This window comes from Polypterus senegalus, unplaced genomic scaffold, assembly GCF_016835505.1.
Source record: "Polypterus senegalus isolate Bchr_013 unplaced genomic scaffold, ASM1683550v1 scaffold_2397, whole genome shotgun sequence".
NCBI classification, from domain to species: Eukaryota; Metazoa; Chordata; class Cladistia; order Polypteriformes; family Polypteridae; genus Polypterus; species Polypterus senegalus.
Window position 1 is genome coordinate 36,529 of NW_024385608.1, and position 72,089 is coordinate 108,617.

At 40.9% G+C, this 72,089-nt stretch overlaps 1 protein-coding gene across 1 annotated transcript; it reads right to left on the minus strand.

Moving 5' to 3' along the window:
* Window positions 1-30,913: 30,913 nt before the first annotated feature.
* On the minus strand, window positions 30,914-53,237 carry LOC120522393 (ribonuclease inhibitor-like). Its single transcript, XM_039743360.1, has 3 exons — window positions 53,070-53,237; window positions 42,559-42,735; window positions 30,914-31,009 (listed from the first exon to the last, which is right to left on the minus strand). Exons 1-3 carry the CDS (start codon window positions 53,138-53,140, stop codon window positions 30,934-30,936), a joined length of 324 nt encoding a protein of 107 aa, XP_039599294.1. The 5' UTR covers window positions 53,141-53,237; the 3' UTR covers window positions 30,914-30,933.
* Between the last annotated feature and the right edge of the window lie 18,852 nt (window positions 53,238-72,089).

Here is a 72,089-nt window from a genome sequence, read left to right on the forward strand (position 1 = left end):
AACATTGTAATTATATTGTATATTTTGTTTCATGAATGTAAACAAAAAACTATTTTCAAATAACACAAATCTTAACGATTTTAATTTTGTTGACATGTTAAATGGTTCCCACAGACCAACACAACGTAACTGTTAATAGTGTATTTCACAGAAATGATGCGCATTGTTTAGCTTGATGTATGACACGACGTGATGGCAAAACCCTCCAAACTTCACAAGGATGTGTATTATTTGGTTTGTTGTACTGTTGTTCCTTCTCAGTTTTATCTTGTGATTTCTGAACGGGTCCTTGATCCAATGTTACTTCCGGCTTTTCCGAGACCTGACGAAACCTTCCAAAAGTTATCTTCCGATTCTCCATCCTCAAACTGCAGTGACGGCAGTTCTGACTTGGAAAAGACTTACTTGCTGAGATTGGCGAAACCTTCGAAAGTAATGTTACGAAGTCAGTCCTGAAATGTCACTTCCGGTCTACAACTGCGGGTCTGAAACTGTTGTGACGTATGGTGCTGTGGCTCTGCAAGTGGATAGTATTAAGGGGAGAAGGGTCTTAGTCAGGAGGTGACCAAGAACCCGATGATCACTCTGTCGGAGCTCCAGAGGTCCTCTGTGGAGAGAGGAGAACCTTCCAGAAGGACAACCATCTCTGCAGCAATCCAACAATCAGGCCTTTATGGTAGAGTGGCCAGATGGAAGCCACTCCTTAGTAAAAGGCACATGGCAGCCTGCCTGGAGTTTTCCAAAAGGCACCTGAAGGACTCTCAGACCATCAGAAACAAAATTCTCTGGAATTATGAGACAAAGATTGAACTCTTTGGTGTGAAAGCCGTTTGGAGGAAACCGGGCACCGCTCATCACCAGGCCAATACCATCCCTACAGTAAAGCATGGTAGTGGCAGCATCATGCTGTGGAGATGTTTTTTCAGCAGTAGGAACTTGGAGACTAGTCAGGATAAAGGGAAAGATGACTGCAGCAATGTACAGAGACATCCTGGATGAAAACCTGCTCCAGAGCGCTCTTGAGCTCAGACTGGGGCGAAGGTTCATCTTTCAGCAGGAAAACAACCCTAAGCACACAGCCAAGATATCAAAGGAGTGGATTCAGGACAACTCTGTGAATGTCCTTGAGTGGCCCAGCCAGAGCCCAGACTTGAATCCGATTAAACATCTCTGGAGAGATCTTAAAATGGCTGTGCACCGATGCTTCTCATCCAGAAAGGTGCTGCAAAGAGGAATGGGCGAAACTGGCCAAGGATAAGTGTGCCAAGCTTGTGGCATCATATTCAAAAAGACTCGAGGCTGTAATTGCTGCCAAAGGTGCATCGACAAAGTATTGAGCAAAGGTTGTGAACACTTATGTGCATGTGATTTCTCAGTTTTTATTTTTAATAAATTTGCAAAAACCTCAAGTAAACTTTTTTCACGTTGTCATTATGGAGTGTTGTGTGTAGAATTCTGAGGAGAAAAATGAATTTAATCCATTTTGGAATAAGGCTGTAACATAACAACATGTGGAAAAAGTGATGCGCTGTGAATACTTTCTGGATGCAGTGTAACTGAGATTTTTATAAAATTCAAGAGGGTAACCATCAGGGCCTGCTGCTTTCACCTCTGAAATGAGTTTATAGCATCTAGTAATTCTGATAGTACCAGAGGTTTGTCCAATTCTTCTGCACTGAGAGTATCTGGTTGTAGTATCTATAATGCATCCAAAAATGCATTAGGTTGATGAAATAATTTATTGCAGCAGTACAGTCTCTTTCAAATGTACTAACCTCCAATTCCTGTCCTTCCTTTTCTTTCTCCAAGTACCCATTCACCACACAAACAGTTCTGTAATAGATATTAAGCCATTTGTAAGCTGAGAACGCAGATACTTCAAAACATTTAATGAACATTGAAATATCTTCATAGTACATGTTTAAATATTCTATCCATCTATCCTTCTAGTGTCGCACCAGCCACAGCAAGAATACAGGACAAGGCAGGAACAATCCCTGAATGGAGCGTCAGCTCCTTGCTAGCACTGCAACACCGTGTCCTCATATGTTGAATTATTCACAATATAGATTATTTAAATGAAGTTCAAGTTTTATCTGTATAACATAAAACATAGTATTCTGCATTTAAACTTAAAAATATCGTCATCATATGTAAAAATGCACTTTATAAAGTGGCTCAGGTTGTGCAATATTATAACTGTATCGTAACTTTACAGTGATGTGATTGTACTTCTACAAGAAGCACTTGATGGACTGACTGATTGTGTTTATAGTTCTTGGGATGAAACTGTTTCTGAACCACGAGGTCCATACAGGAAAGGTGTGTGCTAGATGCTGTATACTGATAATTCTTTTTCCTATCAATTGCTGTAGAGCTGTGATTCCACACTCAGATACAGTGAAACTCTGAGTAGTGCAGTGAGAGTAATATGGAAAAAATGATCCGCTGTGGCAACCTCTATCCAGGGCAATTGAAAGAAGAAGGTACAGTGAGAGTAACAACGCTAAAGCAGTTATGGTATTTGGAATAGTTTGGCTATTCCGTGGACCATTATATTGTTACAGGTTAATTACAATCAGTTGCCTTAAACTAATAAATGATATGTGATTAATTTCAGTGTTTATGATAAAGCCACATCAGGGATGTGGATCTTAAAAGAAAGGGAAACCACACAGGAACAAAAGCACTACTTTGATGCTGGATGCCGCCAGTTTGCAAAACCGAGTGGAGAACTTGCGTATGCCGTGAAAATGTGTGTGGCTTGTGCGTATGCCAAGTTTAGATTTTATACATCGCGTTTTGAGTGTGGAAACGGAGTACGCACATTTTTGTGTGTACGCACCGTTTATACATTAGGCCCCAGGTCTTCAATATCCTGAAGCAGCTTCTCGTTTATATTGTGTATGTCCTTTATTTCTATCCTTATAGCATTTATGTCCTTTTCGTTATATCATTTATATCCTTCGTTATATTACCCTTGAGCTCCTTTATGTTTTGAGTGGTGGCTATTGCTATGGTCATTGCCTTCAGTTCAGACAGATCATTTTGGTCTTCCTGAATTCTGTGGATGAAGTAGCAAGTCCAGTTGCAGCTGATGTTATTGGCTCACGAGGGTTAGATGAAAATGCGGAAAATAAGGCCATTTTCAAATTCACTGAGCCTTCTGGAATCGACGAATAATCTCTATTAATGTCTGTTTAGATTTGTATGAAGCTTTAGCTGTCTTTTCCATTTCTTTCAGAGTCTTCTTCCTGCCACTCATGCTTATTTAAGCTTCTATATACTTTAATTGAACTCCAGGTTGAGTAAATAGAGGATACCTCGGAATTATTAAAAAAACAATTAAAAAATAACACTGCTGCTAACAGAATTCCACCTCAGATGTCCATCTCCCACAGAGGATGAGGTTTGTAATATCAATCATTGGGTACAAAGCAGGTTCAAGACCAAGACAGGGCACCAGTCCATCACAGGGTAAACACACACACACACGGGTCAATTCAACAACACTAAGTTCCATAACTTTAATGTTCTTTGAACACGTGAGCTCCACACAAAGACCACTCGGGCTTGAGCCGTCTTCTCCATACTGCAAGGCACCCTGTGTCACCCAACAACAGACAGAATAAGTAAAATGAACACAAAGGAAATTATAATAACTCATAAAACACAGTGGTATCATAACAAAATCGTAAAGAGTAATAATTAAATATAACAGCAAAACGCATAAAATCGATATTAATTATTAAGGAAAATGCATATACATTTAAAGAAGTAATAACCCAAGAAGAATACAATATAAACAATCTTGAAATTTATTTAGATAATGAAGAAGAACACAGTTACATCACAACAAAACTTCCAGACAAATGCAGCAATAAACAAAAACATATGTAATTAAAAAATTATGAAGAATACATGTAAACATAACAAAGAGTTCTATGTATTGTCACACATGTGTGCCTGGAGATGACCTTCCTGTCTCTGTGAGGTAAGTGATACCACTCTGAGACGAGAGGGTGCTCACGCTGACTGTCTCTCCTTATCCACCTGCAGCTCGAGAAGAAACCAAATGAGGGGAACTGACTCAGCCGCAGTGCCCAGAGCTGCCCCTGTCCTTCTGGGTGGGACTCTTGAAAAGCTGCTGACCCCCAGAGGATGGAGTCTGCTGTTGGACCTGCAAACTCAACATAGAGCAAGTGCTATCGTGTTGACACAACTGCAAAGCAAATTTGTCCATTGGGCTGAAAGGTTGTGCTTTATTGGGGCCATCACATCGAGTTTTATTTTGTTTTGTCTTACTTCATTAAACGGGACACCCAATTAATGCACTGACATTACAAAGCAACTTGTGCAGGTCTGTCCTTGAGTCACCATATTAGCAGACCAATATTGTCTGTTTGAATTACAGTCAACCCTTGATATACGACCGCCTGACATGCGAACAACTTGATTTATGACCAAAACTTTGTTTTGATTTACGACCAACATCTTGTGTTACGACCGAATGCGGTCGCGTGTATCCGCATGCGATTGTAAACAAACAGCTGAGAGCGTTCGTAGCGTCAGTCGGAGCCCAGATACATGTGTTTGTGGACATAATTTCGGTCAGAGCAGTGATTCATCTATCTATATAATTCACTAAGACCATGGCAAGCAAGACACATAATTGCTAAGGAAGGAAGAGAAGGTAAAGAAAGCGATCACAATCAAACGAAGATGGAAATTGTGTGGAAATAAGAGAGTGCTGTTCGTGTGACCAATCTCACTAATATGTACAGCATGTTGAAATCCACCATCTCGACAATTTTACAAAGAAAAGATTTGCATAAGGAGGCTCCTTCTAAACAATAACCACCTTCCGTTTCATTATCCTCCTCCTCCCTTCCTGCAGCCCAAAGATGTCAAATTAAATGGTGAGTACAGCATGAAATTGTTGTTTCTGGAAGGCTAGGCACTATTTATAACTTTTGGTTGGTACATCAGAAAAATTATTGGTGTTTTGGTAAATTATGTACATTATACAACCTTTTTTATTATGAAAAGGTTAAGTAAGTGTTGCTGTGGGAGGTTTGGAGCGCATTATGGGCATTTCCATTATTTCTAACGGAAAAATAGTCTTCACTTACAACCAACTTGAGTTACAACCAGCCATCATGAATGAATTGAGTTCATAAGTTAAGGGTCTACTGTACATGTATTGTCCTTAATTACATCCATTATATATCTTTTATCTATCACTTTACAGAAAGTTTAATATAACTTTACTTTTTACCTATTTTAGTTTTCTTCAATCATCATGTTAAAAATGCTTTCATTCCTTTTTGTTTATTATTTCTTTATAGTTCAATGCATTTCGCTTTGTCAATTGATTTCTATTATATATACAGGTGGAACTACTACAAAAATAATGAAGTTTAAGCTTCGGGGCTCAGATGGGACTTTAGACTACATTTCTCAAAATGTTTAAATGTCTACTATATGAGAAGGGGATTTAAAACATTATACTAAGAATTAGATAGTGGTATTCAATACAAAATATTTGTTAAAATTTAAATTAACCTTGTTGATTTGAGAAGGGACCCTATAATAGGGTACCAAAATGTAGGTTTGTTACTGATTATATATGTTTTTTGATGTATGACTTTTGTTTTATATAATCAATACTCTTTACATTTTAATATGCTAGAAGTGTGTGTTAATATTTTCACATATTATTACTGTAATTCCCTTGTGTTATATTCAATCACATCTATTGTCCAAATATCCCCTGAGGCAATCAAAGTTCTAGTAGTCTTATTATACAACAAAACAAAGTGTTCAAAACCAAGATAAAGTACAGTACTTCTTCAATAAATAAATAAACCCCGATATAAACAGTGTTCTTTGGTGGAGGTTAAACTCACAGTAAACAGTCAATAAATAAACCATACATTAAAATAAGGCAGGTTTCGACCTTACCCCTTGACTGCCGTGTGCTCACTCCTCTCAGGCCCACTTCTGGACCTCCACTCCACTACATCAGCTCAGCCACTATTCTGCATTTACTTTATTTCTCATTTAACCTCCGTCTCCATCTTTTCATTTTTCTCATTTTAAACTCACTAGGGTGTAGGTGTCTAATTCCAGACCCCAGAACACTAATGAGGACACTGGCTGAACACACGTGTCTGCAGGTGTAAAGTGTGCTCCGCCAATTCACCACCAACACTCCAGGGCTGCTCTGCTCCCCACACCACCACATCCACCTACGCCCCTCTGAGTCCACCATTTTAATTTAAAAACCTGCACACAACCACTGACCCCTGACATGTGTCACCACACAGCTTTGTATTTAGTAGTAAAGAGAATCACGCAGTGACCAGAGTGACCAGTGGAGCACAGGACTAGTGTGACAGGTGTCCTTAGTGATGTCAAATTCTTCACATCTACAGTCGACCATTTGATTGTCTGCAAGCATTAAGGAAGACCCAGACTGACTGAAATGACAAAAGAAGGATTTGTGAGGCAGAGGGTCTGGACCTGTGATGACATCAGTGAAGACCATGTGTGTATAAAAATATCAAAAAGGCGCTATATACTGGATTATTGAGAAAGTCATGTGACAGCCTACACTTATCATGTGGTGAGATTCTTGTTTTAATGTCCCACAAGAGACACAAGTGTGAGTTACAAACACAAGAGGCGCCACTCCTCACACTGGAGTATCTCACTGACATGCCCAATGAGGTCACCTTCCCAGAATCCTCTCAGTGTCTCTGACGTCTACTGCACATGATGTGTGTGTCCACCTGTCAGTCACTAAGCCCACTGACAGATATATGTTGATGTCCTCTGTAGACCTGGGGTCATGTCTTGTAGAATGATGTCGGCCTGTTCAGTCCACTTGGCCATAATGGCGGTCACTTCCTGTGTCTCCCACCTTACTGTCCACACTGCCTTCAGTCCTAATCCACTCCTCCCTGTGACCTTCTCTTTCTGTGTATGGCTGGCTGGTCATTTCTACTGCTGCTGTCCACCTTTCCTCCTGTTCCTCTGTCTGTCCTCCTCTCTCTCCTTCTCCTTATCCTCTGCCTTGTCCTCCTCTTTTATTCTCCTTTTCTTCATTCTGTTCATCTCCTTCTCTTGTCTCTCCTTATCTTTGCTATTCTATTCTCCTTGTCCTTATCTGTCACTCCAGTCCAGCTCTAGCTGTCCACTCCTCTTTGTCTTCTGTCACTTTAGTCGGCTCTTCTCCTCACACTGACTGTGTTTCTCCTCCTTATTCTACTTTAGTGATTTTTAACAAACTTTAGTGAGGACATCAGAGGAGTGTAAAGGGAAAGTGTCAATGGAGGACAGGAACAAGTACGAGATTAAAATAAAGAATGGACAGCGTGGGCTTGTGGGATAAGAAATAAAACAAAAATCTTGACAGAGAGGATGAGGAGAGTGACCAGTGTGGTGCAGGGGCTCAGGGTCACAATGCTGTCTTTATAAATTGAATTAAAGGAAATCTGCAGTTGCGTCACCTCACGTCCATCTGTTTGTCCATAAGGGACACTGCAGTCTGTCCTGATTAAACACAGCGTTTGTGTTGTGGGAGTGGAAAAGTCAGAGCCATAATGTGACAAGAAATAAAATTCATGAACACACACACACACACTCACACTTGTTTTTGTGAGGACACAATTCAGGAACATGCTTTCTGGGGACACCAATTTCCTGTGGTCCTATAGATGTGAAAAAATTCTGGATGATTAAAAAATATGGGAACATAACCAGCACCTCAAATTTTAGTTTCCTTTAAGTAGCATTTTTCACCTTGTTTTATCACACTGAATGGGGACAGTCACACTCATCACTTCTAGGGACATGATTTGCATACACACAAAATATCTGGTATACATTACTAACTGGGGACATTTTCAGTGAACTCATTTGCATACGAACAAAATATTGCTTTTCATGACATCAAGGGCATATTTTAAAACCATTTAGATTTATATACATTTGCTCAAAATTTACAGATTTAACTACTATCAAGCTAAAAGCTTTGCAACAATACAGACTTTAAATAAAAATTAAACCACTCAAATTTTCCCCGTCAAGATTTATTTGGAAATAGAAACTATTTAACTGAGTTAGACAACTTTTACATTATATATTGCAAAAGAAAACCAAATGAAAAATGCAGTGTACCAATTGTAAAAAATAAATAAATAACACCTTTTTACAAGCCACAATGCTTGGCATTCTCAAAATATTCTTAGCATTAATGAACTGACCAAATGAAAATACAGTGTACCAATTGTACATATACAGTCGACTCTCGATATACAACCAGCCTGACATGCAAACAAATTGGTTTACAACCAAAATTTTTGTTTTGAATTATGCCAATGTCTTGAGTTATGACCTGAATGCGGTTAGGTGTATCCACTTATGCGATTGTAAACAAACAGCCGAGAGCATTCATAAGCATCAGTCGGAGACCAGATACATGTGTTTGTGGACGCAATTTCAGTCAGTGCAGTGATTTATATAATTTATTTCAATAATTGCTATCAAAATGGCCCCAAAAAGCTAGAAAAGAAGCTAAGGAAGAGAAGGTAACAAAGGTAGAGAAAGCGATCACAATCTAAATGAAGAAGGAAATTGTGCAGAAATATGAGTGTGGTGTTCATTTGACCAATCTCACTAATATGTACAGCATGTCAAAATCCACCATCTCAACAATTTTACAAAGAAAATATTTATATAAGGATGCTCCTTCCAAACAATAATCACCTTCCATTTCATTCTCCTTCTCCTCCCTTCCTGCAAGCCAAAGATGTCAACTTAAATGGAGAGCACAGTATGAAATTGTTGTTTCTGGTAGACTAGGCACTTTTTATAATGGTTAGTACATCAGAAAATTATTGGTGCTTTTGGTGAATTATGCACATTATACAATCCTTTTTATTATGAAAAGGTTAGGTAAGTGTTGCTGTGGGAGGTTCAGAATGCATTATGGGTATTTCCATTATTTCTTATGGGAAAAATAGTCTTGACTTACAGCCAACTTGAGTTACAACTAGCCCTCGCGAATGAATTGAGTTCGTAAATCAAGGGTCCACAATATAAAGAAATAAAAACATAAAAATGACTAAAATTGCCATAAAAATTTTTGAGATAATTGAGCAGCAAGAACAATATTCTTACATGTAATTTGACAAACAATTAGCTTGGTATGGAATTCAAGCCTACATTTTGAAATTACAACATCCTATCTGGTTAATGTATACAAGAATGAAGGTTATAGTATGGATATTAGCACAGAATGCTTAGATTATGCATTTCCATGTAATACCATAAGTTCAGGCATTTAGTAAAATAAAATAAAATAAATAAATCATGATGATATTACTACTTACTATTTAGTCGACACTTTTATCTAAAGCGACTTACATTTATTACTTAACTACAAAGACAATCCCCTGGAGCAACTTAGGGCTAAGTGCCTTGCTCAGGAGACAGGTAGTGGCAGCACCTGGATTTGAACCCACAACCTTCTGCCCTAACTAATTATAAACTTATTAAAGATTCTAATTATTCACAAAATGTGATAATCGGACATATTATATTATCACTAGCTGAAGAATATGTAGCTCTCTTGTATCCTACAGAAGGCAATATTTATAATGGTGGCAGGTTTTGTTGGCTTTTACCAGTAGTCACTTTGTCCTTGTCTGTAGACTGTGAATTTACATTTTATTAACAACTAGCAAAATACCAGCCATGCGGAGAAGTAGTGTGTTAAAGAAGTTATGAAAAAGAAAAGCAAACATTTTAAAAATAACGTAAGATGATTGTTAATGTAATTGTTTTGTCATTGATATGAGTGTTGTTGTCATATCTATCTGTTTATATATATATATTTATATATATCTGTATATATATATATATTTATATATATATCTGTATATATATATATTTATATATATCTGTGTATATATATATATATATATATATATATCTGTATATATATATATATATATCTGTGTATATATATATATATATATATATATATATATATATATATATATATATAGCAAAATACCTGCGATTGGCATGAGAAGTAAAAAGAAAAGGAAACATTTTAATAATAACGTAACATGATTGACAATGTAATTGTTTTGTCATTGTCATGCATGAGTGTTGCTATATATATATATATATATATATATATATATATATACACACATACATATATATATACATATACATATATACACATACTGTATATACACACACACATATATATATATACATACTGTATATACACATATACATATCTACATATATACTGTATATACACATATATATACAAATCTACATATATATCCACATATATATATATTAGGTGGGACTCGATTAAAAAATTAATCCAATTAATTAGAGGCTGTGTAAGAATTAATCTTGATTAATCGTATGTAATCGACACGTAAATTTGCCCCAAATTGCAAATGTTTTTTTTTAATTTAAAAGTGTTTTAGTGGGCGACAGAATCAAATAATAGACATGGACATGAATATTGTAAACTGAAGCTGTTTTAATTTCTGAAAAAAGCCTTTAAACTGCATTTGAATTCAAAACAGAAACAAAAATATCATCCCTGGTTAAAATTGGGCAGACTTAAAAATAAAGTGGTAGTTTAAGTACTTTAAGTAGATTTTCAGAATAGTATTGTCTTTAAATAATAATAACCAAAATTTCAACATAAAGTGCAGTTTTTCTTCTTAAAAAAATAAGTCAGAAACATAAAAGGTAATTTGACCAGCTTAATCTTTAAACTCTGAGTAACATTAGCCAAAATTATTTTGTACATTAGGCTAAAACAGTGTGATCATTGAACATTTTGTAATTAGATGTATTTAGAATTACTAACGGTCACGGAAGTCCAATGATCCCCAGTAAGAGCCACAAAGTCCGCTTTCTGTAATGCATCTAATTTTGCTTGCTTTTCAGTGTGCACAAAACCATGCTTTTATCAAGGCTTCGCGGGTAGTCGAAATGATCAGTTGTAGGAACGCTTTATTCCGACTCTAACATTTTTGTAGCTGTGATGTGTGCATCAGTGTAATGGATGTACCAGGAAATCATGCATTGACAAAAGTTCCCGCTTGCTTGGAATTGAAAGTGTGATTAAATGCGTATTTTTTACGCGCTATGGAGTACATGCATCGAAGCTTCTCAGCTGTGCTTGTGCTAATAAAGGGAAACATTTTAAAATAACGTAACATGATTCTCGTTAACCTAATATTTTTCATACGCCCCAAACCAAGGAGATGCGAAGGTAAAATGAATCGGTAGCGTACATAGTCAGTACATCCCTCTCGAATCGAACCTCGAATGTCGGCATAGAGGCTTAAGACTCTACAATTGCCACAGTGTGTGGTTTGTCTATGCGAGTATGTATTGTAGATCGGGTATATATATACATTTATATATATATACCCGTATCGCAGTGGAGAAGTAGAAGTTATGAAAAAGAAAAGGGAACATTTTAAAAATAACGTAACATGATTGTCAATATACAGTAATTGTTTTGTGAGTGTTATTGAATGTTGCTGTCATCAAGGATTTGATTATCATTATTTGTTTCAATCAGGGTCGTATTTATAGGATGTGTTCAAGTTACATTCCGTGTTTGTCAATCGCTGTAAAGATAAGAGGTTTCATTCATCGATTAGTTTCTTACTGCATCAATAAACAGCTCGTCTCCTCCTTTATCTGAGATGTGACAAACTGCATGCAGTTTTTTTACACTGTCTTCCTTTAGCGGGACATTCACTTTTTCCACCGTGTGCTTTGTTTCTGCAGTAGCTGCACTTATGAATATGATTCTATGTATCAGACGCTTCATATTTTTTTGCTGCCTTCTCAATTGTGTAATTCGGTTTTTGTTCAGCACTCTTTGGAACTGTTGCTTTTTGTCTGTGCACTGCGTCAGTTCACGTGAGCCGCTTGGTGTCCTTGCATCGAAGGTTCCCAGCTGTGCTGGTGCCATGTCGTGTAAGACCCGCACTTAAAAGTTTCTCTCGCAGTTTCAATGAGTTTGTGCCAAACACCACCCTGACCATCTCATCTTCCTCTGCATAAGCACAGTCCTTCACACGTGAATATTTACCGGCAGTGTTTGTATTGGATTGCCGCTGATGGACGGCCTTATATGGGCAGGCACTAAATTACAAACGCTAGTGGCAGCCTGTCTATGAACTTAATTTAATATAAACTTACGGTTCACGCCGTGCTTTGTTTCCGCAGTAGCTGTACTTATGAATATGCTTGTATGCATCATTTGCTTCATAATGTTCTTCTCAATTGTGAAATGGCGTTTTGTGCTCATCGCTGTTTGGAGTTCTTCCTTGTTCTCTACGCACTTACGTAGGAGGCGTGATGATGTCACACTAAACTCCGCCCCCACGCCATCTCCAACTCAACTCCATTACATTATATGTAGAAAAATAGGTTCCAGTTATGACCCTTACACGTAGAATTTCGAAATGAAACCTGCCCAACTTTTGTAAGTAAGCTGTAAGGAATAAGCCTGCCAAATTTCAGCCTTCTACCTACACGGGAAGTTGGAGAATTAGTGATGAGTCAGTGAGTGAGTGAGTGAGGGCTTTGCATTTTATTAGTATAGATAAAGTAACATAAATTCATAATAAAACCAAAGTAAATATCATTGCACAATATAACAAATTAAATTAATCAAATCTCTGAAAATGTAAACTGTTTTAACACATACTGTATGTTGGTCATAACACGCTTTAAGGGACCCTTAACACAGATCTTATTTATCTTCCTTGTGGGGACATTTCTAGATTAAAACATCCCACTGCCAGTTCCTTTGGCTCAAACACACACAATTTTGACTTAAAGTGCTTTGTGGGGACTTTGTCAGGGCATCAAGTCCACATGAAATAACTGACAAAATAAACAATTTTCACACTTGAAACTTCATCAAGACAAGCATTGCAACTTCACCTTTCTCAATACATTTGTTTTCAGGCATTTAACCAGTGGTATACTGTGATGACTGTTGGTTGTTACTAGTCTAACAACATTAAGATTCTAAGATTAAAATAAGATTAGTTTTGTCTGTTATGATTGTTGGTTGTCACTAGTTTAACAATATGCATGTGCCACAATTATTAACACCCCTTTGTTGGCAGGTTACCCTTCAATAATTTTTCTCTGTGTTATTATTACATTTAATTACTTTTGATAATACATGAAAACATTCCTTCTTAAAAACATAAATTTGGGTTTGCCCCAAATATATGTGCATGGACTAAACTACTTTATACCTGTCCAGAAGCCTCAGTTTATATTAACAATACTATTTCAGACTACTTTAAACTAGAATGTGGCACTAGACAAGGATGCTCCCTGTCATCATTGCTATTCACTATCACCATTGACAAATTGGCTGCTTACTTTCAAAATACTTCAGACATAAAAGGATTACCAGAGAAATACTTGAACAGAAAATCTCTCTATATGCAGACAACATGGTATTGTATATATCAGACCCCCAAAACTCAGTACGAGTAGCCCTAAATGCACTAGCAAACTTTCAAAAGATATCTGGACTCAAAATCAATTTGAATAAAAGTGTGTTTTTCCAGTGAATTCTTTAGCATATAACATTAGTCTGGACATGTATCCATTTATCATATCAGATCAGTTTAAATACTTATGGGTTAACAACACAAGTAAACTCAAATATCTCTTTCTAAAGAATTATGCTGTCTGTATGGAAAACATTAAACAAGACATGAGCAGATGGTCTAACCTTCATCTCACATTAGCAGGAAGAATCAACACTGTCAAGATGAACATTCTTCCCAAGCTGCTCTTTCTATTTCAAAACATACCCTTATATATTAACAAATCCTTTTTAAGAAATTAGATTCCATTATAACCTCATGTATTTGGAACTCGAAACATCCACACATACAAAGTGCGACTCTACAAAAACCTAAAGCAGAAGGAGGCATGGCACTGCCTAACTTTCAATTGTATTGCTGGGCAGCAAATATGCAAGTGATAAAGACTTGGACATCAACACAATCCTTGAATATACCCATGCCTGGTCTGCAATAGAAATAAAATTGTGCCACACTTCTTTACACTCCCTGCTTTGTGCCCCAGTAAATACAAATTATCGCCTTTACACTAATGATCCAATTCTCCTACAATCACTTAGAATATGGAACCAATTTAAGAAGCATTTCAAGACAGAGAAGCTATTATCTGTTGCACCTCTACATCAAGTCAAGTCAAGTTGGGTAGCATTCAATGGTACGGTGTGTTGCCGCACCCACTACACGCTGAAACAGCTCGGGATACTGGTTTGCAACCCCCAGGCAGTCCTACCTCTGAAATGACCTCTATCTGCTGCAGCCAGGTGTTACGTGGGTGACCCCTTGGCCTGGTTCAGCCACTTGGGTCCCCAACAATAAGGATCTTATGAGCAGGATCACCCTTTGGGAAACGCGCCACATGGCCATAGTGCTGTAACTGACACCCCTCACAATGCAAGGAATGTGCCTCATTTGGTACTGCATGTGCAGCCGCATCATTACACAAACTCAAACCAGCGGAACCCAAGGATTTTCTAGAGAGACACAGTACCAAAGGAGTCCAGTCTTCATCTCAGGTCACTAGATAGTGTCCATGTCTCACAATCATATAGCAAGACAGTGTGGAAGACGAATGTTCTCTTCGTTCCCTTGTACTAATTCATGTCTAAGCAGTCAGCTTGTAGAAGCCTGCTTTGTTTTAGCAAACAGAAAAATGTTTGTGCAAAGGACTCAAGGTCTGAGCATTCCACACATGAGTCTGCCTTATCACGTTTTCCCTTAGCTTACATCTGAACGCCATAACAAAAGCGGCCAAGAAATCAAGTTGCATAAGGGACGTTAAAGGGGCTCAAGGTTTGTGTATAATAAATGTGTTGACTGTTACATTTTATAATGATATTAAATTACGCATTCTAGGGTATAAAACTGGACCCCACCCAACAGACGGGTTCAGAAGAGCCCTGACGCTGTCATGTATATTTGATTGTCTGCTTTTCTGAAACTCTTCTCACCGTGACTCTGAAAATAAAGCTGCTTTATAACCGCACCTGCTGTCGGGTCTGAGTTTCGTCCACAGTTTTGGCGCCCAAACGTGGGGCAGGAGACGGCAGACGGCTCCTCGTGCAGGATCGTCCAGATGACCGTGGTGGAGCCGATTCCGGCCGGATCGGGTCCAGCTTCGTAAATGTAGGATTGGCCTGCCTTGGGCGTTTCCTGCGTGGGGAGTCCCTGACCTCCTCCTAGCCGATACAGGCACGACTTGATGGGCATTTCCATGCAGGTGGATGGAGTCACGGTGAGTAGATCGGGGGATTCCTGTTAGTTTGACTGGTGTGCTGGAAGTAATATGAATATAGAAGGAAAAGGAATAAAAAGCATATGCAAAATAAAGAATAAGAAAGCATACTGTATGGAAAATACATAGGAGGGTTCTAGACCCCACGGAAAACGACACAGGACCCTACGGAAAACGGCACAGTGTGAATGTTAGCTAGTCACCCTGTGGAAAGGATTAGAAAAGGCGAGTGGCACGCTCCTATAATAATTTGAGGAACGGGGGTGAAAGGGCGTATTTAGAGAATGTGTGTCTAAATAAACGGGAGGTCGAGTTTTTCATCCGCTGTCTGGTCATACTCTTGTTTCAACGGGTTGCTAAGGTGACGGAGACAATACCCTGGCAGATTGACGCATACAAACCGTCTGATGAAGGGATCGGGGTAAAAACCTCCATATCCTGGACTCCACGGGGCGTATTGATGTAGGATTCTGCTGATGAATAACGGACACGAAGTCACCTGAAGCTGTAATCCGGGAATAGGAGCGGATGGCGGGTGGAACGGGGTTTATCGAGGGCTGAGTCACTTTCTGCTGAGATCCTGCCACTCACTATGGGAAAAACAATCAGTAGCCAGTCAAACAGTCCCCAAGAGTCCTAAAACCTAACGTTAGAAGGATTATTTTCGGGGATCGCCAGGCTCCTAGTGCGCTGTCGGGATCGAAGGCGGGTCCCTAGAAAGCTCATTGAAAAGAAGACAGATTAGATTAAAAAAGCATGTAGGAGTGGAATAAGGACAGTGGAGGTAGATGGCCAGTGGAAGGAACTGGAGATGATGAGATGAATTAGAAAAATACTGTGCAGAAATACACAGGGTTGTTGTAATGGAGGTCCTTATCGGATGGATATTTATGACAGATGGGAATTGGTTATTAAAGACCTACGTTGGAAGCGGCACAAAACGGAATGAGCTTTTAGTTGCTGAACTTAAGAATAGAAAGGAAAAAGAAGAGCTGCGTATAGCTTTACAGAAAGTGTAGGCTGATACGGGACCCCAGTCTGAAGGAAGGAGGAAAGGAGTGATAAAAAAAAAACTTTTATATCCAGTGCTCTCTTCCCAACACTTTACCCACAACCCCTTCCACGCCACATTCAATCATTGCCCCAACGGCTCCTGTGGTTACCGATGCCCCAGTTACTGATGATTTCTTTGATGAACAATATCAATGCGACCCCTCCTCACTTACAGATCCTGATGATGAGACTGACGGCCACTTGTTAGGGGCTATGGGAGGCTCTTCTAACTCACACAAAAAGCCCTCCATTTCACAACGTACTAGAAGCAAAACCCTCAGAGATAAGTCCCTGAAAACCTTACCCCGTTTAAGTCCCCTAAACCTTTAGCACCCACATTTTCATGCCCTTTAATTGAGGTTCCTAACCCCCGACACGATCCCACACTGCCCCCAGGAAATGCTAACCCCACTACTGTAATGATACATGTAACTGGATATTCAAGAGCTGAAAGACGTAGTGTCCGAATTGCCTGATCGTAAGGTAATCGGGGGGTGAAGTTTGTGGAACAGGTGCAGCAGCTAGATAATATGTACAAACCCAGTGCAGCCGAGTGGACCCAAGTGCTACGCAGAAAGATGGGCACCATTTGGGCTACTGTCAATCATGGGCAGCATAACGGAGTACAGTGGCAGTGGAATGAGGCATTTCCTCGTGGACAAAATAATGAGGGTCCTTTCCTTGCCCAATGGGAACCCGTGAAAACTGCAATAGCTGCAAAATATAAAAAGGGCACCGACTGATACCTTATTTCAGCTGCCAAACAAAAGAAAGATGAGACGGTAGATGAATGGGCACACCGCATTCAGGACTTGATGACAAACCATTCTGGCTTAGACAGCCCAGATGACCGTAACAAGGCAGCAGTTCCTCCTTTTGTGTCAGGACTCAGAAGTGATATTCAAAATAAAGTATGCACGTCCTGTATTTGGATGGGAAAGTGCCACTTTTGATGAAGTTTAAAGACACGCGAGCATGCTGAACGACAGACTAAACAAAAGAGTCAGACACTCAGACCAAGTTAATCGGCACAAATGAATTATTATGCAGGTGGAGCTGCTCAGGCAGGGGCGAGGACGTGAAGGACGTGGATTTTCCGAGAACAGGGGCGAGCCGGGGAGAGGTGTGGATTTTACTTCCTAATGAATTCTTCGTCTGCTCAGCCGCTCTCCCCTCAGATCAAGCACCTACACATCTTGCCTGTTACGATGGGACACTTCTGCGCAATTGCCCACATCAGCTTCCTCCCCCCACCTTCCTTACCTGAACCTGAGGATATTCCTTTCACAGGGACCCCCAGCCACTCTCTTCAGTTGCCTTTGCTCACTTGCCATGCGGACACAGATCCTTTATTGACTTTGCTGAATGGCACTAAAACTGCTTTTCTAGTCTGCCTCGAACGATACACTGACTGTTCTTAGTGCTTCTGGACAACCACATTTTTTACTAGTGTCTAAACCTCTTCGGTTCAGCTTCATTTCAGTGGTTCCACTTTGATGCACCGGTTTTTGTTAAATCAGCTCTGCCCTGTTAATCTGTTAGGAAGGGATGATGACTAAGCTCTCCCTCTCTATTTCTCTAACCGAACGAGGGTTTTACTATTCTATTCCTAAATTCCTGTGCCAAACCTCCCCACACTAAGCCCTCTTTGCAGCCTGGACCCTGAACATCTCCTCACACACCATTCTCCTTAAAGCCCTACACTCTTTTCCTTTATTCTTTTCCCCACTTGCAAGTCCCCAACACCCTCCACTGCACTGCCCAGTACTTCCCTGCTGAAGTGGACACACCTTGGTTAGAATCTTTTCTCTTTCAGGTATAGCCCAGAGACCCTTCATATCCCTTGCATTTTTTCTCATGCAAACACAGCTGCTGCTGTCAGTGCACTTCACATATTCCCAAAGCGTTTTCTATTTAGGAGGTTCGGTTCCCCATGTTTTCTTTAGCCAATTATAGCACCGTTCACTGAGTTGAAATTGGGGATTGGGTGGAACAATGTTTCAATAGGACGGACTGGCTACATGTTGCTTCGGTATTTTGATACCTCAGATCATTTGATAACTAAAGTTTGTGCTTCAAAATGATTTTTAGTACATCGTGCATTGTGCCGTCCTTTCCTTTCTGCTTTTTCATTGCAAACCCTCTCTCCTCTTGGCTTTCCTCACTTCCCGATGCACTTTGGTCCCAGGGGAAAATGATTATGGAAGGATAGCACACTGTGAGCCACTGGTGATTTACCCAAAATCCTCCTTCCGCCGCATCGCCCAGTATCCTCTGTCTCCAGCAGCAGAGGCTGGCATCTCCGCCGTACATTCCGATCTCGTGAAACGTGGAGCATCATTCAAATTAAATACTCTCCAGTCAACTCCCCCGTTTTACCTGTTTAAAAGGCTGACGGTTCATGGCGTTTTTGTTCAAGATCTTCGACACGTTAATTCTGCAGTTTTTCCTAGGGCACCTATTGTTACTAATCCTTCCACTATTCTTTCTACGATACCCTCGTCCGCCTGTTATTTCTCTGTTATTGACTTGCTAATGCTTATTTTGTATTCCTTTGCACCCGACTCTCAATTCTGGTTTGCCTTTACTTTCCAAAACCGCCGTTGGACATGGACCGTTATGCCTCAGGGATATATTGTAGCCCTTGTGTATTGGATAAGCTCTTGCTCAAAATTTAAAAGGCTTTTGGCCGGAAAAAGACAGTGTATTGATACAGTATGTGGAATGTTGTGTAGTACTACGGAAGCAGATTGTGCACGGGATACTCAGCAATTGTTATTATTTAGCAGAAAATGGCCACAAAGTTTCTAAAACAAAACTGCAGTTAATTCAAACAACTGTGAAATATTCAGGTCATGACATTTCTTGTGAAACAAGAGCTCTCTCTCTCTAGTGATCGTATAAACACCATTCAACATTTTTCCTAGCAACAGGTTGTGTCTGTATTAGGCGTTATAGGATACTGCCGGCAATGGATTTTAAACTTCAATGAAAGAGCACAGCTTTTGCAAACTTTAGCGGTCACCCTGATCTCCCCCTTTCTGGTCAGGTGGCATGGAATGATCAAGCTGGGAAGGCTCTATGTGACTTAAAAAAAAAAAAAAAAAAAGTGCCCTACTGTTTGCGCATGCGTTGGGACTGTTGACTATCTCGTCCATTCACTCTGTTTGTGGACGAAAAGGGGGGATATATGAATGCATTTTTTACACAACTCCATGGAGAAAAACAAAGGCTTAGCCTAATTTTTGAAAAAATTGGATCCAGTGGCTGTGGGACTTCCAACCTGTCTCAGAGCTGTAGCAGCCACAACAGAGGCCGTGCTAGCCAGTACAGAATTAGTGCTCATGAGCCCCCTAGTGGTAAAAGTGCCTCACGCCGTACACTCCATTTTAGTACAGGTTAAAACATCACATCTCATTACTGCTAGGGCAATACACTATCAAAATGTACTCTGTACATTGTCAAAAGTTACCATAGAAAGGTGACCACCTGCTGGAAGCAAACCGAATTTCTTCAAGTTTAAGCGCGCAGGCAGCTGAGTTGATAGCTCTCACCCGAGCTTGTCAGTTGTCAGAGGGAAAAATTGTAACTATCTATACTGATTCTAGATATGCTTTTGGAGTCTGCCATGATCATGGGGCATTATGGAAACTCAGGGGATTCAAGACCAGTACTGGCAAGCCCATTCAGCATCAAAAACTAAAAGAATCCCTCTTAGAGGCCATAACGAAACCATCAAAGCTAGCGATCATTAAAATGTCAAGCTCACACAGGAAAACAGGATTCTGTCAGCAAAGGAAACGAATTAGCTGATCATTTTGCTAAACGGGCTGCATATAATAACACACCAATCTCTTTATTCCAACAGAGAAATGACCAGGACACTCATAATCAAATTATTTCTTTACAGAGTGCAGCCACGGACACAGAAAAGAAAATGGTCCAAAGAAGGGTTCCTCTCTGATGGAGTCTGGACCCATAAGCAAACTAACAAACCTTTCCTTCCTAAAGCTTCTTTCCCAGGTATGGAAAAAATCACCCATGGCCTAGACCATCTGGAAAAGACGCCATGGTTCAAGATGTTGAAAAATATTGGGAAGCTGTAGTTTCTCTACATATGCAGAGCAGTTCTGCAGGTGCTGTGCATTATGTCAAAAGTTTAATGTAGGAAAGGGCACCCAGGTAAGTCCCGCCGTTACACCTAACCTAATGGGTCCATTCAACACCTTCAAATGGACTTCATTGAATTAACACCATCAAAGGGTACCGATACTGTTAAGTAATTGTTGATGTGTTCTCCGATGGGTGGAAGCTTTCCTTCCAAACATGCAGATGCCAAAACTGTTGGCAAAAGCTTTGATAAAGGAAATCATTCCAAGATGGGGCATACCGCAGAAATTACAAACTGATAATGGCACACACTTTGTAAATTCCGTTATAAATGAATTAACCACCTGGCTCCAGATTAATGTGCATCATTATTGCAAATACCACCCCCAGAGTGGAGGTATTGTGGAATGATGCAATGGTACCTTGCAATCTAAATTGGCTAAAATCTGTGAGCAAACAAATTTAACTTGGCCTGATGCTCTGCCTCTGGCCTTGATGGGATTAAGAGGAAGAACACATTGGCAGTTAGGGCTGTCGCCATTCGAAATTCTGACCGGACGGCCCATGCCAGTCGGCATGGTCATAGGTAATGTTACACTACATACTGTGGACAATGATCTTCTTTCCACTCTTACATTTCTCCGAGCTTCTCTGAAGGAAGTCCACAAGCAGGTGAATCAGGCCTGGAGAACTAGTCCTCCATCAAAGGACTCCCGATTCCATTAGGAACCTGGATTCTGGCTAGAGATACTCGAAGGAAACATTTGCATCACCCTCGGTGGAGAGGACCGCTCCAAGTTCTGCTGTGGACAACACACGCTGTTAAAGTTGAGGGACTGCCTGCTTGGATTCACATCTCACATTGCAAATGATGTCACCCTTGATTGTGGTCCTACTATGTCTTTCCATCCCCTTGTCGACTGCTCTGGTCACCTTGACTTTTCCTTTCGGAATCACCACATCAGTTCAGGTGGATTTCTGTTCTATTATTGACTGTGGGACTGATCGACAAATCCAGTGGAACTGGTCTGACAAAATGTGTGTGTAACTGTTACAAACTCTGGATTCGGAAGTAACTGTGACAAGTGGGACTGGGTTTTTGCTAATACTGGAACTGATGACTGGGGTTATCAACCCTATAAGGCCCAGAAGTATGGTCTGAAATATCGTTTTCTATTATAAAAGGACATGCCCCTCATGAATGTGCCGAATACCATTGTAACCCTTTGATCATTACACTGAAGATCCCTTCTTTACATGATTCAGGAACCTGTATTTTAGGGGCATATGTATCTGGAATAGATCCTCTAGGGAGATTTCAAATTAAGGTTGAGAACCCTGTTACTAACACCTCCCATTTCCCCACACACACACCTCTCTCCTACCCCTGGTCCAAACCCGCCCCTGTCAAGGTCATGTATATTTCCACCTCTTCTTCCACTTTTTCTATTGAAATTGGGTATGGGGATCAGAACCGTTGGCTGCAATGGGTATTATATTCAGCTAGACAAGTGAATCAATCTGATTGCTATGCATGTGCTATAGCTAGGCCACATTTGGCCACTGTCCCTTTTCCTCTTTCTAACATATCTGATCCTACTGGCCTTCCTTGCCTACTTGCCCTTTTTATCTCTTCCTCTATTCCAATCGACTCTAATTACATTACACTTTCCCTTCTTTTTCCCCCTACTCTTCCCATGACTCCCCCGATGCTGCAGCCTGATGAAGGTATTTATACCTGTTTTTTAGAAACCTCACTTTTTCTCATGACACAAATGTTGGTAATATCCCATCCTCTTTTTGTTTCCAAACTTTTCCGATTAATTCTTCCTCTTTAGCTTCCAAATTATCAATTTTTCTGATTAGATAGATAGATAGATAGATAGATAGATAGATAGATAGATAGATAGATAGATAGATAGATAGATAGATAGATACTTTATTACTCAGAATACTGATATTTGGTGGATGTGCCATGGGTCTAAATTGCTTGACATCCTTCCACCTGACTGGACTGGCACTTCTGCTTTAATACAATTTGTTATGCCTTTCCGACTTTTCCCTTTAACTGCCTTCCATGTGTCGACCAAATTTGGCCGACATCGTCAACCCCATTCTGTGGACCCTTCCCAGTTTTCCCTACATGGCCCTGGGGTGTATTTTGATTCCATTCGAGTCCCTCGTGGAGTCCCTGATAAGTTCAAGGCACGGATCAAGTTGTTGCCGAATTTGAGTCTATTTTTCCTCAGGTTACAATAAACAAAAATGTAGATTGGATTAATTACCTCTATTACAATCAACAAAGATTCTTAAATTTTATTAAGAAGCTGTTGAAGGTATCCATGAGCAACTTGATAAAACATCCCTCATGACCTGGCAAAATCGATTGGCTTTAGATATGCTCTTGGCTGAGAAAGGAGGCGTTTGTGCTATGTTTGGTGATAATAATACAGCTCCTGATGGATCAATCACCCGTGCTTTAGCTGATTTGACATGAACTAGCTACTAATTCTGGCATTTCTAACCTTGGGACAAATGGTTTATGTCCACTTTTGGGTCCTGGGGCCAATGGCTTAAATCAGTTTTCATTTCTCTTACGGTTGCTTTAATCGTTCTCCTGCTTGTAGCTTGCTATATTGTTCCTTTGATAAGATACATTGTATCCAAGTATTTTACTGCCTCAATGGCAAAGGCTTACTTTTACACAAAGAAAAATGCTTCAGATTAGCACAGCCACCCCACACTCCTCCACCCATTCCACTCCATCCCCTCTCCTACCCTTTCCTACTCATGTCTCCCTGATCAAATATTTTTGTTTGCTAAAAAGGGGAATGTGGAAGACGAATGTTCTCTTGTTCCCTTGTACTAATTTATGTCTAAGCAGTCAGCTTGTAGAAGCCTGCTTTGTTTTAGCAAACAGAAAATGTTTGTGCAAAGGACTCAAGGTCTGAGCATTCCACACATGAGTCTGCCTTATCACGTTTTCCCTTAGCTTACATCTGAACGCCATAACAAAAGGGGCCAAGAAATCAAATTGCATAAGGGACGTTAAAGGGCTCAAGGATTGTGTATAATAAAGTGTTGACTGTTAAATTTTATAATGATATTAAATTACGCATTCTAGGGTATAAAACTGGACCCCACCCAACAGACGGGTTCAGAAGAGCCCTGACGCTGTCATGTACATTTGATTGTCTGCTTTTCTGAAACTCTTCTCACCGTGACTCTGAAAATAAAGCTTCTTTATAACCGCACCTGCTGTCGGGTCTGAGTTTCGGCCCACAACAGGAAGTGACAGGACTCTAAAGACTTGGACCTATGTCCTTTTGCATAGATATCGGGCGCCACACACCCCTTTCCAGTGACCTCATGACCCCCATGCTCTCCCAATCCGTCTACTGACTTCATAGGAACAGTCACCAGAGACATGAATGTCACTGCCAAGGTAATTAAACCTCTCAACAAGATCAACACTCTCTCCAAACAGACACACTGCTGGTGGCTGTACCCAAAAGGTCATTAAAGGCATGGATCTTGGTTTTATCAGGAAACTAGCATGCCCAGACACTCAGACTCCTCACTCAGTCTCTCACGAGCCTCCATTGACTCTCGAAGATCACAGCATCGTCAGCAAAGTCAAGATCTGTGAATTTTTCTTCACCAACAGATGGCCCACAGCCGCTGGTCCCCATGACCTTGCCCCACACCCAGTTCATACAAGCAAGAAAAGAGTAGGAGCAGAACACACCGCTGACGAACCCCAGAATCAACTGGGAAAAGCACAGAGGTCCTACCTCCACTCTGCACAGCACCCAGCGTACCAGTCTCCCAAATGGAAGCAAAGATTGCTTGCAATGCCAGGAGGACAGCATACCACCAGCCTGGAGAAGTTCACCCCAGATACCACAGAGCCCTGCAGACAGGAGGAGGATCAACTTTGAACAACTGCTCAAAGTAGCCAGCCCAGCTGGTCACAACTGCAGTGTCATCCGTATGGACCATTCCATCAGCTGCCCTCACTGCGACTCACAGAGGAACAGATTCAGATGTGTGTAATACTTTGATTCCTCTGTAAGCAGGACGTGGGTCACTAGACCACTGATGGTGGGTCACTTGCTCACAGATTCCTCTAACAAACGCCTCCTTATCTGCCCTCAGAGCCCTTGCAGCCATCCTTCTCAATTCCCGGTACAGACCAGAGTTGCCACTGAGCCGTGTGCTGCGACTCCTCTTGATGATATGCATGGTGCCCTGTGAGATGAAACAACACTGGTAACACCAACACAACCCTCAGCAACCTTCAGGGTCTTGTTATAGAAGGTCTCCCACATCACATTAGGATCGGCAGTCATACCCAAATCTGAAAGTTCCTTGCACAAACTGTGTGCAAACTCATTAGAAACAGCCTGGTCTTGGAGTATGACCAAGTCTAGGCTCATTTTTCTAGTAGGTGGTAACCTACTGGACCTAAGCTGGATCCTAAGAGAAGCAACAAGTCTGTGGTCAGAATTCACAAACTGGGCACTTCTGTAGACCCTGCAGTTTTGCAAGAGCCTCCAGTGTCTGCCCACGAGGATGTGATCGATCTCCTTCACCGCACCATCAGTGTTGGAGTACCAAGTCCAACGATGCAGAATCAGGGTGCTGGAACCAGGATCCAGTGATTCGCAGCCCCTGACCTTTTGCAAAGTCAAGGAACATGGAGCCACTTTCACCATGGTCACCAGACCCAAGGGGACCAAGACATCCACATAGCCAGCCCTGTCAGTGCCAGTGGCTGCATTGAAATCACCCATGATCAGAGGAGTGTCAAATCGTAGGCACCCATCAACCACTGAGTGAAGCTGCGAATAAAATGTCTCCCTGCCGAGCTATCACTCACCACAGTCGAAGCATACACACTACATCACAATCACCTTTTTGTACCCTCTCACACCAAATCAGTATTTAATGTCTGGACAACCTCCGGATTAAAACACTTAAGAGAACTGTATATCGATAAAATATTTTTGCATCATATGAACAATTATGCATTACATTTAATCTCCCAACATCACAACTATTCCACTACTTTCAGATTAGAAATTTGCTAAGCAGAACCTGCCCAATTTTCCTCACCTCCCACCTACTTCTATCCCAGAAGTAATATTGATATTGATCTGTGTGCCGATATTGACAAAGAAATAATTGTAAAAAGATTGAAAGATGGAATAAAGCAATTTGTGATAGAGCTGGGAAAAGCACTATAAAAACAAAAGTAGACTGACTATAATGTGTTCTGTTGTAATCCTTATTGAGATTGGCCCTTAAAAAGTACAGAATGACAGATAAAGCAACTACTAATAGAACTAGAAAAGGTGCGATAAAAATTAAAACTGACTATATAAACATTCCTCCTTACAAAATCTCTCATCAACCATCTGATGTTGAGGTTTAGTCTAGTTTTAGTCAGAAGACAGAGAATGCCATGGGAAAGCATTGTGCCAAAAGTATGGTTTGGATGATTATAATTGTGGATTACTGTAATCTTTGTTACTAAAGACAGGCACTCACATTTTGGTTTGATATCTACATAAAATGTATGAACATCAGGACCCTGGGTCTCCTAAACGATTTCCCATGGTCATGGGCACAAAAACATGTGAACAACATTAATGTTTCACTACCTTTCTTCAAGGTGTAGAACTTTTTTACATAGTTTTTGGCTTCATCAAATCCACTCCAGGTATTTGCTGCTACAAGCTAACAAACTTTCATTTAAAATTGTTGTTTTATGATAGTCCTTTTTTGGAAATATTCTGACACAAAACTCAAATCATTGCCTGCAATTCTTCATTTGTGGTCTTTAGAAATTTGGGACCACTCAAACCATCTTCGTCACTGTGTGTGGAGTAGGAATGAACAAACATAATTTTTAGAATTATAAGAGCACTGAATATTTGTATGTTTTGTTTATAAATTGGTGATTCATTATTTTTTGTGTGCATCACATCATGTGGTGTTGAGAGTGGCTGAGAATAATCAGTTTATGCCTCTGTTTATATCCATGGTGAGAGAGAGAGGGGAGCATGGAGCCTGTACTTTTGTTGACTGCAACTCAAATTTACCTATAGCCTACCTGTGTTTGTTTTATGTCTTTTGGACTAGAGGAACTTTACTCATGTTAATGACTCTCTCGTGTAATAAACTTTCAAATTGTTTTACTGTTAGCTAGGTTTGGGTCTTTGCACATCAAACAATGACTTACTCCCTGACTTAGCTTAGCTTAGTTTATGGTTTTATTTTAGTAGCCGCTATATTCATCATCATTCAAAATTTAGAAAGATATAATATTGTGTTTATCATGTCATAATTGACGACCTTAGGATGTTACTGATACGTGCGGCACTGTTACTAAGGTAATGCTGGAGCCCGCCGCATCTCAGATACGCTGCTGCAGCTACTCAAGTAACGCCGCACTAACGCTGTCAGTGCTTTTACAACCCAAGTTTTATTCAGCTGTAACACTTGCATAAAACACATCTATACCTTCACCCGATTGAGGCTCAGGACTAATGATTTTAGTACTATTTTTGCAGCCTGAGTAACGCTTGGATCTAACAGTAAGGAGGTTAAAACAATGTAGATAGTCCTTGTATCTTTTAAATTTTGAATACCGTTCTATGTGGCCAAATATCCATATATTCTGACAAAACTATTTAAATGCACATTATTGCTTATTAAAAAAGTTTCTTATTTCTGAAGCAGTTACTTGATGACCTGAGCAGGTCTAGCATGACTAGCACCAATAATCGATTACTACAACCATAAACATAAAATTAAAATTTTTAACAAGAAATAATCTGATAGTAATGAGGTAAAAATCGATTTAAGTCCGTCAGCTTCATTAGAAGGTCGGTAGGGATTTGTAGTTTATTCTTGCTTCCTGTTAAGTGTTTTTGGACCATAAGACTCTAACAAAAGAACTACATCCGCCATTTTACAATGGTAACGCTTTAGCCACTGCATATAAATCTTAAAATTATTACTTAAAGAAATTCTTACGATTAACAGAAAAATATAAACATTAAAGCATTTAAATGTAGATGACTCTTAAATTTTATCACAAATGATTTAGATCAATTTTTGACTCAAGTCATATCTAAAACTTTTCTTCGCTATTACTGACATATTTTTATCATATTATATATATAAATATATATATATATATATATATATATATATATATATATATATATATATACTAGCAGAATACGCTCGCAGCAGAGAAGTAGTGTGTTAAAGAAGTAATGAAAAAGAAAAGGAAACATTTTAATAATAACGTAACATGATTGACAATGTAATTGTTTTGTCATTGTCATGAGTGTTGCTGGCATATATATACATAGATATCTACATATATACAGACACACATTTACATACACCTATATCTATCTATCTATCTATCTATATACATATATATATATATATATATATATATATATATATATATATATATATCTATACTATATATATATATATATATATATATATCTATATACCTGTATATATATATATATATATATACACACATATCTCCTTTGGGGTGCGAGGAGCTGTTGCTGGGGTGCCAGAATCCATTGAGGAAGAAAAATTTAAAACATTATTTGTACAAAATCTTAATTTATCTATCCATTCCTAAATAATTAAATGGGCAGGCTATTTCATATCAGTGCAATATGCTGCTTGTTAAAACGGATGACTCCTAATCTTACGCACTTGCTGCGTGGATATTATGAACTATCGTATTTGTTCAAGTTCTATTTAAATTTTAAATATAAGTAATTTTATTTGGTCGACAGAAATATGTTTAGTAGGAATGAAAGTTAAATTTAATCATCATTGCATAAATTTTTCGTCACCATAGAAATTTAAAGACTAAATTCAACTTCCATTCCTACCAAAGATATTTCTGGCAACTAAATAGAACCTACTTATATCCAAATTGAGCTATTGAGCTGTCAGCCTGCCTGCCTGAGTCACCTCGCCGCTCTTACTTTTTACCGCTTTTAATCTTGGCTAGTCGGAAATATTATAACATGGAAGGAGGATAACACCGAGTATGGCTTTACCAAAACAATTATTGATGTCGAATAAAGTATCTATGATTCCTAAAGCTTAAATTGGTGATCTGGTTTTCTGCTAACCTCATATTTTTCATACTTCTTCCCAAACTAAGGGGTTATGAGGGTAAAATGAATCGTTAAGCTGATATATATATATTGAATATATTAAAATAGTTTTACTATCAAATAATTCAAACCGTGACGCTGCACGTGCTTAGCTCTAATTCTGGGCTCATCAGGCAGTACACACTCACTGCACCCACTCTCGAGAATCGAACCTAAGACGCCAGCGCTTAAAGGCAAAGCCTCTCATGTTGCGCCATGGAGTGTGGGTCGTTTATTTGACAGTATGTAGATCGGGGTGTATATATATATATATAACTTTTGAGAATGCAACGTATAGTTTTGTCCAAGAGGAAAGCAATGTTGCCAGGTTTGATGCATGGAAGTGATCACTCGTACTGCGTTCAGTAAGTTCTCATGAGCTGCTATCTTGTGTGATGTTGCGATGTCCACGCTTAATTTAATGTTATCTTAAATAATGTAATGGCACTTAAACGATTCTGGCTTCAATTCGTTGTAATATGACTAAGGTGCGCGAGCTCACTTTTGAGAATGTAAGTATAGTTGTCAAGGAGAAAAGCAATCTTGCGTGAAATCAATGGCATCATTTTGTAGGGTCTGTCCCTGAGACATATTACTTGTCATCGCACAGCTGAGCCTTACTGGAAATTGGAGGCATCTGAATTGAAATGGGAGATCAGAGGGTATAAAGGGAGGCGAGGAATACATTGAGTGTGGAGAAACTCTAGAGACAGCGTGTGTATTAACTTGTGGATTTTTCTGTGAGTATTTGGTGGCAGTGTGATGAAGTTGCTTCGGAAGACGGCGTTAGCCGCGGAGCTCAGCTCAGAGCGAAATGAGGTGAATGGGAGGGGAGATGATGACGTGACTCCCCCACCCGCCTTAACTGTCAATCCCCCACAAACACAGTCTCTCGGAATTTGCATAAGCACAGCCCTTCACCTGCAATTTTAACTTAGTTACAAAGTGATCAAAACTCTCGCTTATATCCAAGCGCCCTCTCATTAAACTTGTATCCCGATACCCTGGCATGACAAACGCCAGCGTAGCCTGTCTATGAACTTAATTTAAACTTTAGGTTTACACCGCTTTCTTCCAAGTAGCAGCACTCATGAATATGGTAGTATATCTCACTCGCCGCTTCTTATTGTTTCGCTGCCTCTCAATTACATAATGCATGTTTTCTTCAGCGCTTTGGAGCTCTTCCTTGTTTTCTACGCACTGTGTTGACAGTCAGTTCACGTGATTACGTGGAGGCGTGATGATGTCACACTAAACTCCCCCACGGCTTTCGAGCTCAACTCCATTACAGTAAATGGAGAAAAATACCTTCTAGTTATGACCATTACGCGTAGAATTTCGAAATGAAACCTGCCCAACTTTTGTAAGTAAGCTGTAAGGAATGAGCCTGCCAAATTTCAGCCTTCTACCCACACGGGAAGTTGGAGAATTAGTGATGAGTCAGTGAGTCAGTGAGTCAGTCAGTGAGGGCTTTGCCTTTTATTAGTATAGATATATATATATATATATATATATATATATATATATATATATATATATATATATATATATATATATATATATTATGCTAAATATAAATCTTAATAACATATTTATATTTTGCTGTAAATGTTTCACTACCGCTTCTACCTTGTCCATTGCTGTTAACACATGTAGTGTAAATCAGACTGTGGCTCAGCCATACATCTGACGTCACTGTAATTTGCATATATTAGAAGTATAGTGAGTGAATGAGTAATGGGGTGCTGTCTATCGTGCAATATTGGTTCCAGCCTACAGGACTGCTATAGAGCAAATTTTACACACACTTCCCAGTTCAAATCGTGACTTGGGGCCTCATTTAAAAAGCATAAGAGGCATCTAAAAAGGTGTCCGCTGCATGTTCCAATGCATTACCTTTATGAGGTTGCACATTTTTGTCCCCATGAGGTTCACTGACCCCATGATGTTGGTGTGTAAACAGATTTATGTCCTCATGAAGTAATAAAACAACAGCACAGAGACACACACACTCGCACACACACACGCACACAAACACTTGTTGTTCACTTACTTCAGTTTCTCTAATTTGCAGTTTTACTCCTCAGCCCCTCACACAGCTGATCCACTCCTGAATCCTCCATGTTGTTGTTGCTCAGGTTCAGTTCAGTCATTCGGGAGTGTGGAGAAGAAAGAGCTGAGGAGAGAGCTGAGCAACATCTGAGGTGAGACGACAATCAGCCAGGCTGTGGAGAAGAAGAGAGAGAAGTGAGGACATGAGGACAAACAGACAGACAGACAGAAGGACAAACAACACAAAGGTTCAATGGCCACTTGTATTCTGACTTTACACTGAAGGGCAGTGTGAACACGAGACCACTGCCATTCGTATAAAGTAAGGTGCTATATACAGTGGGATGCAAAAGTTTGGGCAACCTTGTTAATAGTCATTATTTTCCTGTATAAATCGTTGGTTGTTACGATAAAAATGTCAGTTAAATATATCATATAGGAGACACACACAGTGATATTTGAGAAGTGAAATTCAATTTATTGGATTTACATAAAGTGTGCAATAATTGTTCAAACAAAATCAGGCAGGTGCATAAATTTGGGCACCGTTGTCATTTTATTGATTCCAAAACTTTTAGAACTAATTATTGAACTCCAATTGGCTTGGTAAGCTCAGTGACCCCTGACCTACATACACAGGTGAATCCTATAATGAGAAAGAGTATTTAAGGGGGTCAATTGTAAGTTTCCTCCTCCTTTAATTTTCTCTGAAGAGTAGCAACATGGGGGTCACAAAACAACTCTCAAATGACCTGAAGACAAAGATTGTTCACCATCATCGTTTAGGGGAAGGATACAGAAAGCTGTCCCAGAGATTTAAGCTGTCTGTTTCCACAGTTAGGAACATATTGAGGCTCAGTTCAAGTTAAGGCTCGAAGTGGCAGACCAAGAAAGATTTCGGATAGACAGAAGCGACGAATGGTGAGAACAGTCAGAGTCAACCCACAGACCAGCACCAAAGACCTACAACATCATCTTGCAGCAGATGGAGTCACTGTGCATCGCTCAACCATTCGGCGCACTTTCCACAAGGAGATGCTGTATGCGAGAGTGATGCAGAGGAAGCACAAACAGAGCCGCTTGAGGTCTGCTCAAGCACATTTGGACAAGCCAGCTTCATTTTGGAATAAGGTGCTGTGGACTGATGAAACTAAAATGGAGTTATTTGGGCATAACAAGGGCGTTATGCATGGAGGAAAAGAACACAGCATTCCAAGAAAACACCTGCTACCTACAGTAAAATATGGTGGTGGTTCCTTCATGAAGTAGGGCTGTGTGGCCAGTGCAGGGACTGGGAATCTTGTCAAAGTTGAGGGACGCATGGATTCCACTCAGTATCAGCAGTTTCTGGAGACCAATGTCCAGGAATCAGTGACAAAGCTGAAACTGCGCCGGGCTGGATCTTTCATCAAGACAACGACCTGAAACACTGCTCAAAATCCACTAAGGCATTCATGCAGAGGAACAAGTACAACGTTCTGGAATGGCCATCTCAGTCCCCAGACCTGAATATAATTGAAAATCTGTGGTGTGAGTTAAAGAGAGCTGTCCATGCTCAGAAGCCATCAAACCTGAATGAATTAGAGATGTTTTGTAAAGAGGAATGGTCCAAAATACCTTCAACCACAATCCAGACTCTCATTGGAACCTACAGGAAGCGTTTAGAGGCTGTCATTTCTGCAAAAGGCGGATCTACTAAATATTGATTTCATTTCTTTTTTGTGGTGCCCAAATTTATGCACCTGCCTGATTTTGTTTGAACAATTATTGCACACTTTCTGTAAATCCAATAAACTTCATTTCACTTCTCAAATATCACTGTGTGTGTCTCCTATATGATATATTTAACTGACATTTTTATCGTAACAACCAACGATTTATACAGGAAAATTAATGACTATTAACAAGGTTGCCCAAACTTTTGCATCCCACTGTACCTGACAGGGTGTCCTGCCTTCACGCTGGACTGACTGGTGCCAAGTCATTCAGACTGACATGTGGACATCAACACTGGATAAGAACGTCACAGACATGAGACTGACGGCGTCCTGCACTCATGTGACCAGATGGAGTTGTCACAGGTGACCATGGGGTGAGGATGACAAACTGGAATTTTTGTTTGTCATTTACCACTCCAGACTGGCAGCTCTAGTGGTCACCAGCAGCAGGGACATTATACTCAAACTATATAATACACTAGTGAGACCACATCTGAAGTATGGTATGCAGTTCTGGTCACCATGATATAAGAAAGACATAGCAGCATTTGAAGCCATGTGCAGAGAAGAGTAACCAAGTGCATCATGGGACTGAAGGACATATCCTACTGTGACAGACTCAGAGAATTCAGACCTGCTTAGTCTGAACAGAGGAGACAGTGTGGGGACCTCATCCAGGTATTTAAAATCCTCAAAGGCATTGGTAAAGGAGATCCTGTAGAGTTCTTTTTAGCTTAAGGGTGAATTACGTACTTGAGGACATCAGTGGGAATTAAAAGAAAGTGCATTTAGGAGTGAAGCCAGGAAGAATTTCAGTATGCAAAGAGCTGTGCGTTCTTATGTCACTTTGCTTCATCTCTTGAATGACCACTTGTAGAGCACCAAGACTCATGCGAGGCTCCTGTTTGTAGACTTCTCTTCAGCCTTTAACACCATTCAGCCTCACCTTCTTAAACAGAAACTTATTAAAGAATTTAATTTCGACTTTGGTAGGATGGCTGATTGACTTAAGAGATGGGACTTGAAGAGTGAAAGTCAAGGGCTGTCTGTCTGACATGTTGTCCTCATCCACAGGTCCCCTGTCTGTTCTTTCTCCTCTTTTGTACTCCTCTACACTAATGGTGGTCTCAGTAAATTTGAGGACAGGTTCCTCTTAATATGTGCTGACGACTCACTGATTGTTAGCCTACTGAGTGTGAATAAAACCAGTCCTGGTCCAGTAGGAGATGACTTTGTGAACTGGTGTGATGAGTCTTTTCTACACCTCAACGTTACAAAAACTAAGGAACTAATAATCAAACTTAGAAGCAGCAACAAGAAACAATCATAAAAGAGCAGGCAGTGGAGATCATTGACAGTTATTAATATCTGAGGGCAATCAAAGACTCACAGCTGAATGTTAAGAGAAACACAGAAGCCATCGGATCACAGTGGTGTGTACAGCCATCCTGATCCCAACACACACATGCCAGGCACAAACTGCCACACAGCACACCTTTATTTATTTGCTCCGTCGAAGAACACAATGTCCTAAAGACAAAAACACAGTTTATTTCTTTCTTTCTTTCTTTCTTTCTTTCTTTCTTTCTCTCGCGAGAGTGGTGAGTGGGCGGAGCTCTGTGAGAAAGTGAGAGTGAGAGCGGGAGAGTTTGAAGGTCTGTGATTCACTATTTGTTTTTCCTGTTTTTGTGTTCTTAATTGTTATTCTGTCTCTAACTGTTTATCTTTTTGTTGGATTGGTTTATTCTGAGGAAGGCCAGAATGGCCTCCTCAGGAGGAGTCCGTTTTCGGAACGGTGATTTCAAAAACTCACCAGACAACATGGAGTGAAGCTTATGCCAGAAACGACCTGTTCTCTGGAAGAATGTGTAATGGCTGTAGGAAATGTAATAGGCTGTGACAATGTTCGTTCAGCCTCAAGAATGAGCAGCGGTGGTAATTTTGTTGCTACAACGGATTTTGTCCACAGATTGGTAGAAAATGGAGTTGTTATAAAGGACACTTTAACCCCGTAATGCCCTTACAACTCCAGCAAAAAAGATTACCCTATCTAATGTACCTCCTTTTCTATCTAACGAGACCCTTGAAAGAGAGCTATCTCGCTATGGACAGTTAATCTCGCAGATTAAACGAATACCTTTGGGATGTAAAGCACCCCAGTTGAAGCATGTGATGTCTTTTCGGAGGCAAGTTTTAATGATTTTAAAAAATACAGCGGATGAGTTAAACGTAGCATTGAGATTCCGAGTGGATGGTTACGAATACGTTATCTTTGTCACATCGGAACCGATGAAATGCTTTAAATGTGGCAAAGCTGGTCATGTAGCTAGAGATTGCAAAGATGTTGTTAAAACTGCAGAATTAGGCAAGCAACTGACCCCAGATGAGACCCCCGACCGCCCTGGGAATCAGACAGATGCGGCAGAGACGGCGTCTGCATTAAATAACACAGCGGAAAGTAGCGGCGGGATCGCTGTTGCTCAAAATGAAGACGCTGCTAGCGATCAGACTGCGTTGGTCCAATTGATCAGCGATTCACTTAATGCCGATCCCAAACTGAATAGGGATAATGAAAATCAAGACCTCCCTGTATCAGAGTCTGGAGACACTGTTAATGAGTCGGGTGTTTTGGAGGTATCGGACTCTACTATAGAATCAGTGGTCCCAAGCATATGGGGTGATATGGAAATGGAGTGTGTCGGCTCCGACAGTACTTTCAAAACACCGAAGGCTATTAAAAGACCTTGTGGGACAGACGAGCAAGTTGCTTTTAAAAAAAGAAGCTTTGAAGAGACTGCAGCTGCGGCTGACACTGAAGCGTCCTCGGTTTCAGATTGTGGGGAGGATGGGTATTTAACTGATTCCTCTGTTGTGTCGGAAAGTAGTCAGGACACCACAGAAGGATATGGATTCTACAGAATTAGAGCCTTTCTGGTTGAAACAAAGGGGAAAAGAGTGGATGTGCAGAATTTTTTTCCGGATGTTAAATTATTTATTTCCTCCGTTAAACGGTTAATGAAGCAACGATCGGGCACTGAGGTTTTTTCAGACAAGGAGGGTGGAGGCTTCGAGTATTTTAAGAAAGTTACGTACCACTGCTATTTAACAACTTGTTAATAATGGCTCAAAAATCTGCATTTCATATATTACTTAATGGTATAGCATTTTTTGGTTGCATTATCATTTTTAACAATGTACGATTTTAAAATTGGGAGTCTTAATGTTGCAGGATGTAAGAGCCCTCTTAAGATCGCGAAAGTGTGCGACTTCCTGAGAGGGAAGCATCTGACAGTGGCTTACCTTCAGGAGACGCACAGTGAAACTGCTCTAGAAATTGAGTGGCAGAAATGCTGGGGAGGAGACGTGTTTTTTAGTCACGGGTCAACACGCAGCTCTGGTGTTGCCATTGGTATATCTAAACAAGTGTGTCCGACATCGGTGTCTGCCTTGAAGTGATAAAAGGGCGGATGCTTAAAGTAAAAGTTGACTTGGACAACAGCCGGTTGGTTTTTATTAACGTTTATGCACCAACACTTGGCAGTGAAAGAGTGCGCTTTTTTAAATGTCTTGAGCGTACTTTATCAGAGTGTGACCGGATGAATGTGTGTTTTTAGGTGGGGATTTTAACTGCACCCTTAATGATGCACTAGACAGGAATCATGCAGAGCCCCACCCGCGATCTGCCAGAGAGCTGAAAGCGCTCATTGAGCGATATGAATTGAAGGATGTGTGGAGGGTTCTGAATGGGGGCCACAGGCAGTACACGTGGGCACAGGTGCGAGGTGGCACCCTTTCACTTGCCAGGCTTGATCGGTTTTATACTTTTAACCACCATCTTAACCGTTTTAATTCATGTGTCATTGTGCCAACAAGCCTTTCTGATCATGCATTAGTTACCTGCAATGTTCTTCTTTCATCTTTAAAGTCAAAAAGCTCTCATTGGCATTTTAATGAGCTTTTATGTCAGGACTCCCATTTTAAAAATTGTTTTAGGTACTTTTGGACACAGTGGCGGGAAAGGATATGTCAGTTCTCTTCTCTGAGTCAGTGGTGGGATGTTGGTAAAGTGCAGATTCGCCAGTTCTGTCAGCAGTATACTCTGAATGTCACAAGGAGTTTGAATGATTCTATGAAAGCACTGGAGGAAGAGATAGCAGCACTCCAGCAGGACTTGGACTCCTCTAAGGGCAGTGAGAACCTGGACATGATAAAAGTGAGAAAGGCTGCCCTCGCACAACTGACTGATTATAAAGTACAAGGTGCTTTGGTTAGAGCCCGTTTTCAAGCGGAAACTGAGTGTGATGCTCCAACCAAGTACTTTTTTGGGCTGGAAAGAAAACAGGGCCAAAGCAGAATAATTCATTGTTTACATGACCCCTCTGGAAGTGAGATGAGAAGCTCTTCTCAAATTAGGGCATTTGCCGTTGATTTTTATTCTAAGCTTTTCTCATCTGAGCTGATGGAACAGGACAATGCTTGTTTGGGTTTTACTAAGGGACTGCCGCAGGTGCCAGTGGAGGAGTTACCAGCTTTACAGAGAGGACTTACCCTTGAAGAACTCTCGCGGGCATTGGCAAGTTTAAACACCGGGAAAGCTCCAGGTATTGATGGACTTACTGTCGAATTCTACAGGCTGTTTTGGGAGTTCATCGGACCGGACCTACTTGCGGTTCTTCAAGAGTGTTTAGATAAAGGTCTCCTCCCCTTGAGCTGTAGAAGAGCTGTTGTTGCCCTCATTCCAAAAAAAGGAGATCTCTGTAATATTAAGAACTGGAGGCCAGTAGCCTTGCTTTGTACTGACTATAAAATATTTTCTAAAGTGTTGGCTACGAGAATGAAGGAGGTGTTGGGTCATGTCATTCACCCTGATCAGAGTTACTGTGTACCAAACAGGTCCATATATGACAACATCTTTTTTATCAGAGATACATTTGAAATTTGCAAATTGTTTGGTCTACATGGTGGTCTAATTTCCTTGGACCAGGAGAAGGCTTTTGATCGGGTGGAGCATCAGTACCTTTGGCGAGTACTAATGGGATTTGGTTTCCCACCCTGCTTTGTTTCCATGGTCCGGGTGCTCTACAGTGACATTCAGGGTGTACTGAAAATCAATGGTGGGCTGAGCGCTCCGTTTAAAGTAGATAGAGGGATTAGACAGGGTTGCTCTTTATCGGGCATGTTGTATGCCCTGGCTATAGAACCCCTGCTGATCAAATTAAGGAAAGTGGTGGGTGGACTGACTGTCCCCGAGTGTTCAGTGCCTTTGAAGGTCTCAGCATATGCAGATGATCTCATAGTATTAGTTGGAACACAACAAGATGTGGATGGGCTGGTGTCTGTGCTGGATGAGTTCCAAAAAGAATCATCAGCTAAAGTCAATTGGACCAAGAGCTCTGCAGTGCTATTGGGTAACTGGATGGGTCCTTTTCTTTCATTGCCTTCTGGACTGAAATGGTCAAGAGATGGTATTAAATACCTGGGATTACATCTAGGAGGCATAAACAGTGACAGTAAGAATTGGGAAGGCGTTACAGAAAAGGTCAGAAACCGTTTACAACGCTGGAGATGGCTACTTCCCCAACTGTCTTATAGAGGACGGACGCTGATCATAAATAACCTTGTCGCATCTGCTCTATGGCACAGGTTGGCATGCCTGGAACCCCCACCTGACCTGATTACTGAAGTGCAAAGAGAGTTGATTAATTTTTTTTGGAATGGGAAGCATTGGCTGTACCGAGGTATTTTGCATCTACCCAGGAGTGCAGGAGGACAAGGACTGGTGGACATTTTTAGCAGAAAAATGCGTTCAGACTGCAAACTCTGCAAAACTGCTTTATGGTCATATGGCTGTGTCCTGGAAGCCACTAGCGTGTGCTCTCCTGCGCCAAGTTGGCAACCTGAAATTGGACCGCGCGCTTTTCTTAATGGACAGTGATTCCTTCCCCATAGGTAATGTTTCAGATTTTTATCGAAGTATATTGAGAATCTGGCAACAGTTGGATTGTCGCATTGAGGAAAGATCCTTAAATTTATATTGGACTTTAGAATTGCCAGTTGTCTCTACCATGGCTGTAGAGTCAACATCTCTGAAACAACGCCTGATCAGAGCTGGTATTCTACAAATTAAACAGTTGATTCAACCACAGCTACTCAGTTGGCTAAGCGCAGAGTCAGTGGCTGCAGCTTTAGGTCTGAGCTCAGTGCGCACAGCAGAAAGATTTTTGGCAGATTCTTTTGAATATACCTTCAGCTGCTAAGGATTTATTGAAAGACTTTTTTAATGCTACAGACTACCCAGAGCCTTTGTCTGCATTTCCAAATTTGTTAATCAATGCCAATGAGAACTTGATGGGGGAAAATGGCAGGAGAAGAACTAAATATCTTTCTTTTGACTCTGCAGAAGGGAAGGAGCTATATAAAGTGTGTGTCCAAGCTCGATATCAGCCTCAACTATGCAGATACCAGGATACACCCTGGAGGGATAAATTGGGAGGGGTAGAGGGTGTCGGCCCCATTTGGGACAGTCTGTACAGTCCACCATTGAATAAGAGAACTGGCGATCTGCAATGGAGAATTGTTCATGGGATTGTGGCAGTTAACTCTTTTTTGTCCTTAATTAACCCCAACATCTCAGAGCTGTGTCCTTTTTGCCAACAGAGAGAGACTGTTTTTCACTGTTTTCTTTACTGTTTTAGGATTCAACCTCTTTTATCTGTACTTGGCAGTGTTTTTAATGTCTTGGGGGTTTATTTTACCAATCAGATTTTTATATATGGTTTGGCTAATGTGAAAGCAAAAAAGAATGTTGGCAGATTAGCAAATTTTTTATTGGGACAGGCTAAGCTTGCCATTTATATCACGAGGAAGAAAAAATTAAGAGTGACAGGGAGTCTGACTTGGTGGGTTTCTTTAAAGCACAATTAAAAATAAGAATTTTATTAGATTTCAAGTTTTATACGATGACCCATAATTTGCATACATTTATAAAACAGTGGTGTGCAATGAATGCAATTTGTAAAATTGTTAATGACGAGTGTGTTTTTGTTTTGTGAATTAACTATTAGGATACTACAGCAAAATACGCATTCATAGTTACATAGGATGTTCTTTTTATTGATGGTTTGTTGATTTTGTAATGATGTTTGAATGTTTAATAAAAGGTATTTTAAAACTCAAACTCTTTCTTTCTTTCTTTCTTTCTTTCTTTCTTTCTTTCTTTCTTTCTTTCTTTCTTTCCCTGATGCCACAGCTACCCAGAAGGGCTGCCCTCTAGCATCCCAGAGGAGGTAGTGCCTCACAGCTGCTCTCTACCCTTGTCCTTTCAGCTGGGTAATGGCCAATGCTGCCCTTTAAACTGTTTAAGGAAGCTGAGTCTTTGTAATGTGAGTCCTTCCATGATGACACTCTTTTATAAATCTCGTATTGAGTCTGTTTGTATTTATAAACTGCTAGCCTGGTTTGGAAATCTTAATGTCAAAACAAAAACTGAATAAACCAAACTGTAAAATAACAAGGACTGTGAACAGTTCAATCTCACAGTCCTGTTTAACAAACAAGTGTTACAGAAAGCAGAGGGTCTTCTGTCAGACACAACTCGTCCACTACATTCACAATTCAGGTTTCACCATCAGGTCACAGGTTGAAGGTTAGAAGGATAAAAAGCAACAAGTTCAAATTCTCTTTGCTATTTATTTTCTAAATAAATGAAATTTTACTTAACACATAAAGTCTTAAATCATGAGATGATGAAGAGTAGCATTTGCACCAATCATCAGTTAAGAGTAAATGCTGGTTTAATTTTGATGTCTAATATGTTCTACTAGAAATATTACACTCACTGCTATATTTTAATTATTTGTATTTAGTTTATGTTTGATGGCTGTGTATTTTGTATTGTGCCCTTAACATTATGTTGTGGTCTCCTCTGCAAAACCTGATGAAAAACTAAATTTCCCTCTTAGGACAATAAAACTGAATTGAATGGAAGACACTTTGTCTGATTTGTAGGACGCAATGCAGCATGAGGGTCACTGCTGGACACTGGAGAGCTTGATGCTCGATTGTTTATCCTGATGAACTCTCCTGAAGTCACACTAACCAGACGATAAGGACACTCTGTGTGTTTATTGTGACACCACTAAGAACACAGACTGGACTGGACTTTAGGATCAATGACATAATGAACAGTGAGGACAAGACTAACATATGACACTTCTGTCCTTGCCCATTCAGAGCTGACATGCTGACCTCTGCTATTAACCAGCTGACCTCCATCCACTAAAGACCTCAGTGGTGTTCAGTCCAGTTTTTAGTCCTTCTACTAGTTTATCATAAAGCAGGAAAACAAACTTCAACATAAAATATCAGATAGAGTTAAAGTTCAACCTTCAATCTAATATTAGTAACAATCCCAGTAAATAATACTAAGCACGACATCACATACACAAGAACCTCAGACGTTGTGCCACTTCATTCACTCCTTTGATTACAGACATATGACAACTGAGTAGCCTTATTACCGGGGTGTAGAAACTGTTCTTAAATCTCACAGTTCAGGTATTCATAATTCTGTAGCAGGGTGACTGGGGTCCTTTATGATTTGTTTTGCTTTTTCTAAAGAGGTCTTGACATCATGGATGAAGTTTATTCCAAGATGACAGATCAAACACATCAAACTTCAAACTCTGAGGTTGCAGGTTTAAAAATTCGACCACTGACTTGGTGTGACCACAAGGGAGTCACTTCAACTGCCTGTAACTCCGAATCATAAAACAAAGACATGGAGCCAATTGTATCTCAAATGTTGTGTGTCGTCTTGTTTAAAGGCATCAGTCAAACAGGAAGTGATAATAAAAATAATAATCAGCCTGATCTGCAGGTCTTCAAGTTCCCCACTCAGCTCTGCCCTCTAGTGGTGATGCCCTGTCACTGCCCTTCTTGTATTTATTTCCAGCTCTCAGTTCTTTTCTCTTCTCCTACTCCTTTTTTCCAAAGTCATCAGTTCCCATCTCATTTTCTTTCTCCCACTCCTCTTTCCCATAATGCCATGTGTCTCTGCTCACCAGTCAGTTGTTTGTTCATTCAGTTGAGTAAAGATTGTGGTGTTGGTAAACTCAGATCATTGATTGTGCTCTCAGTTTCAACATCATTCACCATTAATCCATCCAAGTTACTAATCTGCTTATCCTGAGCAGGGTCAAGGCACAGCTGGAGCCTATCCCAGCATACATCAGGCACAAGGCAGGGACAACATCTGGACAGGTGACCAGTCCATCACAGGGTGAACACACACACACAGACACACACACTGCCAGTTCACCTAACATGAAGATCTTTGAACTGTTAAAGGTAACCAGATTATGCATACAGACCATACAGACACTGGGAGGACATGCAGACTCCATGCTGTGGTTGGCTGGTAACTCCTACTGCTGCTGTCAGCCTTTCTTCCTGTTCTTTTGTATGTTCAACTCTCACTCCTTCTCCTAATCTTCTTGTTTCATTTCTCCCTTTTCTTCTCTTTTGACTTCTCTTTCTTGCTCTCCTTCTCTTGTCTCTCCTTATCTCCGATGTCCTACACTAATTGTTTGTCCACAGCCACTCTAGTCAGCTCTTCTGCCCCCACTCACAGTGTTTCTTCTTCTAATTCTGTTTTAGTGACTTTTAATAAACTTTAGTGAGGACATCAGAGGAGTGTGAGGGAGGAAAGTGACAAAGAAGGATGGGGGACAAGATTAAGAATGGCATTGTGGGATAAGAAAGAAAGTTAAAGATTGGATGGAACAATGAGAGAGGCCACTGTGAAGGAGGGCTCAGGGTCACAATGCTGTCTTCATTTATTTAATGTCAGTCCACCTCACGTCCATCTGTCTGTCTGTCCAAATCTGACAAAGCAGTATGTCCTGATTAAACACAGCGTTTGTACTGTGGGGGTAAAACAGTTAGAGCAATAAAGTTAGAAGAAATGCAATTCAACAAACCACACACACTTGTTGTTCACTCACCTCAGTTTCTCTAATTTGCAGTTTTCACTCCTCAGCCCCTCACACAGCTGATCCACTCCTGAATATTGCAAGCTGTTGTTGCCACTCAGGTTCAGTTCAGTCAGTCGTGAGTTTGGAGATGAAAGGACTGAGGAGAGAGCTGAGCAACATCTGGAGGTGACACCACAATCTGACAGGCTGTGGAGATAAAGAGAGAAGTGTCAGGAACACAAGTTGGGTCTCTCAGGTCACACATGCAGGATGGGAGAGGAGAGGCTCATCACAATGATGACAGAGAGAACAAGAAACTGGAAACAGCGAGTAGGAAGACCAGAAACAAAGATGAAAGAGCATCTTAGAAATGAAATAAAAGTCAAAGAGAAACAAGAAGAGCAGAAAAACAAAATGCATGTGACCTGCTGGAGTCTCCTCTGTAGTGAGACATATTTAGAGAAGAAATGTAATAAGACAACACTGGGATTGTATGGAGAAGAAGACAAGAAAAGAATGGAGGGACAGACATCATGTGGTGTGAAGACAAGACGCACACACGGATTTCATGGCTATCTGTCTTTCTCTTTCTTTCTTTCTTTCTTTCTTTCTTTCTCCTTCTTTCTTTTTTTAACTCTTCTTCAGTTTTTCTTATTTTTCCTCCATGCAGTTTCATCTGATGAGCTCACAGAAGTGAGGAGGACATCAGCTCAGCACATTTGTGTTTTCTACCCTATTAAATGCAGTTCTCTATTTCAGTACATTCCTGTTTATCATGTCCACATGTGGTCTGTTGGTCAGACATGTCAGTAACAATTTGACTGGACTGTTGACAGGACAACATGAGGAGCAACTGTCACCATGTTAGGACGACGAGTGACCAAAAATTCAGTTTAATAAAGTCAGAACAGACAATGTCACACTCTGAACCTGTCACCCCGGTCCAAATTTATTGTCATCACTTCTCCCACAATCCTTCACTTTATATTCATCATTGTCAACTCATTAAAATTCTCATTCAGACACTTGTCACTTGTCTCAGGTCAGCCTCATCAGGATACCATCTAAAACTGCCTGTTTGTTTTTCAGTTCTCTATAAATACAAACACATATAGCCTGGAGTCTCAATAAGTGACAAGCAGAGCTGAACACTCAAAGTGTGTCACTGACCTGCTCACATTTGAACTGAAACCCAGTTTGAACCCAAGACCAGTGCTGCCCATGAAGGTTCTGCACGCCTGGCTATGTCTTTTGTTCTTCAAGTCATCCTGACTGGTAAAAGGTGGTCTCCTAAACCTACATTTTTCTCCACATGAGTGTCCAGATGGAGTTGTCACAGTTGATGGCAACAGAGTGACAAATGCAGAATTCTATCTGTCATTCACCAATCAGAATATGTGGAAACTTTGTCTGACTTGAAGGTGACATCCAGAATAGACAATGTGGACACTCTATCAAGTCTATTGTGACACCTTGATTAGACTAGAATAGTTAAGACTAGACCTACAATTTCGATGAATGACATAATGGACAGTGAGGACACAACTGACATGTAACACTTCTGTCCGTGACCAGTCAGACCTCACTTACTGACTAGTGCCATTGACCAGCTGACCTCTGTCAAATAAAGGCCTCAGTGGTGTTGAGCTCAGTTTTCTTATCTTTCTACAGATGGTCAGCATCCCAAAGCCCAGCACAGCGATGGTGTGAGGGTCTCTTTCTCTGAGTAGACTGTGAAGTGACCCCCATGACTGCTGACCACTGCTGTCCATTCACAGCTCTGCACATTCAGCTTAAGAGATTTGATCAAATGAATGGGTGACGTGCTGACATCACCATCTGCTGGCACATGACTAGACAGGATGTTTGGGGGTCACATGACTGCAATCTTTGTGTCCTCACAGTTTGAATTTCTCACAACAGCTGATCGTTTCTTCAGGACTGACTTTTGTTTTTCTCTGCTGTCTCTTTTAGTAAATCAAGCTGCTCAGGACAGTGGACAGAAAGAGGGTGGACTAAAGATGACAGGGGCTTTATGAACTTTTACAAATAACATCATAAAAATTCAGATAAAATGTTAAAATTCATTAAATCAATAGACATGGTTTCAAATTGTGAGTGCAGACCAAAGGCCATCAGCCATGGAGAATTCACACATTTGACTAAAAGAGAGGGTTTAGGATCATGTACTGATACAGTGAGTTTCCACACCCATCACCTCAGGACTCCAGATTAGGACGTGAGTGCAGGGCACCTCAGCACCACACTAGTTCAGTTGGGATTGAACAGTGTGAGGTTTATTTACAGTGGCTGGAGTGCCAATCCTGCCACCAGTCTCCAAGATTCCCTGCATGTTGGAGGACCTGCTTACAAGGCTGGATGCAGGATAACGTCATACTCAGGACAGGGCAATTGCAGGTTAAAGGCCTTACTCATGGGCCTAATGAAGTGGAATCACCTTTAACATTTATGGGATTTGAAGAAGCAACCGTCTGATTGCCAGCACAGATCTGTAAACTCAGAGCCACCACACTGCCCTAATTGACAAAGAAAGGAGACAAACGAAGAACCCCTGAGTATCTGACAACACGCCATCAGTCAGACCTGCAGGGTGGTATTCCACGAAGAGAGCTTATGAAATTCAGACTTAGCTGATGACGCCTTACTTGAAGAGGCCTTGTTTTCTAATCAAGGTTCAGTCAGTTCCATGAAGGCCAAATGTTTCCAGTTAACTCAAAGGTGTAAAATCATGAAGTACAAGTACTTTGTTACTTTACTGAAGTACATTTTTCAACTATTTGTATTTTACTTTTACTTTAGTAAATCTCTTTCATAGCTACTTTTATTTTTATGTCACAAAATTTCGAGCAGTCAATGGTCCTTGAGGCTGATCCTCCAATTAGCTGTGAACCACCCAGTCTCACTGAGATTGCACAGGTGGTGAGCCAGCTGAGGGGGAAAGGCTGCAGGGATCTGTGGTATCAGGGTGAACTTCTTCAGGCTGGTGGTAAGGCTGTCCTCCTGGCATTGCAAGCAATCTTTTCTTCCATTTGGGAGACTGGGATCAGTCCAACTGACTGGAAAGGGGACTTGTCATTCCTACCTGGAAAGGGAAGGATGATCACTTGCTCACCTACCAGTGACCAGAACAGTCTGGTTTTACGCCTAAGAAGTCTACCATCGACCGCATCCTGGCACTGAGGGTTGTCATAGAGTGCAAACATGAATATCGGCAGAGTTTCTTTGCAGTCTTTGTCGATTTTCGCAAAGCATCATGAGGGTTTGCGGGATCCCTCGAGGTTGCTGGATATCATGGCCAGCCTGTACACTGGTACTGTTAGTACTGTGCAGAGTGGAGACAGGACCACCTGCATTTTTCCCAGTTGATTCTGGGGTTCGTCAGGGGTGTGTTTTTGCTCCTACTCTGTTCAATGCTTGTTGGGCAAGGTCGTGGGGTCCAGCAGCTGTGGGGCATCTGTTGGTGACTTTGCTGACGATGCTGTGATCTTCACGGAGTCAATGGAGGTTCTGATTGGAGCTCTTAAGAGACTGAGTGAGGAGTCTGAGTTTCTGGGCTTGCAAGGGTCCTGATAAAACCAAGATATAGGCCTTAAATGACCTCTTGGGCATGGCCATCAGCAGTGTGTCTGTTTGCAGAGAGAGTGATGACCTCATTGAGAGATTTACTTACCTTGGCAGTGAAATTCATGTCTCTGGTGACTATTCCTGTGAAGTCAGTAGATGGACTGGGAGAGCATGGGGGTCATGAGGTTGCTGGAAAGAGGTGTATGGCACTCCCGATATCTATGGAAAAGGACAAAGGTCCAAGTCTTTAGAGTCCTGGTGCTACCTGTCTTGCTATATGGTTGTGAGACATGGACGCTATCCAGTGACATGAGACAAAGACTGAACTCCTTTGGTACTGTGTCTCTCTGGAAAATCCTTGGGTACCGTTGGTTTGATTTTGTGTTGCTCATGGTGTCCCAAATGACGCATATTACCTGCATTGTGAGGGAGTGACAGTTACGCACTATGGCCATATAGCGCTTTCCCGAGGGTGATCCGCTCGTAAGATTATCATTGTTGGGGACCCGAGTGGCTCGACCAGGCCAAGGAGTTGTCCACTTAACACCTGGCTATGGGTCATAGAGGGTCATTTCTGGAGTGTGGGACTGGACTGCGTGTCTGCCTGGGGGTTGAAAACCGGGATCCCGAGTTGTTTCGCCGTGTAGTGGGGCAGCAACACCCTGTATCAGTGCATGCTCCCCAATTTGACTTGACTTGACATTTTGAGCTCAAATAGTGTTCTTTTTATTTTGTTATATTCTCCAGCAAGCCCTTGCTACTCATTACTCTGACTAAACTGTTATTAATATAAATTCACAAAGGAGATCAATCAAGTGTGTTGTACAGTATATCATTCAAATAATTCACTATAGCACCTTCCTCTGTTCTTTCATTCCCATGCTTTCCCACTCACTTTTAAGACATGGAAACTTGAGGAGCATTTTCCCCAGAGTCGTATTTGAGCACTTTGCTCAAAGATGTTAAATTCAAAGCTGATTCATATATAATGCAGTGCCTTCTGTACCTACCGGCATCTAAAGAAATCTCTGCTTTCAAGAATTCACCTTTAACTTTAAAGAAGCCTGTTGAGATAAGCATTGTTTTATCTTCTTAAGCTGTGTTATATGGAGGCCCTGAAGTCTTTTCAGTTTTGTGCAAACAACATTTTATGGGCACTAATAATATCTTTATAGCTTAATAGCTTTAAAGTAAATACTGAAGAGGGCACAACTTACTCAGGTCACATCATGGTGGGTACAAAGGAAACCACTGGGCAAAATCATGGCAGTAAAAATCATGAAGCAGCAGTGAGAAAGTCAGTGTTGGTGTTAACACTTTGTCGGTGTGTCACAGAGAGGATGTGTACTAATTTACACCAACACTGAGGACTTTCAGCCAACGAATCATTGAGCAGAAGTGTATGAAGAAACGAGATGGGGGTCCTTAATGCCAACAGCAGCACGTCTGTATAGCACCTCATGGGGACTGGGGCTGCCAAGTCAGAAGTTTTCTTTCTTTTTAATTGTCTTGCTTTTTGACTCTTTCTGGAGTGTGTGCTTGTGTGTACATATATTCATTTATCTATTTATATATTTATTTATTTAAGAGCTTCTGTACAAAGCCAAATTTCCCCTTGAGGGGAACTGTAGGGTAAGTAAATAAGTGAGTTCATTTGTTTGTTGTATTTATCTATCTATGAGTTATTGTTGGTGTCAAATCTGGCTGTCAGGGCTATTTCCAAACTAATTTTCAACATTTTATCTTTTGCATGAACTTCGCCATTTTGCCTTTTACATATAAACTCACTGTGTACAGATTATAACAAGCTAATTTTTTCTTTTTAACAACATAAGACTGTAGTGAAATATAACATTTTTTTCAATATAACTGTCTAAAACTACACATTTAATTTTTTATTTAATTCTGGCTTTTTCCCATGGTAGTTTTCTGAAAACACACCTGCTTGTTAATTTTTGTTAAAAAATCCAACAATTTGTAGACAGTGAATTTTTATCATTATTTCATGGACATCTTCAGTGCTGTTTACTCTCCAATTTCCAGTCCACTAATAAACTCTTTGAAATTTGTGTGAAATCCTGAAGCTCAAGAAGCCTTTGATTGTTTAAAGATTGTCATCATTGTCTTGAAGGTGCTGTGTGTCCTTTTATTATACACACGGATTGTTGTGGTGTGAAATTTTGCATACAAGTTGATAAATATTTTGTATGTCTTTATTTGTAACTTAGGCAAAGCAATGTAATATTAGTATTTCATTAGTGAGAAGCATTCATGTTTAACCGCCAGGACTAAGTCAGGATAGTGAATTTTACGACAGGGTTGGGAGAAATGCCTAAAACAAGTCTGGCCAATGATTATCAGTAGGACCATCTCAGTCAACCCCACATGAAAGCCAGACTGCCCAACTGGTAAACATCAGCTCAACAGATGGTTTTGGTGAGGTGGCAGGTGTGAAGGTATTCTGTGCCCCATTGGACTGACGTATGGCTGTTTGCAATTGGCTTGTATCAGAAGTCTTTAAGTACCACAATGCCCCATTGGCTGTAGGGTGTGGACAGAAAATCTATAAATTTGCTTGCTTTACCCTCATTCTCTCTCACTGACCAACTGATGAAGGAGCATCTCAAAACCATGAACTGAAACGGAGAACACAATGAAGAGTACAGCTCAGCAGCCATATTGAGACAGGCATGCAGCCTGTTCTGAAGAAAGCTGACCACAAATGATGCCTTAACTAGAGACATTTTAAGTAACTAACAAGTCTGTGTGCCACCTGAAACTACACAACACCAGTTATCAGGTTGTATTGCTGCTAATACTCACTTGTACTTTGCAAATTATTATTATTTATGAATATTATCAATAATACTTTATTTAAAGTGTAACTTAACTCTTGCTTGTCTTTTACTACACCTAATTGCCTGAGGTTATAAATGTAGAAGAGAAGGTGGTGAGAAGTTATAAAGTACAATACATGGTAAGTCTGGGAGATTTGATGCATTCTGACAAAGGCTACACATTAAAAATACAAAAGGGAAAGTAGAGTAAAATATCACTCTACTAAGACAAAACACTGATTATGAAAAGCTTAGAGGATTTAAAAATGCTAAGATGATTAAACAGCACACAAGCTAGATGGACAATATTCTACAGCAAGTTTGATTTCTGCATTACATGTTGTTCAGTTTATAAAAATGGAAAAGCTGACACTTTATTAAGAATTATGATGGAGTGACCAGAGTGACAGGCGACACAGGGCGAGTGTAACAGGAGTCCTTAATGGCTGTAGAGTGACACTCAGAATATTCACATCTCTAGTCGGCCATTTGATCATCTGCTGCCATTGAGGACTTGAGATGTGTGGATTGAAATGACAAAAGAAGAATTTGTGAAGCCGGGGTTTGGACCTCTCATCACATCAGCAAGCTGCAGCTTTTTATGTGTATAAAAACATAAAAGGCGCTATACACTGGACTGATTAGAAAGTCACTTGATAGCCTGCACTTATTTCACAAGGAGATCTTTCTTTTAAATGTCCACAAGAAATGCAAGTGTGAGTTACAAACACAAGAGGGCACCACTTCACACTCTGCAGTACCTCAGTGACACGTCGCCTTCCCAGAATTCCTCTCAGTGTCTGGACTTGTCACATAATGTGTGTCGGCCTGTTGGTCTGTAAGCCCTCTGGCTATTTCAGTGTGCCTCCTCCACAGATCTGTGGCTTATGTCCTGCTTTACTGACTATTTTTGATAGAAAGTGCTTGAATTACTACCGACCAGTTGCACTCACGCCAATCATCATGAAGTGCTTCTAAAGGTTAGTCATGTCACACATAAAGACGAATCTCCCTGCCTCCCTTGACCCTCTTCAGTTTGCATACCACTCAAACAGGTCATCAGGTCAACTGAGGATGCCATATGTCCTGCCCTTCACCTCTCCTGAAACATCTCGATAAAAAGACACATATGTCAGGATGCTATTCATAGACTTTAGCTCCACCTTCAACACAATCATCCCTCCAAAGCTGATTGTAAAACTGAGCAGATTGGGCCTTAAACCACCCTCTGCAATTGGGTCCTGGACTTCTTGACAGAGAGGCCCCAGTCAGTTCAGATGGGCTGCAACACTTCCAGCATCATCACACTGAGCACTGGAGCACCACAGGACTGTGTGCTTATTCCACTGCTCTTCACCCTGCTGACTCACGACTGCACACCCACGCACAACACCAGCCAGATCATCAAGTTTGCGGATGGTACAACGGTGCTGGGACTGATAAGCAGGGATAATGAAAGAGCATACAGAGATGAGGTGGAATGGCTGGCTGCATGGTGTGAAGACAACAATCTATCTCTCAATTTCGACAAGACAAAAAGATAATCATGGACTTCAGAAAATCACATCCTACTCACATCCCACTCAGCATCAACAATTTAGATGTGGAGATTGTTAGGAGTACCAAGTTCCTCGGTGTGCACATAACTGAGGAACTTACGTGGATGCATAACAACTCATCACTAATCAAGAAAGCCCAGCAGAGACTACACTTCCTGAGGTAGCTGAAGCAAGCAAGTCTTCTCCCTTCCATCCTCACCATATTCTACAGAGGCACCATTGAAAGTGTTCTGACCAGCTGCATCACTGTCTGGTATGGCAACTACAACATATCCGACTGCAAGCGCCTGCAAAGGATAGTGAAGACAGCAGAGAACATTATTGGGGTGGCTCTCCATTCACTACAGGACATATTTTACAAACGCAGTGTCCACAAGGCATGCAGCGTTGAGCAGGACCCCTTACACCCCTCACATGGACTTTCACACTTCTGCCATCCAAGAGAAGATATTGCAGCATCAGGGCCAGATGTGCCAGGCTGCAGAAGAATTTTTACCCCAAGGTGTCAGACTCCTGGGATCTTCCATATGGCCTCAACCACCTCTGAAAACAGAACTTTTATACATGCGAGCCGCTGTCCTGTAAAGACGAGTGTGCATGGAGAGAAGAACTGAAAATCTCATACTGACCTTTAAGGATTTTGACACCCTTGATATCCTTCTGCTGTGAAACATTCTGAACTGTCATTGTTTTCACACGTCTTAAACAACTATTATCATACACTGATAATTTCTGTATTATCTATATCTATTATTAATTTATTATATTACATATCTCTTGACTATATTTATGTATATAGATTGCAAATACCATTGTGAACGCTGGCCCTGGCACAGACAGACGGACAACATATTTTCACCCACACACCGTTTATTTACAATAATATTATTTACAAATTGCTCACGTGCACCCCAGTGCCTTCTTGCACCGATTTCCCCAATGTCCAGGCCCACAGTCTCTATGCCTTCCTAGCCGCCTCCCGTCCTCTCTGTCCAGCTCTGTCTGCTTCCTCCCGACATCCACCAATGACTGGAGGGAGGTGGCCTATATAATGCTCCCGGATGAGCACCAGGTGTTTCCAGTATCTGCTCCTTAGCCACGCCCCAGCGTGGCGGAAGTGTCGGCTGTCCTCCTGGCAGCTCTCCGGCGCCACATAAAGTCTTCCCCAGCACTTCCTGGTGTGGCGGAAGTGCTGGGCTCCAGGGACAATTAGGCACTGGGCGCCGCCTGGCGGTGGCCACGGGTCCCTACAGGGCTGGGCTTCAAAGCCCCTACCCAAGGCCCCTGCATAACCAGGACGGATGCCCCCACTCGGTCTGGAGGAGGCACACGCCCTCCTCTGGTCCTCCAAGGCATCCCGGCCGGGCTCCAGCCCCGGCCGAGGACCACACGGGATAAACCGGCATCGGGGCGCCTGGCGGTGACCACGGGCCCCTACAGGGTAGGGCTTCCATGCCCTCGACCCGTGGTCGCCAACAGAACCAGGACGGATGCCCCTCATGGTCTGGAGGAGGCACAAGCCCTCCTCACGTCCTCCTGGGCATCCCGGCCGGACCACACCATACATTGCATCAATGTTCATATTGCTTACTACACGTCAATATTGATGTTACTTCTTTCTCTTGTCTTTGCACAATGACTTGTCTTGTTTGTGTTTTAATTTTAAATTTAAATTTTAATTCTATTTTTAATTTATTATTTGCACTTCATGTTGTTACACTGTGGACCCTGAGCTTTGGAATTTCGTCTATCTGTATACTTGTATATGGTTGAGATGACAATAAAGTTCACTGTAACTTTGACTTCACAGAAGACTCGCCAGTAATGATGGACACCTGCAGAGCTGTCTGTTCTCCTGTGGTCACCTCCTGTGTCACCATACTGTCCACACTCTTTGAAATTCTAATCCTTTTGATTCTCCTCCTACTGTGCTGAATTTAGTTACATTTGTGACTATTCTTGTGCTTTCATCATTACGGAGTTTTGATTTTATTGCCTTGGATTCCCTTTGTTGCTCAGCAACACCTCTTATGCTCTGTGATGTTTATTTTGTGCCTTAGACCTTTTTTTCCAAAAATAAGCCTTTGTATTTATAAAGATTTTCATTGCCTTTTTGGTGCCTACCCAGAGTTTGATGATTTCCCCTCTGGTGGATATTTTGATTTCTATTATTTGGGACTTATATGCTGGGATTCTCTAGTTCATAACAAGAGGATGACGAGAAGGTCAAGACCAAAACAAAGAATGGACAACGTGGGACTGTGGGACAAAAAAAAAACAACAGGCTGAACAGAAAGGACAACGAGAGGATGAAAGAGACCACTGTGGGTGAGGGGCTCAGGGTCACAATGCTGTCTTTAAGAATTTAACAATTAAAGCAAAATCTGCAGCTGATTCCTTGTCACATTCATCTGTCTGCCCACATGTGACACTGATACTTGTCTTGATTAAAAACAATGTTTATATGGTGGGTGTGGAACATAAAGAGCCATAAAGTCAGAAGAAATAAAATTCAACACACACACACACACACACACACTCACCCTTGTTGTTCACTTACTTCAGTTTCTCTAATTTGCAGTTTTCACTAATCAGCCCCTCACACAGCTGATCCACTCCTGAGTCCTCCATGTTGTTGTCACTCAGGTTCACTTCAGTCAGTCGTGAGTGTGGAGCAGAAAGAGCTGAGGAGAGAGCTGAGCAACATCTGGATGTGAGACCACAACGAGACAAGCTGTGGAGATAAAGAGAGAGAAGTGAGGACAGGCAGACAGACAGACAGACCAGCGGGGGTCTCAATAAGTGACATGATGACTACAAGCAGAGCTGGATTCTCAGGTGTGTCACTGAACAGCAGGTTGCTGATAGCATTTAAACTGAAACACAATTTGAACTCCACACCAATGCTGCCCTTCAAGGCGCTATATACCTGAAGCATCTTCTGTCTGTCAAGTCACCCTGAGTGATGAGAGGACGTCAGCCGTCACACTGGACAGGAGTGTCACACAGCAGGACTGACCTTGTCCTCCACTTGAGTGTTCAGATGCACTTCTCTGAGTTGGTGACAGCCGAGTGACAAACTCAGATTTCTGTCCATCATTCAGGACTCAGGGTGAGGACACAACTGAAATGATTGACAGGAGGCCATTTACAAATGCCAGCCTCTCCAGATGTTCAGTGACAGCAGCTGTAAATCAGTCAGCCTTTATTTTATAGAGCGCTAGTCACAAACTGACAACACAAACAAGACGACAAATAAACACAACAAGCACAAAGATAAATAAGTGACAAAGGAAGAGGTGACAGGAGAGGATGATGGGACACGGGAGGACATGACAGTCCAGACTAGGAAGGACACACAGAGGGTCATCGGCTGCTCACAGTGATGCTTCACTCTGTTCAGTCGTCTTCTCTAAGGCCTATCAGCCACCTGAGCTCAATGGACAAACTCCACTCAGCTGGATGGTGACACGGGTTCAAGGTGACGGGCTTGTTATGTCATAGTGAGGGTCTCTCTCAGTGTCACCACACACACCTGCTGTCACAGACATGGTGGGCTGAAGAGCTTTGGTGGTCAGTAGAGAGTTTGGACCCTGGACAGGCCTCCAGTCTTCATGGCCACTTAAACACCAAATTTAAAAACTGAATAATAAATAAGACAGAGGATAAAATAATAAGAGATAGAAAAATGAAAATCAAATAAAGAATAAAAATGTGTTTGAGTGTCACTGTGACAAAGTGGACAAATGGACGCAGTTTACAAATTAGAATTTGTCTTCAAATATAAATGAAGATATTTCAGATAAAAATATGGAAAGAGACAAAGCCATCCCCTTTATTTTATATAGCGCCTTTCAATCCAAAGGCACTTTACATGTCCAGCTCTCTCCTTGTATTCTTACTCTGAGCACAGACAGGTGACGTGACTCACTTAGGGTGACATAGCATGTGACAGGCAGGAACTGAACCCGCGTCACTGGGATGTCAAGTGCGGCACCTTCAGCCACTGGGCCACAGAACTGGGAATCAGGATTGGCCAAAATGACAGAGGAGGTGGGACATGAGCTGTCAGTCAGCCTGAGGAGGTGTGAAGAGAAGGCGGCCATCTCAGTGAATTTGATTTATCAGGCCTTTGATCAAATGGAACGCTTTGTCTGTTTAGATGACCTAAAAATGTCGACTGACTGAAGTGTTTGATTATTGTGTTGTTAAACATTTGGTCAAAGTGTGAAGGCTAAGAAGGACTAAAGTGACACACAGACACACAAGCATGTGACATGAAGAGGACAGTGGCACAGTGGTTAGACAACATCAGGGACCAGGGGCAAATCTGAACACACGGCTGAGCTCTCGGCTCTTGGTGCTGATTCTTTTTCATTTTCATGCTGATAAGACTTCAGGGTGTTGGCTGACTTCACATTTTAATTCAAGTACTCAAGGACGTGGTGACAATAAACTTCTAAAGTAAAATGTGTACAACGGAGAGTGATGTACAAGTGACAAGGGTCACAAATCAAATGTTATTGGACAAACTCTTAAGTGTCGAAGATCTCCAACAAGGAGGACACACTGAGCCGAGTTTGTGTTCTAGACTAACAAATAAAATCTTCTAAATGGCAAGAAGATGAGCCAAGGACAAGGTCAGCCAACAAGTCAGCGCTGCATTTCAGACCTTCATCAGGCCGCAGAGCGCAGGACTCAGGGAGCGTCAGACTTTTCCCTTTTCAAAAGCTTCAAGGCTGATGTGAGCTGCTCAGTGGTCTTGTACCCCATGCTTGTCTCAGTCTGTTATTGTTATGCCATCCATCCATCCATCCATCCATCCTCTTCCGCTTACCTGATGTCGGGTCACGGGTCAGCAGCTTGAGCAGAGATGCCCAGACTTCCCTCTTCGGGAGAATCCGAGGCGTTCCCAGGCCAGCCGGAGACATAGTCCCTCCAGCATGTCCTGAGTCTTCCCGGGCCTCCTACCAGTTGGACGTGCACCTCACCAGGGAGGCATCAGATGCCCAAACCACCTCATCTGACTCCTCTCGATGCGGAGGAGCAGCAGTTCTACTCTGAGCCACTCCTGGATGACTGAGCTTCTCACCCAGGAAAAGCCCAGACACCCTGCGGAGGAAACTCATTTCAGCCACGTGTATTCATGATCTCGTTCTTTGGTCACTACCCACAGCTCATGAACATAGGTGAGTATAGGAGCGTAGAACAACTGGTAACGGCTCAGCTCCTTTTCACCATGACATACCGATGCAGAGCCCGCATCACTGCGGACTCCGCACAGATCCACCTGTCAATCTCACATTTCATTCTTCCCTCACTCGTGAACAAGACCCGAGATACTTGAACTCCTCCACTTGGGGCAGGATCTCGCTCACAACCCTGAGAGGGCACTCCACCCTTTTCTGGCTGAGGACAATAGTTTCGGATTTGGAGGTGCTGATTCTTATTCCAGCCGCTTCACACTGAGCTGCGAACCGATCCAGAGAGAGCTGAAGATCACGGCCTGATGAAGCAAACAGGACAACATCATCTGCAAAAGCAGTGACCCAATCCTGAGCCCGCCAAACCGGACCCCTCAACACCCCCGTGGCTGCGCCTAGAAATTCTATCCATAAAAGTTATGAACAGAATCGGTGACAAAGGGCAGCCCTGACGGAGTCCAACTCTCACTGGAAACGGGTTCGACTTACTGCCGGCAATGCGACCAAGCTCTGACACCGGTGGTACAGGGACCAAACAGCTCTTATCAGGGGGTCCGGTACCCCATACTCCCGAGCACCCCCACAGGATTCCCCAAAGGGACATGGTCGAACACCTTTTCCAAGTCCACAAAACACATGTAGACTAGTTGGACAAACTCCCATGCACCCTCCAGGACCCTGCTAAGGGTGTAGAGCTGGTCCACTGTTCGCGACCAGGGCGAAAACCATATTGTTCCTCCTGAATCAAAGGTTTGATCATCCGACGGACCCACCTCTCCAGAACCCCCGAATAGACTTTTCCAGGGAGGCTGAGGAGTGTGATCCCTCTGTAGTTGGAACACACCCTCTGGTTCCCCTTCTTAAAGAGGGGGACCACCACCCCGGTCTGCCAATCCAGAGGCACTGTCCCCGATGTCCATGCGATGTTGCAGAGACGTGTCAACCAAGACAGTCCTACAACATTCAGAGCCTTAACCTTAAGGAACTCTGGGTGTATCTCATCCACCCCGGGCCCTGTGTCAGAGATGGGGAGCCCACCTCCTAATCTCCAGGCTCTGCTTCCTCATTGGAAGGCATGTTAGTGGGATTGAGGAGGTCTTCAAGTACTCCCCACTGACCCAGAACGTCCCGAGTCGAGATCAGCTGCGCACCATCCCCATCATATACAATGTTGACACTGCACTGTTTCCCCTTCTGAGACACCGGATGGTGGACCAGAATCTCCTCAGCTGTCTGAAAGTCGTTCTCCATGGCCTCCCAAACTCCTCCCACATGTGAGTTTTGCCTCAGCAACCACCGAAGCTGCATTCCGCTTGGCCTGCGGTACCTGTCAGCTGCCTCCAGAGTCCCACAGGACAAAAGTGTCCGGTAGGACTCCTTCTTCAGCTTGACAGCATTCCTCACTGCCGGTGTCTACCTACGGGTTCGGGATTGCTACCGCGACAGACACCGACCACCTTACAGCCAAAGCTCTGGTCAGCCGCCTCAACAATAGAGGCACGGAACATGGCCCATTGAGACTCAATGTCCCTCACCTCCTCGGGACATGGTCAAAGTTCTGCCGAAGTTGGGAGTTGAAGCTACTTCTGACAGAGGACTCTGCCAGCCGTTCCCAGCAGACCCTCACAACACGTTTGGGCCTACCAGGCCTGAACCGGCATCCTCCCCCACCATCAAAGCCAACTCACCACCAGGTGGTGATCAGTTGACAGCTCCGCCCCTCTCTTCACCTGAGTGTCCAAGACATGTGGCCCAATTCCGGCGACACACGACCACGAAGTCGATCATCGAACTGAGGCCTAGGGTATCTTGGTGCCAAGTGCATATTTGAACACCCTATGCTTGAACATGGAGTTCGTTATGGACAATCCATGATGAGCACAGAAGTCCAATAACAAAACACCACTCGGGTTCAGATCCGGGGCCATTCCTCCCAATCACACCCTTCCAGGTCTCACTGTCATTACCCACGTGAGCATTGAAGTCTTCCAGCAGAACGAGGGAGTCCCCAGAAGGTATGCCCTCTAGCACCCCTCCAGAGACTCCAAAAAGGGTGGATACTCCAAACTGCTGTTCAGCACATACGCACAAACAACAGTTAGGGCCCATCCCCCACCAAAAGGCAGAGGGAGGCTACCTTCTCATCCACCGTAAATCCCAATGTACAGGCTCCATTGTTATTGTTATGATTTGCATTTATTTTGTGACATGTCAGTATTGCAAATGTAACCCTGTTTTAATATTTACTGAATATGTTTGTGTTATTTCTGTCGTTACTTCTTCTGAATTCTTTACACTTTCAGATAACTGAAGCTATTTTACATTTTCCTGTGACAATATCTTCAATTCTTGTGTGTCACTATTTTATATATCCATTCAAAGAAGTTGCTACTAATTAACAATGAGAGTCACTCTAAGCATTTTGTCAGAGATCAAGGAGTACAAAGTTCAGTCCATTGGACTTCTGCGTTATCCGAATTTGTGGCTGTGACATAAAGAATAAGCACACGTGTGTTTAAAAGTCAGACGTCACAACTGGTGCTTTGTGTTTAGATTGCGAGTTTGGATTTCACTTTCAGTTTTGACACTCAGCATTTTGATCTTTCTTTTATGATCTCCTCTTCTAGCTCTCAAGTCCCATCTTTCAGTCCTGATTTAAACTTGGATCATTTAAAAGAGTGAATCAGTTAGAGAAGACGGGTTTACAAAGATATGACCCTCCAGGGAGAGGTTAAAGATTTAAAGACCCCAACGGCACAAGTCACAGCTACTTTGTGGCAAACTCTAACTGATCTTTCTACTTTAAGCGCACACATAAATCAAGGAACTAGTGGTCAGCCAGTAGGGGGTTTTAGTCATGTTTAGGATCAGTCCTCATGTGATTTGTTTTACTTGTGACCCTATTGTACTTTTACATGAGTCATTTCTTTCAGAGCCTACTTTTTAGTTTTTCCCGTTTCTGTATCATACACTTTTCTTTTCTTTTATACATTTTGTCTATCTATTAATTCTTCCACTTCAGTAGTTTTTTATCACTTTTTCCAGCCCTGATTATTCAGAAGCTCCAAGGCCAAGGTGAGCCCCTTGGTGTACCCCCATGTTTCTTTCACCACCCTAACGGTAGCAGCTGAAAGAAGAAGAAGAATACAATACAATACAGTTTATTTTTGTATAGCCCAAAATCACACAGGAATGGCCGCAATGGGCTATAACAGGCCCTGCCTCTTGACAGCCCCCCAGCCTTGACTCTCTGAGAAGACAAGGAAAAACTCCCAAAAAAACCTTGTAGGGAAAAATGGGAGAAACCTTGGGAAAGGCAGTTCAAAGAGAGACCCCTTTCCAGGTAGGTTGGGCGTGCAGTGGGTGTCAAAAGAAGGGGGTCAATACAATACAATACACAGAACAGAACAAATCCTTAATACAGCATAATAATAAAAATTTTAGAAGTACGGAACAGAATTTAACAGTAGATGATATCACATAATAAGATTTGGATATTGTTAGAGTCCTGGAGACCTCATCCATCAAGCTGCCTCCCCATTTGGCCATTCCACGGCTGAAACGTTGCTCTGATGAAAGGACCCCTTTCCCATGATTCCTGTGATCCTCCATCAGGGATGACTTTACCATAGGCAGGCAAACAACTTGGCAGGTGGGCCGTGGCATCAATTACCACATTTGAGAACCGAGAACAGAATAGGTGAGGGTTAGTATTCAATTATAACAATCATGTTACTTATGTTTTAGTGCTAATGACTAACAAGAGAGATGCAGTCTGTACAGTTAATCAGCAGCTCTAGTCAGGATATGCTAAACTGAAGTAGTGAGTCTTCAGCCGGGATTTAAAGGCTGAGACTGAAGGGCATCTCTTATGGAAGCAGGAAGACCATTCCACAGTTTAGGGGCCCTGTAACTAAAAGCTCGACCTCCCACTGTTATTTTATTAATCCTTGGAATCCTAAGTAGACCGGCATCTTGAGATCTTAATGTGCTCAGGTTTGTAAGTCATGATAAGTTCAGAAGAAGAAGAAGAAGAAAAAGAAGAAGGTGCAGTTAGAGTAACAACGCTAAAGCAGTTATGGTATTTGGAATACTATGGCTATTCCCTGGACCATTATATTGTTACAAGTTAATTACAATCACTACACTAATAAACAATATGTGGTTAGTTTCAGTGTATTTATAAAGCGCGTCAGGAAAATAATGAGTAACCACACAGGAACAGTAGCATTGCTTTGACGCTGGGTGTCGCCAGTCTGCAAAACCGAGCGGAGAACTTGCGTGCGACAAGGTATGAGGTACCGTGGAAAAGCGCGTGTCCTTACGCCAAGTGTAGGTTTTATACATCGTGATTTGAACGTGGAAAAGCTCTTACGCAACATTTCTGTGCATACGCACCGTTTATACATGAGACCCCAGGTGAGGCCTCACTAGTGTGTTCCTCAAATAAAATGCTTGTAGCTGCTGGAATATAAGGTGTTTTAGGCATGGGTAAAACGCATGTCAAAAGAATTCTCAAAGTCCAAAAGTTCATTTTAATATATAACTTTAGTTATTTCACCACTTAAAGATTCTTAATTTCTTCTTCTGTATGCCTTAGCATACGGTGTGGTACTTACAGTAAACAAGTTTCCTTTACGTGTTACTTCACACATTCAAAGAGCCCGTAGGCCATCGAGCACAGTCACGTGCGCAAGCACGATCACGAGCTGAGCACGTCACGGTTAAAACCGTATGCCTATGCACCTTATACAAGGCAAGGCTATCACTAACTGAAGAATAACTTTTACTTGCAGCAGTTAGAAAAGGCAAGAATGTACCAATAGAATTCTATTTACGGAGTTATAGGAACCTCCCATAGATTATGCATTGTCATCTAGTAAATATTCAAAAATTTTATAGAACTAGGAAAATGGCTCTTACAATGCTTATTCTAAAATGTTATTAATTCGATCCTGCCAGATTTGAAAAAGTTTTGCTCAGATCCACTAAGTTAGTATTTTCTTTCCAATTTTAAATAATATATAACATCAGTTACCCACAGACTTAAAAGAGGAGAGTTAGGATTCTTCCAGTTGAGCGAGGTAAGCCTACGTGCCAATAGTGAAGTAAAGGCGATCACAGTTTGTTTGTCCTTCTCCACTTTAAGCTCCTCTGTGAGCCCACAAAACACAGCTGTTAGTGGGTTAGGAGGGATTGTGACTCCGAGGCTGTCTGATAGGCATTTAAAGATTTTAGTCCAGAATGATGTTAATTTGGGGCAGGCCCAAAGGATGTGACCCAGTGAGGCTGGGATTTGATTGCAACGTTCACAGAGATTGTTTTCCCACTGTCCTCTAGGATCTTTGAAAGTGAGGAACTTTAAAGTGTTTTTATATGTTACAGGAAATGCTGTTTGAGTCCTCAAGACTGATCAATATTTTTCCGGATTAGAAGTAGGTGGGAGGTGAGAAAACTTGGGCAGATTTTATTTAACAAAGTTTCTAATTTGAAGGTAGTGAAATAAATGTGTTGCTGGAAGGTTAAATTTGGAGTATAATTGTCCGTAGGATGTTGTCTATGTACAGGTCTCTAAGTGGTTTAATCCCAAATGTTTTCCAGACATTAAAAGCTCTGTATGTTTGAGAGGACAGAAAAAGGTGGTTAGAGTACAGAGGTGAAGTGCTGCAGGATTTTATTTCTATTGCGGACCAAGCCTGTGCATTTTCATTTATTTCTGTCCATGTTCAGGTTTTATAGCTTGTATGTTTTGTGCCCAGTAATAAAACTGAAAGTTAGGTAGAGCCATGCCACCTCTGCCTTAGGTCGTTGTATGGTCATCCATTAGATACGTGGAGTTTTGAATTCCAAATAAATGAGGTTATGAGTGAATCTAATTTCTTAAAAATGATTTGTTGATGTATATTGGAATGCTTTGAATTCGAAATAGAAGTTTAGGAAGGATAGTCATCTTGACAATGATAATTCTTCTACCTAAAGCAGTGTTTCCCAAACACGGTCCTGGTGGACCCTTGTGACAGCAGGTTTTGTTCCAACCAGATTCCTAATCAGTGACAACACCTGATAGCACTGATCTCATTTAATTAGCTGTTTTTTTTCTTTTATTCGACATTCAGAAAAGCTTAGCAGCATGATTTTTACATTTATAAGATATTTTGAAATATTTCTGCTTCTTCTATAATGCTTAACTCTGTTTTGTTGATTTTATTATATTTTGCCTTTTCTCTGTGCAGTTTTTCCCTTCATTGTATCTTAATAATGACAACTTAAAAATGAGCAAAGCAGACATGCTGGCAAACAACACTGAATAATCAAAGGCTACAACTACTTTAGACTCAGACCCACTAATTAGTAAATAATGGATTCATTAAACAATTAGAAGACCTAGAAAAGTAGAATGAAAATCAAGATGAAAATACTGTTAAAAAGAAAAAAAATACATTACTCCTATATAACTGCTTGGTACATTTTATTTATTTATTTTTTTTAGCAAACTTAGTTTTCTAATTTCTATATTGTTCCCTAAACACAGAACTTGAGAAATATCAGTTCACTTAATTAACCCAGGAGTCCAATTAAATACAGAATCTGGTTGGAACAAAACCTTGCAGCCACAGGGGTCCACCAGGACCGAGTTTGGGAAACACTGACCTAAAGTAAGATGAATGGTGGACCATCTATGCAAGTTTTGTTTAAGTTTTTCCAAGCAGACAGTAAAATTGTGTTAATAAAGAGCTTTATGTTTACTTGTAATGTTTCCCTAGGTAATTAAACTGATCTGTAATGGTAAAAGGGAAGGTGTCCAATCTAATATTGTGTGCTGGAGTGTTCAATGGAAAGAGCACACTTTTATTCAAATTAATTCTGAGACCAGAAATCTATTGAAATTCTGTTAGTGCTGTTAGGACTGTAGGAACAGTATTTTGTTAATCTGATATATACAGTGCCATATCATCCACTTATAGAAATGTTTTCTGTTCAAGTCCTTCTCTGATAATCTCCTTTATCTCATAAGCATTTAAACAGTAAACAGCCAGTGGCTGTATGGCGATTGCAAAAACAGTGGTGACAGGGGCATCCTTGTCTGGTACCATGTTCTAATTTGAACTAGTCTGAAATAATGTTGTTAATACAAACTGAAGCTTCTGGACTGGTATATAACAGTTTGATCCAGGCACAAATGTTTGGGCCAAACCCAAATTTTTCCAATGTGGTGAAAAGGTAGTTCAATTCAATCATATCAAAAACTTTTCTGCATCCAACGTTAATAATATCTCCAGGGTGTTAAACTTTGTGGGTGAATATATTACATTAAACAAGTGATGAAGATTGAAAGCTAAGTGTCTGCATTTAATAAATCCAGTTTGGTCTTGTGATATCATCGAAGGAAGAACTTTCTCAATTCTACAGTTAGGGACTTTGCAAAGTATCTTAATATAACATTGTAATAAGTGGTAATAATTAGGGCTAATTATTTTTCTACTTTTTGTCCCATGGCTGAATACAGTGTATCCGGAAAGTATTCCCAGGGCATCACTTTTTCCACATTTTGTTATGTTACAGCCTTATTCCAAAATGGATTAAATTCATTTTTTCCTCAGAATTCTACACACAACACCCCATAATGACAATGTGAAAAAGTTTACTTGAGGTTTTTGCAAATTTATTAAAAATAATAAAACTGAGAAATCACATGTCCATAAGTATTCACAGCCTTTGCTCGATGCTTTGTCGATGCACCTTTGGCAGCAATTACAGCCTCAAGTCTTTTTGAATGTGATGCCACAAGCTTGGCACACCTATCCTTGGCCAGTTTCGCCCATTCCTCTTTGCAGCACCTCTCAAGCTCCATCAGGTTGGATGGGAAGCGTCGGTGCACAGCCATTTAAGATCTCTCCAGAGATGCTAAATCAGATTCAAGTCTGGGCTCTGGCTGGGCCACTCAAGGACATTCACAGAGTTGTCCTGAAGCCACTCCTTTGATATCTTGGCTGTGTGCTTAGGGTCGTTGACCTGCTGAAAGATGAACCGTTGCCCCAGTCTGAGGTCAAGAGCGTTATGGAGCAGGTTTTCATCCAGGATGTCTCTGTACATTGCTGCAGTCATCTTTCCCTTTATCCTGACTAGTCTCCCAGTTCCTGCTGCTGAAAAACATCCCCACAGCATGATGCTGCCACCACCATGCTTCACTGTAGGGATGGTATTGGCCTGGTGATGAGTGGTGCCTGGTTTCCTCCAAACGTGACGCCTGGCATTCACACCAAAGAGTTCAATCTTTGTCTCATCAGACCAGAGAATTTTATTTCTCATGGTCTGACAGTCCTTCAGACGCCTTTTGGCAAACTCCAGGCGGGCTGCCATGTGTTTTTACTAAGGAGTGGCTTCTGTCTGGCCACTCTACCATACAGGCCTGATTGGTGGATTGCTGCAGAGATGGTTGTCCTTCTTGAAGGCTCTCCTCTCTCCACAGAGGACCTCCGGAGCTCTGACAGAGTGACCATCGGGTTCTTGGTCACCTCCTGACTAAGACCCTTCTCCCCTGATCGCTCTGTTTGACTTATGTTAGGTAGATTGCCCAGAGGGACGTGGCGGTCTCTTGGTCTGGAACCCCTACAGATTTTATTTTTTCTCCAGCCTTTGGAGTTTTTTTTTTTTCTGTCCACCCAGGCCATCGGACCTTACTCTTATTCTATGTTAATTAATGTTGACTTATGTTTATCTTTTATTGTGTCTTCTATTTCTCTATTCATTTTGTAAAGCACTTTGAGCTACATTTTTTGTATGAATATGTGCTATATAAATAAATGTTGATTGATTGATTGATGGTCGGCCAGCTTTAGGAAGAGTCCTGGTGGTTTCGAACTTCTTCCACTTATGGATGATGGAGGCCACTGTGCTCATTGGGACCTTCAAAGCAGCAGACATTTATCTGTAACCTTCCCTAGATTTATGCCTCGAGACAATCCTGTCTCGGAGGTCTACAGACAATTCCTTTGACTTCATGCTTGGTTTGTGCTCTGACATGAACTGTCAACTGCCAGACCTTATATAGACAGGTGTGTGCCTTTCCAAATCATGTCCCATCAACTGAATTTACCACAGGTGGACTCCAATTAAGTTGAAGAAACATCTCAAGGATGATCAGGGGAAACAGGATGCACCTGAGCTCAATTTTGAGCTTCATGGCAAAGGCTGTGAATACTTATGTACATGTGCTTTCTCAATGTTTTATTTTTAATAAATTTGCAAAAACCTCAAGTAAACTTTTTCACGTTGTCATTATGGGGTGTTGTGTGTAGAATTCTGAGGAAAAAATGAATTTAATCCATTTTGGAATAAGGCTGTAATATAACAAAATGTGGAAAAGTGATGCGCTGTGAATACTTTCCGGATGCACTGTATGTTCTGAAAAACTCAGGTTTTCTGAAAAGCTCACAAATCAATGATTTCACAAACAAATCAACATAAAATACTTCTTTATGACAAATGTCACTCTGCTTTATGTTCCAGGTGCCCCTACAATAGGTTTATTTACATATTTATTACACATGTGTTTGTCTCATCTCTCATAAGCTGAAAGGCACTTTCTTGTAAAAGAAAATGGCTTGAAGTAGTTGAGGGCTGCAAATTCATAGTGTCCACCAGCAGACCACGTCATTTAGTGAAGTCCAGTTGCCAGCTTGTCACAGATTGATGTGTGTGTAGTCCTCCCGGGCAAACAGTTTTGATGGCGCATCAGCTGTCTGAGCGTGTCCAGCATTACGATCAGCTGGCGACCGGTCAGCTGATGCAGGCACCTGACTTTTGTTTTCAATCTCCAGATGACTTTTACCAAAGTCAGAGTTCAGTAAGTCAGAGTCCGATTCATCATTCATCAAAATAATAATAATAATAATGATAATATGCACAGAGTATTTTTGCTTTGTGCATTTGCTTCAGTCTCTCCCGATGTCAATGCCATTCTAGACGTTGCTTACTCTACACTACTCACGCATACGCAGGGTTTAAACGTCAAGTCAATGAGTCTAACAGTACTCTGAGGTTCTACCTATAACATAACGGTCAGTTGTATCAGTATTTACAACTTTCTTTCGCCCTCTGCCCCTTATATCCATCCTCAGCCCCTTGTGTCGAATAAAGTCGACATCTGCCCTAAAAGAGTTAATGCTTGGCGAAAAGTTTGAGGTAGAATTTTATTGCCTCTAGTTTCTGTAAATGTTGATAATAAAAATGGAGCTAACTTAATTGAGAATTTTTATAAAACTCGGCAGGGTAGCCATCAGGGCCTGCCGATTTACCACTCAAGTGAGTTCGTAGCATCTAGTAATTCTGATGGTGTCAGAGGTTTGTCCAATTCTTCTACACTGAGAGTATCTAGTTGTGGTATCTGTAATGCATCCAAAAATTCCTTAGGTTGTGTCTTGTGTTCTTTAATCTGAGTTGAATATAAGGCCTTATCATAGTCTCTAAATGTGTGCATTGTATTTTTAAAGATCAATGATTTTGTCTCCGTCTGTGTTGGTAATTGCTGGGATTGCATTGCAAGCTTGCTGCTTGTGGATTCATTGAGTTAAGAAATTATTAGCTTTCTCTCTGTGTTCATAGTAATGATGTTGTGATTTAAAATTAGTTGTTCTGTTTCTTTTGTTATCAAGAAGTTGAGTTCTGAATGCAAAGCCTGTATTATTAATTTGTATTATGATCATGACTGAGTCAAAGTGAAAAAAAAAAGCTAACTTTTACAAGTACTATAAATTTACACCGGCTGTTACAGATGCAAATCAAATGTACGTTTTTATTTGTGCAATATTAACAATAAGAGCAGCTCACTACTCAAAATGGCAAATTTGAGGCAGTGAGTATCAAACCGCGGCCTCTTAATTACAAGTCAGCAGTTCTTACCACTGAACCACGGAAGCTGTCGTATTACCCTTGTACCTTTTGTGAAAGTGTTTATTTAATATTTAGACTTCATACTTCACAAATTATACAGTTCATGTCTACATTTTGTCATTTATTACTTAAACATTAAAAATGTTTCTGTTTTAATAATGTGTTTACATGGATTGTTGTAGACACTGAACACACATGAAATGCATGTGTTCCAAATAATGATATAGAATTTTCCCTATACACTCACTACAAGATAATTAAGGCTTGAGCTGAGAGAACTTTTGCCTTTTCTGCGGTGGTGGGAGGATGGCATAGTAGGCTGCTTGCTACTTGTGTTGATTGAGACATTCACAAGACAAAAGATGCTGACGGAGAGGTGAAAAAGGATTTAAGGTGGGCAGGAATTATGAATTTTTCATAGGCTTTGGTAATTCTAGTGTTCTTCTCGTTTGTCTTGTGTATGTCCTTAAGTTCATTCCTTATATTATTTATGTCCTTTTTCCTTATATCCTTTATCTTTATATTATCCTTGAGATCTTTTAAGTCTTGATCAGTAGCCATTGTGCCAATGATTGCCTTCAGCTTGAACAAATCATTTCAGTCTTCCCAAATTCCTAATAGTATGCACAGTTGCAGCCGATGTTATTTACTCATGAGGGAAGATGACAATATGGAAGGTAAAGCCATTTTTAGTTTCACTGAGTCTTCTGGAATTATCCCGAATCACTTGCACATTCGCTCCCACTTTTGCTCTCTGCTGGGTTTGATGCAACAGTGTCAACAAGTCCAGAGAAATCTGTGCTTTCTACTATCTGTTCCAGGTCAGTCTCTGACAGGACGTACCTTGAGCTTCAACTTGATGTTTGATTAGATTTGGATAAAGTTTTAGCTGTCTTTTCTGTTTCTTTTGGAGTTTTATTTCTGCCATTCATGCTTATATATGCTTGTATATACTGTAATTGAGTACCTTGGATTGAGTAAATACAGGATACCTCAGAATTATAAAAATTTTTTAAAAATAACACTGCTGTTAACAGAGTTTCATCTCAGACATCCATTTCCCATAACTTTTAAATCTAAAGCAGAAAATAATCCACCATAAGTTGCCCGCATGTATTCATCCAGTGAATGGCAGCTGATGACGGAGGGAGGGTGTTCCAACAGCATTTCCGGTGACAGAGCAAGCTGAATGTACGGGTGTGTAAAGCATGTGAAACAGAAAGCAATTTACTGTGGCACCTTTCTTTGCACTTTCTATAAATTAATATGCAATTCAAATACCTGAAATTGGAAATGTGCTGGTCAACAAAACCTTTACATATGGATAGAAGAATCACGAGTGAGTAACATTTTAGTTTATTTCTCAGGTGCCTGCTTTTGTTGACAATAATTCACCTGCCACTTCGCACAGTAGAAATCCTTTTGAAAATAAAATGGCACAGATCGAGAGACTGACTAGGTCATTGTACAAGATCAGCATATTTTTACTGACTAATCACTTTTGCTTTAAAAAGTCATTTAACAATGAAGCCATACAAACCTTAAGTTGGAAATGTCTCTACTGAACTACAAGTAGGCAGGAGAAGAGAGTCTGCCAAATGGTGAAAAACTAAACCTACTTATGTGTTTTGTGTTTATTCTATATTTTGTAATTTATATATTTTTTTATTTTATATTCACAGCTCAAAATACCTGATATTATGAAAATAATCCAGTAGCAGAATTACTTTTTATGATATTTGTCCCCTTTGTTCAAGTTTTTCTCTCACTCTTAAAATATATAGTAGAAATATCAAATTCTTTTGTTCTTAACATCAGCAATACCAGACATATTGCATATCAGAGATTTTTCCTACCTTGCATCCAAACCTGCTGGAGTAGGCTCCAGTTTTCCAGCGATTCTGCTCTGGATAAACAGGTTTATATAATGTACAGTATATATTGCTCCTAATCTCAGATGCTGTCTCTGTTATTTTGTGCCTGACCATACACCCATTACCTACTCTTGCTCTGCTCATTAATGGTTTACTGTTCTTAAGAAGTGGTGAGGCGGCCTTCTGCTGTTATGCACCTAAAATCTGGAATAGACTACCAATAGGAATTTACCAGGCTAATACAGTGGAGCACTTTATAAAACTGCTGAAAACACATTACTTTAGCATGGCCTTCTCATAACTTCACTGTAATGTAATCCTGATACTCTGTATGTTCAATTCCTTTTAATAACTATTCATGGTGGCTCTAAAATTCATACTAACCCCTATTCTCTCTTCTGTTTCTTTTTCCGGTTTCTCTGTGGTGGTGGCCTGCGCCACCACCACCTACTCAAAGCTTCATGATGCTCCAACAATGCTGGGTGGATTAAAAGGCAGAAGTCTACGTGACCATCATCATCAAGTCCTTCCGTGAGAACCCTAAATCCAAACAGGACTGTTTCATTTATGTGAGGTAGAATGCCCAGAGGGTACTGGGTGGTCTCATGGTCTGGAATCCCTGCAGATTTAATTTTTTCTCCAGCCGTTTGGAGTTTTTTTTTTTGTTTGTTTTTTTTCTGTCCTCCTGGCCATAGGACCTTACTCTTATTCTTATTATTTAATGTTGACTTATTTTATTTTCCTACTATGTCTTTTATTTTTATTTTATTTTATTTTTCATTATGTAAAGCACTATAAGCTACATTTTTGTATGAAAATGTGCTATATAAATAAATGTTGTATTGTATTGTATTTTGCATGGGCTATTCGAGTGTCACTACCTTTACACTACATGCTTAATTTTCTTTGTTTCTCTCAGTAGAGCCAGGTGGGGTCTATAAACTGATTCAAGTCTAAGAGTCCTGTTCTTCCTAAGCCCCCAAGATTTTCATGATCACGCCTGTTAGAACACAGTAGAATCTGTTTTCTAATTATTTACATCTTTTCAGGCCTGCAGATGGCAAAATTCTGTCTATAAATCTGTCTATAAATTCTGTCTATAAATTGAAAAAATAAATAACATCTCTCTCTCAGAATCAGAGATCAATATGACTGGTAGACAATAATAAAGCCCAGTATGGGAGATTTTTGAATGCAATATTAAAGGCTTTCATTATAAGCACATTGTCTTGCCACAGGATATGATGTGTGATGTAGACATTTAGAGTAAAAACCTCTAACCTTCACCTAAATTTCATCACAAGTTGTCCCATTCTGGGCAATAAAAGGAAAACATGAAAAGTGTCAACAGTCAGTGTGCATTTGTTAAGCACAAATAAATATTTTTAAAATTAAAAAATGTATAAAATTGTTCATATTCAGTATCTGGTTTTGATCATGCTTGTTTTATCAGACATAAACAAAACCAAATAGTAAACCATTTTGTAGCTGCCGTTGCATAAGGCGAAGTCAGGCACGGGTAAGACGCGTGTCAAAGAAATCTCTCAGTCCAAAAGTTCTGTCTTAAAAATATTTAGTGAAAGTTAAAGACAAATAATCCATACAAGAATAAAAAGAAAAATAGTTACACACATAGAAATAAGGTAAAAAAGGAAACATGTATCTTCTATAAACTTAGCTTTTCTTGAGAAGCTTTGGTTATTTCAATACTTAAAGGTTCTTTATTTCTTCTTCTGTATGCTTTAAACATACGGTTCAAAACTCTTTTATTTTACGAGTTACTTCACATACAAAGGCCCATAGGCCGTTGGCACATAGACATGCGCCAAGGCACGGTCACGTGCATAAGCACGAACGCGAGCACAAACAAGAACACGGTTAAAAAACCGTATGCCTCTGTACCTTACACAAGGTGAGGCTAAACACTTACTGGAGAATGTTGTTAACTCATAACTGTTAAGAAATGACAGGAAAATACCAACTCAATTCTATTCATGGGGGTTATAGGAACCTCCCATATTTTATGCATTATCATCTAATAAATATTCATACATTTTATAGAACTAGTAAAATGGCTCTTACACATCTAGTGTAGTAAGCTTCCACTAACATTAAACTCACATCCAAACTCGTTAAGTGTAAAGTTCTGTCTGATTATGACACAAAACTAAACTCCTTAGTAGCTCTTTAACCATACCATAATTACTAACACTAATATTAATACTACTGTATTATCGACTATTTTTAGTTACCCTTTTCTTTATCAAGTTCGTTATTGGATTGGTCTACTCTCGCACCCTAAATAATAACACACACACGCATACACAGATACACATACACTCAGACCCTAACCACAATAGTGCCCTATGAATGACACACACACAGTTGGCTAACTTTTAGCACTTAAAAGTAAAAGAACCACACAAATGCTTTAAGTATAACACAACTTGTCACTCTCTCAGCACATCAAGAGACTTATTTACTATCGGCACGGACAACATGGATGTTTTAAATAGACCTCAGACCTAAATATTACTTTTGGTTTCCAAGAAAATATTAAAACATACAAAGACTCAGTATCCTTGACTATAGGCCATTTATTAGCCAAGAACACTTTCTTCTCGATTGCCCCTAACTTTCGAGCAGCGCCCTCGCTCTCAGCCTTAAAACCCCGCAGCGTAGAGCTAAATGGCAAAATCTCTAGCTGCTTCAGGTGCTCTTAGAAATCTACCTTATTACTTCAATCACTCTAGATATTAAGACAAAGCATAGAAAGATGAAAACAAGTTACTTTTTATTAAAGAACAAATAATAAGTAATAGAAAATAAGTTCGATAGTAAAGTCTGGATAAAATAGTCTTTAAAAAGCTTACTGAAAGGAATCAGTGATGTCATGGATGAAAGTCCCAGGCGGGTTGATTTAGCAAACGATGTTCATTAGAATGCTGTTAACTGACGATCGGATGAAAACTGGTTACACGTGTCTTTGTTGTATTCTCTGACGTGGCTCTTCCGTCGTCACTGTTTCTCTTCTTCTTCTGCTTCTGATGTTGCTTAAAATGAGGCATATTTATTATAAAGTTCCATGCCGTGGTTTCACAGCACATGAATGTTCCATGCACCTGATTGGCTGGCTGTCAATATGATGGATGAATTTTGCTCCCCAGGTAATAAAGTTCTTTGAGATTGCCTCAGTTCTTCCTTTCTCAGGCTGTAAATCCCATTGATGTCCCAGATGTCCATCCGTAAAGTAATCAAGAACCTGAGGTATCAGATCATGCTTCCTTTCTCGGGCTGTAAACCCCATTGATGTCCCAGATGTCCAATCGTAAAGTAATCAATAGCCTGAGGTATCAGGTCAGGCTTTCTTTCTCAGGCTGTAACTGTTATAACAGTGAGGTATTCAAAAGAGGATATGTCTTTTTATTATAATGCCTCCTACATCTGGATTCATCTTGTTGGGTTTGAGCAAAATATAATACAGAATAAAATGTAGATTTTATACACCATAACACTCCACCCCTATTTTGGTCAGACAAACTAAAGATGAATTGTGGTCCTTTCAAACCCTTGGCTGTCCGAGTTGGTGTTATCTTCCCTACCCTTTCA

Excerpts from the sequence above, each read along its gene's own strand:
- LOC120522393 (XM_039743360.1), bottom strand. The coding sequence starts at position 53,140 with ATGGAGGACTCAGGAGTGGATCAGCTGTGTGAGGGGCTGATTAGTGAA. Across the intron at positions 42,736-53,069 it reads TGCAAATTAGAGAAACTGAA|CCTGTCAGATTGTGGTGTCA; the intron begins GTAAGTGAACAA and ends TTATCTCCACAG. Across the intron at positions 31,010-42,558 it reads TGCAAATTAGAGAAACTGAG|CCTGGCTGATTGTCGTCTCA; the intron begins GTGAGTGAACAA and ends TCTTCTCCACAG.